At 37.3% G+C, this 72,089-nt stretch overlaps 1 protein-coding gene, 1 non-coding gene and 1 pseudogene across 2 annotated transcripts; 2 read left to right on the top strand and 1 right to left on the bottom strand.

The window, feature by feature from the left end:
* Positions 1-17,841: 17,841 nt before the first annotated feature.
* On the bottom strand, positions 17,842-21,391 carry LOC111908674 (uncharacterized). The gene is made up of 4 exons (XM_023904478.2): positions 21,303-21,391; positions 20,750-21,207; positions 19,299-19,899; positions 17,842-18,400 (listed from the first exon to the last, which is right to left on the bottom strand). The coding sequence occupies exons 1-4, from the start codon at positions 21,363-21,365 to the stop codon at positions 17,939-17,941; spliced, it is 1,584 nt and encodes a 527-aa protein (XP_023760246.1). The 5' UTR covers positions 21,366-21,391; the 3' UTR covers positions 17,842-17,938.
* Positions 21,392-46,959: 25,568 nt separating this feature from the next.
* LOC111908677 (small nucleolar RNA R71) lies at positions 46,960-47,066 on the top strand. The gene has a single exon (XR_002855950.1). It is a non-coding gene; the product is annotated as a small nucleolar RNA R71 (small nucleolar RNA).
* A 1,771-nt stretch (positions 47,067-48,837) lies between these two features.
* On the top strand, positions 48,838-50,116 carry LOC111908673 (uncharacterized; annotated as a pseudogene).
* The last annotated feature ends 21,973 nt before the right edge of the window (positions 50,117-72,089 follow it).

Consider the following 72,089-nt stretch of genomic DNA (forward strand, 5'->3'; position numbering starts at 1 on the left):
GTCGACCCTCTGGTCAATGTGTCTTAGTGGGGCCCTCCAACCCCAACTTTCTGTGGGCCCTCTGGCCCTAACTCTAGGGACCTGAAAGTCCCAACTCTGTAACTCTGAATCATGCATAGCACATATCACAATAAATCACAACACATAAATAACATGCAAATACACTGGCATATAACTCTATAGTACTCTGTCACATAACTCTATTACCACACTAGGTAAAGTATAGTGAGAAGACTCACCTCAGGCGTCTCGGTAAATCTCTGACTCGATGGAAAATATTGCCTAGCCTCCGCCTATTCACATAAATAAATATTCTTATAAATATAACTCTCGAGACTAGACTCAACCTGCCATTTGCACCCTCAGAAAGGTAAAAGACTATTTTACCCTCCCCTCTTGTCACAATGACTCCATTGATGACCAAACCCTAAAAGTCAACAAAAGTCAACGGTCCGACTTTGACCCTACTCGCCGAGTGCACCCAGGTGACTCGGCGAGTTCTCATATGTCCTTTAACTCTTTGTTCCGCTTGACACGCCGAGTCCCTCCCTATGCTCGACGAGTCATACCAGTCCTGAATCGCGGGGGCCACCTCGACTCAACTCGCCGAGTCTCAAGAACAACTCGGCGAGTACCGCCTTGAACTCCAGTCCTCTAATTCCCTCCTGACTCACTGAGTCATCCCCCAACTCGGCAAGTCTACTCGCTGAACAATTTACGTGAAACCCTAACCCTACTCGCCGAGTCCCAAGAACAACTCGGCGAGTTCATGCCATGCAAAAACTCTACTGACCTCCTGAGGTCAGATCTGTTTCCCCAAACCATAGATATGGCCTCCCCAAGCATGAATGTCACGTAAAGTTCGAAACTTGATGCTTGTACAACCACTACAAGGCATCAAAAGGAGATTTAGTCCCAAAAATGGCAACCTAAGTCCAATAACCCCAAACTGATCCATAAAGCTCTAAGGGTTAAGGTCTCTGGACCTCTTTGAGTCTAGATCCAAGGCACAAACTCGAAGAGGGACTACTTTCTCCACATAATCACTCTCCAAAGGGGGTTAGAAAACCCTAACTCTAAAGATCAACACCAAAACTGAAGGAGGTTCGAACTATTACCTCAAAATGAAGTCTATGAACTCTGGAACTGCTTGAATCGCACCTCCTCTTTGCTCTTGTCACCTTCTTCTTGCTAAACCAAAGGTTAAAGGATCAAAAAGTGACTTCTTCTCCCTCACAACGATTTAGCTCACTTAGGGTTCTCTCAAAGGGACTGGTAGCCGCAATGGGAGGCTATAATTGCCCTTAAATAGGCTCCAAATCTAGGGAATTAGGGTTTCATTAAACAGCATGGACTCGTTGAGTCCACTAATGGACTCGTTGAGTCCGGACGTGAACCCGGATGAACATCCGCGACCCTACTCGGCGAGTCTTGGCTCCAACTCGCCGAGTTCCTCCACAGATTCCAAAATAAATAAATAAAATAATATACCTGGGAAATCAGGACGTTACACCAAAAAATCAGGAACCGAAATAGACCGAGCGTTCGGTTTATTTCGGTTATTAGAAAAAATTTTAAGAAAGCAAAAGTGAAAGTTATACTTAATGAAATGAGAGTGGTTTTGGAACTGAATCAGCTTCTATCATTCCTAATCATTGTAGAATTTTATTAAACGATGCTTCAGGTAAGGCCTTAGTAAAGATGTCCGTCAATTGGTCTGAGGAAACAAAGTGAATTTCAACATTTCCGTCTTCTACATGGTCCGTGATGAAGTGATATCTCAGTTCTATGTGTTTTGTCTTGGAATGTTGCACTGGATTGTGACATATTCTGATGGCACTTAGAATCGAAATAGAGAGGAATCTTCTTCATATTCAGGCCATAATCTCTTAATTGGCTTTTGATCCATATGACCTGAGACGTGCAAGATGTTGTAGAAATATATTTGGCTTCGGCTGTGGAGAGAGAAACACATGTCTGTTTCTTGGACTACCAGCTAACGAGTTTCCCATCCAGGAATTGACAACCACCAGTGGTGCTCTTTCGGTCCAATCCACACCCTCCACGATCAGCATCTGAGAATGCTTGAACGAAGAAACCTGATTTCATAGGGTACCAAAGACCAAGATATGAGGTTCGCTTTAGGTATCTGAAAATATTTTTCACAACCACCATATGAGTTTCGCATGGATTAGCTTGGAACCTGGCACAATAACAAGCAAAGAACATAATATCGGGTCTACTAGTTGTTAGATACATGAGAGACCCTATAATTTGTCGATAGAGGGTCACATCAACAGCCGGTTTCTGCAAAGATGGAGTTAGCTTCGTTCCGAATGACATAGGAACTTTCACTTTGGAATCTCCCATCATGCCAAACTTAGTTAGCAAGGTCTTTGTGTAAGCTTCCTGATTGATAAATATGCCTTCGGGTCCCTGTCTAATATTCAAGCCAAGGAAAAAGTTAATTGGACCTATTGAGCTAATTTCAAACTTAGTCTCCATCAACTTCCTGAATTCAACAGTTAAGCTAGGATTCATGGAACGAAGATGATATCATCAACGTAAATTTGAACGATCATTAAGTGGTCACCTTCTTTCTTGCGAAAGAAGGTTGGGTCAACCAAACCTTGTTTAAATTTAGACATTTTTAGAAAGCGAGTAAGAGTTTCATACCATGCTCTAGGAGCTTGCTTCAGACCATAGACTGCTTTATCAAGAATATACCAATGATCAGGATACCTTTTGTTTACAAAACCCGGTGGTTGCTCAACATATACTATCTCCTCTAGTTCTCCATTTAAGAAGGCACACTTGACATCCATTTGAAACACTTCAAAGTTTTTGTGTGCAGCATATGCAGAAAGATTCGAACCGATTCCAACCTTGCTACTAGAGCGAAAGTCTCTTGGTAGTCTATCCCTTCTTCTTGAAAATATCCCTTTACAACCAGCCAATCCTTGTTGCGAATTACATTTCCCTCTTTATCCATCTTGTTCCTGAAATCCCATTTTAACCCAACAACCGATGCATCTTTTGGTGTGAGAATTAGTCTCCAAACTCGGTTTTGCTCAAATTCATTAAGTTCGTCTTGCATGACTTGAACCCAGTCAAAATGGTCAAGTACAATATTAACCGTTTTCGGTTCAATTTTCGAGACAAATGAATTAAACATGCAAAACTCTACTTGAGAAAACAGAGTTGTTTGCTTCGCTTTAATTTGAGACCGAGCCAGAACACCCTCAGATGATTCACCAATTACCTGAGTTTTTGGATGATCCCTTGTCCATTTAGTGAGAGGAGGATAGTTTGGATCATAGGAAGGATCCAATTCTGCATTTATTTCTTCCTCATATTCTGATTGAGAGTCTTCATCATTTGCTTGATTATTCTCCCCCTTAAATGGCGAGACTATCTCAACATTTGGTTCAGAATGATCCCCCTCAGTTGGACCTTCATGGTTTGAAGTTTGATTCTCTCCCTCGAATGATGAGACGGTTTCACCCTCAGGGTTACATTGCTCCCCCTCGAATGGGACATCATGGGTTTTTGCTGGTGATGAAGTTTCCTCCTAGAATGTATGACTCTCTTTGTGAGGTTCGCTTGGAGCATGATGTTCGGTTGGATCCTGATATTCGTTTGACATTTCTTTTGTTGCTTCCTCAATAATTTTCTTCAAGTTTTCGATCTTGTTGTCAGCAGCCTTCGTTTTTAGAGTGGATTGCTCATTCTGGTTCATCAAAAAGCAACATGTATTCATCAAATAGATTGGAAATAGGAACCGAGATATGACCTGATTTTGGAAAAATTTCCTCCGATTGATCAATGTTTGATTGAAGCTTCTTTGCGTAACTATCATCAAAGGTGACATAATAGGTTTCCTCAATTTTCTTTGAACGTTTATTTAGAACCCTATATGCCTTTGAGGTTAGGGAGTAACCAAGAAAGATCCCTTCATCAGCCTTTACATCGAACGTGTTTCGGTTCTCTTTGGATTTGAAAATAAAGCATCTTGAACCGAACACATGGAAGAACTTGACATTCGGATTGCGGTTATTCAAGATTTTGTATGGAGTGATAAAGAATCGCTTCTTGAGGAAGGATCGGTTCTAGGTATAACAGGAAGTAGCGATTGCATCAGCCCAGAAGTACAAAGGTAAAGAAGAGAAGTTGAGCATGGTTCGGGCTGCTTCACACAGAGAGTGGTTTTGCCTTTCAACTATGTCGTTTTGCTATGGAGTGTAGGGAGCAGAGAAGTTGTGAGACACTCCATTATCAACAAGAAATTCTTCGAACTGTTGATTCCTGAATTCCAACCCATTGTCGCTTCTTATATTCCTGACCATCTTTCGTAATTGAAGTTCCACTTGCTTTATAAATGCCTTGAGCTTTGGAGTCGCCCTGTTCTTCTATTTAAGAAAGAAAACCCAAGTGAAACATGAAAAGTCATCAAGAATTACCAATATGTACTTACTACCACCAACGCTTTTTATTGTTGAAGGACCACACAAGTCGATGTGAAGAAATTCAAGAAATTTGATGATCTTTGTGTTGATACAAGTTGGATGACTCTTTCGGCTTTGCTTTTCCATCTTGCATGCAGCGCACAAGTGTTCCTTATCAAATTTGAGAAGGGTAAGTCCTCGTACAAGATCACCAATAATCAACTTGTTGATATCCTTGAAGTTGAGATGAGAGAGCCTTCGATGCCATATCCAACTTTTGTCAAAGTGCGCGTTCGTTAGAAGGCATACAGTTGGCTTTCCTCGAATTGGATTGAGATTAAGAGGCTACATCTCTCCCTTTCGCTTGGATTTTAACAAAACAGTCTTCGTCTTCTTTTCAACAATATATGACCCTTCATCATCGAACGAAACCTTCAAGCCAGTTCCCACAACAAGTTGAGAGACACTAATTAGATTGTGCTGCAATCCCTCCACATATGCTACCTTCATGATTGAGAATTCCCTGTTTGTGATCATTCCATAGCCTTTGATCGTTCCATACAAATTATTCCCATATTTAACACATCCACCATCCTTAAGGGCCTGGAACTCCCTCAGCTCTTCCCTCCTTCCAGTCATGTGACGTGAGCAGCCACTATGAATGTACCATTCTTCATCGAACTGCTCGTCACTTATAACCTGCAAAAATCAAGTAGATTTAGGAACCTAAAGTTTCTTGGGTCCTCGTGAGCCTTTACAGGACAGAGAATTACAATAAAAATATCAACCAAATATGTTCTTTTTATTAAAGTGGTTTCATCTTTTCTTTAATGGTGAATACTTTGATTTTATTGCTTTCCACTTTCATTTTATTTGAATCAGGTTGTTTATTTTTATTTTGATTCTCATTAGCCTTTTGATTCTTAGGGTTAGTATTTGTCTTCTTTGCATGAGCTTCAGAATTTGAGATTTGCTTGCCCTTTCCGTTGCTATCATTGATTGGATTTGACTTTTGTTTTTGATGAGAAGAATGAGGTTTTGTGCCGAAACTAGTCTTTCGGTTCTTGTCATTGTTGGGTTCAGCGCCGAAACTGTCTCTTTGGTTTGTTGATCTGCAAGACTGACAGTGAGTGCATGGAGCTTTGTTCGTCTGAGGACTTGTTTTTTACTGTAGATTCGATACTCTGGAAACGTAATTAGCATTTTGGGAATTCCAAAATTATTTCCACTCTTTGATATTTTTCTGGTACCTTCTGTTCCTTTGACGTTTTTTTCTCAACAAGTTGTTTTTTAGACTTGTGAATATTTGCTTTTGGTTTCGGTTTCGCTTTACTTTCTTCGCTTGGAGATTATTCAGTTGAACCCTTTACTAGTTCGCTTTGAATTTCTTTAGTACTGCTTGTACTTGGCTTATCAAAGCTTGAATGCTTTATAAGTGGCTCAACCATATATGTACCTTTGACTCTCCATGAGGTTTTCTCTGACAGACCTACTGTTTCGTCTGCATTGTCAATTGGAGCCGACCAGAAAAATTTGTCACACCCATCAGCGTTATCTTCATCCACCAATGAAGTTAGATCCACTGTTTGTTTTTTGTTAACTCTGGTAGTAGCATACACTTGATTCGGTATTGTTTGCACCTTTTGATATAGAACTGCTTTTTCTCTAAGGACTTTGGACTTGTTTTTGGACACACGAGCGAACTCAACTAAATTTTCAGATATGAGTGGCTTTGCTGGTTCGGGTTCACTTTTGAGGAATTCAGAGCAGTCAACCTCATCCTCTACAGAAATTTCACTCATGTTGGTGTCCTCATCAAAATCAGAAGAATTTTCCACATTCATCTTGTGTTCTGAATTCAATTTGGTATTCAATGAGTCAAATTTTTGCATAGTTTCGGTCTTTATGTTTAACTTGTCATTTTCATCCAACAAATTCCTAAGCATGTCCTTATGATATTTGGATTTTATAAAGGACTCAAGTTTGTCCAGAACTATCCTGTAAGCATATGAAACCTCATCTGATGATGCAATTGATTTACAATTGTAGCAATCTACATCTACTTCATCCTCCTTAAATTCAAGAAATGGCATGATCATTCTGTGAACCTTTTTGCCAATATCACAATTTAAATGCAAATGAGTAATATTAGAGTAAAGACTTTTAGCTATTAAACAAAAAATATTTCGTTGTTTTAAAATCTTTAAATTTTCTAGTTGTAAATAAATCAGCTCATCTCTCGTCCTAACTAACTCTAACTCCATCTTCTCGATCCACATTCTTCACTCCTCACTCTTGGATGTTGACCTGCTAAGTTGATCGGTCAGGTTAGCATTTGAGAGGCGAGTTTGCATTAGGATTCCACTTAAACATGAAAGCTTAAGTTTTAATTTGTTTAATTCCTTTTCATAGTTTGTTACAGGTATTTTAAGTGATTCGAGTATAGATTGTACCTTCTTGATCAACTGATCACAGTCGCTGATCCTTTCGCTCACAGGCTTGGCAACGAAGCATTTATCTTCCTTCTTATTCGCTTCATTACACTCTCTTTCGCTTGTGTAGCCCTTCATTTGAGACGCTCCAACAGTTACCATCAAGCATTTCCCTGCAAACTTAGCATTATCTTCTTTGGCCACAAACACCCTGTCATGCGTTGGTTTACCCACTTCTTCATCTTCAGAGTCTGTCGACCAGACTTCTACTCCACCGAATTCATCATCGACCACATTCTCCTGCACAACCAAAACATTCATAGCATTATTAGAGGCTTTCTTCTTCTTTATCTCCTCTAGCATGCGCATATGATATGCTTCATCATCTTCACTCTCTTTTTTCTATGACAACTTTCTCAACATGCAATCTTTGGCAAAATGGTTTTTGCCCATGGCAGAAGTTGCAATCGTATCCGGAGTCTCCCAACAGCTTGCTCTCCTTCTTCTCTTCTTCTTTCTGGGGATTGTTTTTGATATCCTCTTTATCGTTTACTAAGCTATAGCTTCCCTGCTAGTTTCGATTCTTGGCGACAGGGAAATTCTTACAAGCAAACCGCTTTGGGTTGGAGACCATCATTGCATACTCTTCGCTTGTCAAATCACACTTTGACATTTTTTACTCTTCTTCATCCTCTGCCGCATTCTTCGTTTTAGAGAGAAGGGCCTAGGATCCCATACCAGACACCACTTTTGCTTCTTTTGTCACAACACTTTTGTGAGATTTGAGAATACCCACCATCTTCACCAAGGAATAAGACTTAAACTGCTCATGAGCTTTCACAGTTGACACCACAGCCATCCATTCGTGTCTTAAACCGTTCAGAAATATGACCTTCTGTTCAATCACTTCTCTTCCAATGCCATGCTTGATCATTTTGCTTAGAAGATGGTTGAAACGATCGAAATCCTGAATTAGTTTTTCATCTGGTTTTTGTTGAAAGGCGCCGAACTCTGAAAGCAATAGAGTTTGGATGGAGTGTTCTAGGTCTTCATCAGTTGAATATACTCCTTGAGTCTATCCCAGATCTCTTTCGCTATGGTGCAAGGGCTAACCAAACGAAAGGTATCAGACTGTAAGGGTAACCTTATCATTTTCATGGCTTTTACGTTACACAATAACTTGTCCTTTTCATCTTGAGGAATTTTGTCCACATCAATTAGGAGTGTGTTGTACTCCTTTTGAGTCTTAATTGTCCTATTTGTTCCGAAATGAACAAATGGACCCAATGTTATCGCATCCCAGATTAGATAACCATTGTCTTCAGATCCAACCACATAGTCTTTAAAGTGATGTGTCCAAACTTCATAATCTTGAGTGTATAGGACTGAAATCCTAGTTGTAGATCCAATGTTGTTGGAGATATTGATCGGATTGGTTTGAGAATCATCGTGAGACATCATGAACTTTTACAGATATCTACAAGAATCAGACTTGTAAATATTGAATTAGGGTTTTATCAAAAGAAAGAAATAACGTCAATGAAGAAATGACGGCTCCTACAGATTCAATAAAAGCTTAAACCCTAAACAGATTCTTCCAACAGAAGAGATGCGTACGAATTACATAATCTCCTGCACTGATACCAATTGATGAGAATTATATTTTATAAGATTGATAGATTCAAACAGATATCAATAAAACAATAACATGTAATAAAAGATGTCAAACACAATGATGAATCAAATGAGTGTCGAATGATTAGTATGCTCCACCTCAGAAGAATTCAATGAGAATTGCTATTGTAGAGGTGCGCTAGGGTTACAATACTTGATCTCCAAAATAATAATAAAAAGCCTTATAAATATAATGCATGCATGCACTATATATATATATATATATATATATATATATATATATATATATATATATATATATATATATATGTGTGTGTGTGTGTGTGTGCGTGTAGACTCTAAAACTAAACACGACTCGACATGCCCAAACCATGAGTGCAAAATGGACCGAACTTCCATGGCCCAATGGCGCAACCCTTTAAACTCAACACAAGCTTTTATAGAATATCCATCTCGATTATAAACATAATAGTATTGCTCTCAACAAGTTAAATGTTCTAACAAAGCAGACTCGTCTCGGTTGCCTACCAGCTAGAGTCAATCTTAATCAACGATATGCCACAATCTCACCCATAACATGCCCTTTTTGTATTACCAACCAAGAGTTAAAATCATAAATTTTTCTTCATTGATAAACCACCAAAAAGATTTGTTCCATCCTACATAATTAGTGGAGCGACAACACTCCCAACCATCTATCGATTGAAAACTTGGTGGCGGATTGCTCCGTCTTGGTGAAGAATAAGAGGATCAATGTTTCACACCCCCAAAACAGGAATGACGGAAATGTTCGGGGGTGGTTGACGTCATGCGTAGTATCACAACAGTTGTATCATAGTAAGCATTGTAAAGACAACCAAACATTGAATACATATATGAAAAAAATTTACATTGTCTTAGTACAAAGTTTTGTCTCTTAGCAAAAGTATAATAGAAAGACGTGACTCTACACACCGACTTCTCCAAAAGACCTGGAAGTACCTGACTACTAATTCCCTGAGAATACAAGCAGTTTTGAAAGAATATCAGCATAAAGCTGGTGAGTTCATAAGCATATAGTTTTGGTGGAAAAATGTTTCTTTGATCCTTTTGAAAAGTGTTCCTCAAGAAAATCCTATATTTTCTTATGGAAAGTGAGTTTGAAAAACCCATTCACTCCATGATTTCTTGGTTCATACTAGTTATGTATAAAACAATGCCGGATAGACAGTTAACTGTGTGGATCTGCCCTAATCCCACAACCAAACAAGGGACACGGAATAAGGCAGAAACCACACATTCCACAGTCTATCAGGTAAACTAAGGAATCATGGGATCAATAATGAATGTTCGTTAGTTACATGTAAAAACAATCCGTTTATGAAAAACTAAGTTATCTCGGGAAAATACTATATTTTCCTTAAAAGTTGATGGTTGGTTATCCGTTCTAAACCGAGGTGTACAAGTATCTACCATAATTATATCGATAAACGTAGTTTTCTTTTAAAAACCCTGGTTACTCCCAGTGAGGTATGTTAGCCTTATTATATAGATAAAACTAATAAAAGAAAATGTATTGAACTAAATCCTGAAGGTACTATTAATACCCTCTAGTAATCAAATCAGTTATTACCTTGAGGTTAGTTCACTTGATTCATTATTACAAAAGTAAATCTCTACTATATAGGTTGTGAGTTTTATAACCATACAATAACTTGATATGGCACGTAACGAGGCCAATATCTTATGACTTTTGTCACCCCAAGCATGTCTGCCTAACTGTAGCTAGCAGTTCAGGTGCGGGATAGTCAGTCTCATATAGATCTATACACACTAGTCACGCTCTCCCTCCAATAGATTCTGGTTACAAGAGTTGGTCCTACACTCTCGAATACGGTGGGAGTGTTACCAAGGACGCATCTCCAACTTAGACTAGCAAATTTACAAGTAACAGTGTAGAAAACCCTTTTTGTGATTAACATGAATCCTTTATAAAAAGATACATTTCTCTACATGATTCATAAGTTCATTACTCTAGTTTTGGAAATTGTTTCTACGAGTTGATTAGTTAATCGTTTGGTAAAACTATTTTCCATGTCAAAAGCATTCTAAAAATATAATTATCTTAAGCAAAATAATATATTTTGTGCACACGTTTCCTTGTACTTTTGCTTATATCCCCCCCCCCTCTCTGAAAAACATGAAAATCTCAGAAAAAAGTAGGGGTATGAACTTATAGTTTGACGTGGGATTTGAAGGTAAGTCGATAGGAATTCTGAGTGCCAAAAGAAACCTCGGGCACAAACGGATCCTATTTAACATATAGTAGCATATACATGTATTAGGTGAGGGTATAACACTTATTAGGCATAGAAAGAAATCACCTTAGGGTCTAGAAAACACTTGAAACTAAATGTCAGAATCACATATGATTTGAAAATGGAGAGTTTGCGGCCATAAAAGGAGTGTACGCTCAGGGGTTTGCGGTCCAACCAGGTTTACGGCTAATGGGTTTTTAGCCCATGAGTTTATGGCCATAAACACTTGAGGAAAACTGTGGTTTTTGGCGTTTCTAGGCCCTTTCTAGCCTCTTGGAAGTGTTCTAAGTCCCATACATGCCTTAAGGAAGGGTTTAAGACCAATAATTGACCAAAACTGCAGTTCTCGGCCAATGAAGGGTGTACGCCTGTACACATGGTTTATGGCTGTAAACCCTCTGTGTTCATGCGTTTTAGGCCGATTTCTAGGTGATAATCAAAGTCTTCTAGTAGATATCAAGTCTAGGGAGTAGTTACTTACTATAAGGAAGTTTGAATGAGGTTTTTAGCCACCAAGATCTAGTGTGTGTTCTTGGTGTGAGAGAAAATCTAGAAAAGATGAAATTCATGAGATGAAATATGGATTCTCCACTAGAATAAGGAATGTAGCAACAATCAAGGTGGGAAAACACTTACATCTTGAAGATCTTGAAGAATTTTCAATGAAGGTAGAGAGAGAGAGAGAGAGAGAGAGAGAGTAGAGAGTGAAAGCTTTTTGAAGTGTGTAAAGTGACAAATGAAGGCCATATACCCTATATATAAGGTAGAGTTTTGGCCAAGAGGGGTGGGTGGGGGTGTACGGCCGTAAATTCGACTTTGCGGCCGTACACTCCTCTCGAAGGGGTGTTCAGCCTGAATGCTACGATATGACTCGGAAAAACTCGTTCCTGGGCCCAAACCTTGATTTTATTGAGCTTAGAATATTCAGTTAGGCCCAAAATAATACTAACGGTAACAAAAATAAATCTGAATTGATTTATTTTTAAATGGTTCGTGCAAAAGAAATTTCGGGTTGTCACACAATGCCCTCGCCAAAGTGATTAACCTTGACTAACTTTAGATTATATAGAATTACAAGATGTATGAACAATTCAAATTACAAAAAAAAAAAAAAAAAAAAAAAAAAAAAAAAAAAGAAAGAAAGAAAGATTTTGCCAAAGGAGCTGGTCTTGGCGACTACTTTCCATCGATAAAGATTAGAGGGAAAATGGGTTGTTAGTGTATTAGGGCAAGGCTATTTAGTATCATTATAAGTGAATGACGATCACCTCATCATTTAACCATTCCACGAATCTCTTGAAATTGTGTTTACTAGTGGAGTGTCAAGAAGAAGAAGAAGAAGAAGAAGAAGAAGAAGAAGAAGAGAGAGAGAGAGAGAGAGAGAGAGAGAGAGAGAGAGAGAGGGTGAAAATTGGGGAAAGAAGAGAAAGAAAACTTCTCTCTCCTTGTAAAGTTATGTAGACTGTTTCACACCACAACTAGATGGAAATGATGTTCACTGGTAAAATATGAGTCTTTACCATATTGTTTAGCATAATTGTGTGTAAATACAATTTGGGTTTGTTACCTTTACATTCTAGCCTCTCGTTATCTATTTTTAATAAATTTTGTACTTCTTTGGATTCTAAAAAAAAATCCAAATCCATAAAAATCAAAACCCTTTTAGCTACTTTTAAAATCCTATAAAAAGTTAAAAAGAATCCAACAATCCAAACGTTGATTAGGATTTTAAACAAAGGAATGAGAGAAAAATGAGATACTTCCTAATTTTTATCTTTATTTTTATAGTCGGTCGTCTAACTCCTTTCACTTTCATTCCATACTAATTAATTGTGAGACTCATGTATTATGTCACACCCCAAAACCGAGAACGGCGGAAACGTTCTGGGGCGGAGGACGTCATGTATGTATCACAACAATGTGAAGTAGTAAACAAGCAACAACATCGTCCATTGCATTAATAGTAATAGTTCAATACATGTGTGTTCTTTCATAGTAATAAGACATTACAACAAGTAATCAAAATAAAAGATGATTCTTGACTGCTCCGTCTTCGCAAAACCTGGTCATCGTATCTGTCTACTGATGACCTAAGAATAAAAGTTATTTTGAAAGCGAGTAGGTTAGCATTTAAGTTGGTGAGTTCATAAGTATTTAATGTCATTGTTCATATAAGTTTGATGATAACATTTGAAATCGTTCAATGTAATTGTTTGTATATGTTTTTTGAGAACTCCTAGAAAATCCCATATTTTCTACTAGTATAAAAAGTAGTCTTCTACCAAGACCTGAATGTTTTGAAAGTAGTCTTCTACCAAGACTTGTATGTTTTGTTGTAACAAAGATGGTTTTCCCCTTTATGACTACCATTAACAATATATATAGTCTACTTCATCGTTTACGTGAATGTATCACAAAATAAAAGCAATAGGGAAAATATATCCATATAAGTATTATCCTTTGGTATTAGGATAAACACGACATCGCGACTGCCGAAACGTATTCACCTTGAATATCTGTAGATGTTCATTTTCCTCTGTACCTAACAGTAGGTTGAAGGAATGGTTAGTCCCGTAAAGGTCTTCCTAGTATAAGTATTAATTGTAGACATCAGTAGATGTTCATTACCTCTGTTGCTAACAGGTGGGTTCCGGAATGGTTAGTCCCGTAAGTATACCTATAATGGTATCAACTGTAGACATCCGTAGATGTCCATTTACCTCTGTTGCTAACAGCCGGGTTTAGGAACGGTTAGTCCCTTATTGTTTCTTACCACATAGTATCTATGTAAAAGTATCCCTATAAGTGTATCCATGTAAGAAGAATCTCTGTAAGAGTATCCATATAAGTGTATCCATGTAAGAGGAATCTCTGGAAGAGTATCCCTTTATATAGCATGTAGTTTAGACTCATGAATGAACTGACTCTGGTGTAATTTCTTGTAATAGGGATAATGTTTTGTATCCCCTAAACTATTCATATAATAGTTTACTAGAATGTAATTGATGAGTGTCCAAGTAGGTTTATACACCCTTGCTACCCAAGAGTGTCGGAACTGAATTAACTGATGGAACATTTATGATTATATATGTACTCATGATATATAACTAATATTTAAACGACCGTCGGACGAGTACCCAATATCCCACCAGACCACATCCAAATCGAGGAAAAGGAAACAGGGTGGATAGCCTTCCTAAGTCTTTTAAACATTTCTTATATAACTATACATATAGAGGCATGCAATTTATAATATAAAAGCATAAAATAAGTTTTGTAAAACCATCGAAAAGTTTAATAGATAAGAATTTATGACTTGATGTCAATTTATAAATCAAATCGAAAACCGTTTGACAAAACAGTTTAAGTGTGAGAAAACCTTTTTCTGAAGCACAACTATAACAGATTCAAAAAGGAAACCTACAGTTTGTATGATAGTTTCTAAAAGTATTTCAACATGTAAAAACGTTTGAGAAAACTATTTGAAGTTCATATGAAAATGTTCGTTTGTTCTTGTATATGAATGTATCTCCTTGAAATAGTATTTCTAGTATGTAAAAGTTCGAGATGTTCTCGTATAACTATACATATTATAGTTTTCTAAAAGTGTGTCTCGTTTGTATAGTAATCCCTAGTGAAACGCTCACTTGTTATGAAAAAGTATAATTTTTGTAGTGCCTAAGATGGACACATATACATACAGTATAAGCAAGGTGTTTGATTTATACATATATAACAACATTTTTCATTTCAAAAGATATGATGTTATCGTGATATATTTTTCATATGAAAGTTTCCTTATAATAGTTATAAATCACATATGATTCCGTTCATAAAAAAGTGTATAATGAAAACTTTATATAACACACCATAATAATCGTGTGTTTTACTTGTATTCCCCCCTTAAAAGCATATAAAAGAATTTATAAAACATTTAAAGTGTGGATTATAGGGGTATGAACTCACATGATAGATTGAAGAAAGCAAGACGAAAACCGAGCAGAACTTCTACTCAAGCAAGCGGATTTCTCGGGATTCTCGGGAATCTCGGGAGCGTAAAACTTCCTTCCCAACTTGGATATGAAAACCGGGACTTTGGGATGGCTCTGAGGGTTTAAACGCAGAGCTTCGGCGCGAGAAAGGGAGGAAAGGAGCAAAGATGGCCGGCACCCCCGCATCCCTTTTATAGGGGCTGAAAGCCTCGCGTACACGGGGCGTACTAACGAGGGTACGTTGGGCGTACACAACGTCATGGCTTACCGCATCCTCGGACAAAGCATCGAAACGACATGGACGGATTGAGGCCGAGCACCCGAGTACGCTGGGCATACGAGGGTACGCTGGGCGTAACCTGGATTGGTCCGATGACTCCTCCTTTGGATAATACCGGATTTTGAATTTAATTTATATTTTAATTATTTAGAAAACTTCAAAAATTCATATCTTTCTCATACGAACTCCGTTTTCGACGTTCTTTATATCCACGCGAAGGTGAGACTACTATCTACAACTTTTGTTTAGACTCGGTTGGCAAATCTTGACTTTATTTTTAATATTATATTTTAATAGGTCGGGACAGGAAAAGTCCGTTAAAGTTCCATAACTTCTTCATCCGACGTCCGTTTCCGTCAGACTTTTTACCGTTGCACTTCTATTTTTGAGACCTTCGATTCTCATTTAGTTTGTGTCGGCTAAAAGTCTCTCGATCTCTATTTTGAGTTTTTAGCTGTCTACTGCTATATCCGTAACTTAGAAAAACATAACTTCCTCATACGAAGTCAGATTTGGACGTTCTTTTCATGTACGTTTACGGTTTAATGATATCTAAAACTTTCATTTAGATACCAAAGGCTAAAAATTATTGTATTGAAACTTCGCGTTTTACGTCTATCAGTGTTGCCGGTTTTGCCGAGAATCTTCGGTTGGTCATAACTTATTCGTTATAACTCGGATTCTAGGGTTCTTTATATGTACGAAAACCTTGATACGATTCCTACTACTTTATTTAACCCAAATAAGATTTTAGGAAAGTTAAATTTTGACGTAAATTTGACTTGTAATCCATCATATTGTCTCGAAATATCGGGTTGTCACATATTACATAGGTTAATTTTAAAAAAATAAAATTAAATATAAATGTCAAAATATTTAATTTATAAGAAAATAAGAAAAACAATGAATTATTATAATGGAAATGTTTTTTATTTTTAAATTTAAATAAATAAATTAAATAAATAAACAAAAGAAACTAATGACATTTAATTTTGGGAATTTTGAAATTAAAATGTAAGTTGATTAATGAAATTGATATGCATTTATTATTACATTTATTTCAATTATTAAATTAAAATATTATGTGCAATTTAATAAAATAAAAAACTCATAACATGACATGTGAAAAAAAAGAAATTTAAACTAACCACAAAATAACATTTGGCAGATTGAAGGAGAGTATAACAAGTGGCAAAAAAAAACTTTATTTATTAGAGTATTGGTTGTAAGACCGGTATACTACACAAGTTTATTAAAATAAAAGTTTAATATCAATGTATAACTATTAAATATTTAAAAAGATATATATATATATATATATATATATATATATATATATATATATATATATATATATATATATATATGAACGATATAATGAATATGTAAGTAATTCAATCTATATTAATAAAAAGATATTGACATATTTTTAATAATGATGTTGAAAATTAATGCGTAAATATTAAATATTCTTTTAAATTAACTTTCAAAATAAATACAAATGAAATGATAAATAAGTAGTTACTGAATCTATATTAATAAAAATAATTATTGACATATTGTAAATAGTTATTATGAATCAAAATTTTCAAATACATCCTTGAAGATGATGTTTTTTTTTCCTTAATAAGGGTATAAATAAAGATGTATTATACGTACATGTTTATTTATAAAATTTGAATAATTAATAAATTTGTTAGAATTCAAATTAAAAGAACAAAAACTTATAGGTATGTTTTGAATTCAAACACATCATCAAATACTCGATATTAATTATGTCATTAGAGTATTTATTTGAATTCAAATATATTTGTAAATTAATAAAAATTTAAATAGAATGAATACTTTACATATATAATAGTAGACTCATTAATTAATGGAATTGATTATTAACTAATAAAAAAAATAAAGATACCACATAATGACATGTGAAATTTAAATAATTACAAAATCTTATATAGTAACATGGGACAAAACCTTTGATAAATGTAAAAAAAAAAAAATTTATTTATTAGAGAGGATAAAATAAGATACATACCCATTTTTTATTTTTATTTTTAATTTTTAGTCATTCCACTGTCAACACTTTTCATTAATGTAACGTTACAAAAAAAAATCCCTATATATATGCAAACACCATTTTACGTATATTCCTTTCATGTTTAGGACGAAAATCTTTCAAGGGCATAGAACTTTTAACATTAACCCTTTCATAATTCCATTAATTATCATCTATATTTTTTTTTTCTAAAACATGGAAACATAATATTGATATCTACGGGTTCATGTATTTACCAAAGGATAACGTCGTCAACAACGAGAATGTTGGCTACCGATTACTCAACCAATTAATACACTAGAAGAAAACCTCGATGGTTTCCAATGACGTACATATGTAAAGATTTACCAATAAACTAAAATTAGGGGTTTTGCCCATCGACATTGATATTTTTTTCATTTGACCTTGATAGACATGGTCGTATGAGTGGGTGTGGCAACATGGGCAATATTAAGGCCTATTTTTTATGTATCAACTTATATAATTATAAGAAAATAAAAAACATTTGGTATTAAGTCATCAATGATAGTGACAAAAAGGAGAAACCAGATTGGAGACAAAATTGGTATAGAAGATAAAGAAATTTCAACTCATTTTTTACAAATCTAAGCAATTAATCAGTTTTACTTAAAAAAATTTATTGTTAAGGGCCTCAATTTTTTTTATTTTGTTTGGGACCTCAAATCCACTTGAATCGGTCATATTAACTATATGTTTGCAATTACTTTTCGAATATAATAGTTACGATAACATGAAAAACAATATTGTGTCACATTTTAATTACAATTCCGTTTTTAGTTATGAGGGAAGGCAAAAGGCGAACAAGGTTGTCCCTGGTGTATAAGTCGGATCAAAAGCTCCAAAATTTACTTTGTATCCATTGCCGACATACACACAACCATCGCTTATGGACATGCCACCATACACTGTGGCTCCGGTGTTATACGACCACAAAATTTCTCCGGTGGTGCCACTCATGGCATATATAGGTCCGGTTCCATTGGTTGAGCCAGCAAACACAACACCATTGGCTAAACTCACTGGGCCACTTGCGGTTGCATTACTTGGATTTGCCGTTGACCATAAGATGTTTCCATTTGTGGCATTCATTGACACCCATCCACCGCTAGTTGTTGTGATATTTGATGGTTTTAGAGTAAATGTAGTTTGCATACTATTTGCAATGTTTGTGTAGATTATCTTTCCATCAGTAGCGGATCCCCAAGCACCTCCTCCACCAGCTCCCCCAGGTCCAGCTACCTACAATTAATCATAATTTCAGCATTCAATTCATATATATTTGCAACATGGTTACTTTTCTAGCAACGTAGATGTCACATTCCTAAAGAATCATATGAGATGTAAATATTACACAATGCAACACATTAGATGTGACATAAGAGCCTAATCACTAAAAAGAGTTCAATCTATGTTGGAATTGACATTTCCACACTCCCGCAATTATACCTCAAAGCTTTCACTATTTCTACAAGGATCATATGTGCGACCAATTGGTACATACATACATAGATATATGAATAAAAGGGAAATTACACACGAACACACATAACCTTGTAACAAGATTACAAGAATATCAACTACAGAAATATCAAAAAGGGTCATCAACAAGAATTGTGTTCGTTGTAACAAATTTGTCAAAAGTAACAAAAAGCCTTTCAATTCATGTTACTTCACAAAAAATATCATATAAAAACTAAACTAAAATTCAGGGGTGCCAATTTTAAGAACTTAGATTAAAATTTATTTTTATATTATACTTTTAATTTCCCGCAATTTTTATCTATATAGAACTATTCTGCAAAACTAGTTGTAAACTTTTGAAATATATAAATCGACTTACAACATAAATGGTAAAAGATAAAAATCTTAAAAGCTTTCAAAAACTAATTGAATTAACTCTTAGTTTTATAAACTTTTAGTTTAAAATAAAAGTTGTGCACTCGAACTCAAACAAAACTTTTTTTAATTAATTCCATATTTTTCTTAAAAGCTAAAAATCTAAGGTTATTAAAAATCTCAAAAGCTCATGACTTAAACAAACGTGATCACAAGTTCGGTTACTTTTTTTCATATTTTATAATGGGGACACTTAGTTCAAAATTTTGTAAATATGTAGCAAAATGAACACAAACATTACCGTAGACCAAACGATGCTACCATTGTCACGATCCAAAGCCCAAGCAAACCCGCTCTTTTGTACTGCAACAACAATGTCACGTTTGTGTCCACGACCATTAGTTGTTAAAATCATCGGTGCTTCCGCGAAATCCGCATCAGGATTAGGTCCAGGTGGACACCCCGGAGTAGAAAGATTATTACATGCAAAAATCCATAGATCATAGCCTCCTAATTGTTTATACCATTGGATGTGTCCCGAATCCAAATCAAGGGCTAGGATGGAATTGGAATGGTTTTCAGGTTCTATGCACTTATCTTCTTGAGTTGGTGTTGTTTCATTGTTTTGTGCTTCTTGACATTGTGTGACATTCAATGGGGCTGAATACATGTTTCCAGTGGCAATGTATACAGCATTGCGAGTAATGTCAATTGATGGACTGCTTCCCCATAAGCCAGCACCAGCATATTCATCGGTGCTACCATTGTTGTCTGGCAACATGTAGGTTTGCCATAGGATGCTACCATTTTTGGCATTTAACTTTAAGAAACTTCCTATAAATGTACAACATGCTTCAAGGGTGGTGCTTTCTTCGAGTGAAGATATTCCCACATAGAAGGCGCTGCACACATTAATCATAATGGATTTATTGACTATTCCATCGCAAATGCTCTATTATATATGATGATTAATTATATATCATATATAACAACGAAATAGATTATTGATTATTGAAGATTTTGGTTTTTCTAGTTACGAGACAAATGAAGAAGTATTTTTGCAATTGCTTCGAATAGATTTAAAACAACATATAACGATGTCAATGTTAAGCAATTGCAATACTTTATTTGTCTCACTAACTAGAAAAGGTTAACACATTAATTTATCGATTTGACAACTAAAAAATGACAAATTGAATAAAAGGGTAAACTTTCTTTTTCATTTTAGATCACGTGTTAACCTTAACCTAGATAAAAAGGCTAAAGTTAGAATAAGAAAATGTAAATACAACCCAGTAACATATGACATGAGGTAATGACAAATACACATGTATAATTTATTCAACTCCTAAAATAAATTTTTGTTTGCATGCAACAAACATTTGAATCCACAACCTATAGGTGAGAGATACTTTTTAGCAACACGATAAATTCGGACTCATTAATTGTCTACGGTGTGTTTGGAAGATGAAGGCGTCCACAAAATTTAAGAAAGTCTAATTTTTATTGTATGTATATATAAACTTTCAACATTGGCAAACGGGGTACAATAATTGCAATCCATAGTCTAAGAGTTTACTTTTGGCCAATATTTCAAAATTGTCAACTGGAATATAATATTGGAATCAATTATCAAAAGTTTACTTGTTGGCCATAGAGTACGCAAAACTCCTTTATTTTCCACATTCCAAGATAATAATAAAAAATCCAAATTATAAACAAATTACGCAAACGTCCTCTAAATATATGTACCTTTTATAATAAGTTCCGGACATGGTGATAATAGAAGCGTTATGGGTACTAAGTTGGGTAGACCATACAAGTTCACCGTTACTACGATTAAGCCCCACAACATAAGCTGGTCCATAAATTCCAACGATCAAAAGATCACGAGCAACAGTAGGAGTAGACCTTGACACAGGCCGATTAACTCCAGGTATAAGTCCGGTTGAGTTAAGCCCTGTTAGTTGACCAATATCTTGTTGCCAAATGAGTGACCCATCTGATGCATTAAGGGCATATATGTATCCATTCCAACTCGGGAAATAGATGGTGTCATCATATATTGCTGGCGTTGCAGTTATATCTTTTCCAGCGACAAACTTCCATTTAAGTTGAAGGTTAGCCACTGTTCCAGGGCTAATCTTTGTTTCGCCATAGGCATGTCTACGGTTGTATAAATCGCCACCATGGTTTGTCCAATCAATTGGCTGAAATTCATTAGAGGACAGTTTGCAAAAAGTTAGAAGAAATGTTATAAAACTTGTAAGGTTAAAATTTCTGTTTTGTGAAAGAAAAGACATACATTCGCAGAGGTCAGGAGTACAAGCAAGCAAAGGGTGAACGTGTAGAGCAAAGTAGATGCCATGAGAATGTAAGTTGTGTCCCAAACAATACTAGAAATGTCTACTTATATTTACTTAATTTGTTTTTAATGTTATTTTATTCAACTTTAAAATTTAAAAGTCAACCTTCTTTGCTGTTGAATAAGTTTTTCCTATTAAAGTTTGAATATATATATATATATATATATATATATATATATATATATATATATATATATATATATATATATATATATATATATATATATATATATATATATATATTATAAAACATTTATTTTGTTAGGACAACTATTACTTAATTTTTAAGTTGTACAAGCTAAACAACTCTAATTACAACTTATATTTGTATAAATCGCATTAATCTTCGGACATAAAAAATGAGTTATCATAAATTAAATAAAATATAAGAAAAAGAAAAGATAAGATTACAAGATTAAATTTTAAATTTTAAATTTCAAATCTCATATCTTGCGAATTCCTCTCATAGTGCAAATCATGAGATGGAGTTTACCACCACCATGTGAGGTCGAGTTTCAAATTGATCTTACTCTAGAATCGACTCTGAAAGTTAAATTGCCATATAGGTTGGCTCTTTTAGGAGTAAAGGAGATAATGTCGCAACTTCAAGAGTTGCTTGAGGTAGGGTTTGTTAGATCGAGTTCTTTGTCGTGGAGAGTGCATGTCGGTCCAAATTATGAAGAAGAGATATGATACCATGAGACATTTGAGGTGTAAAGTGGAGAATCTTATTCTAGTTTCTAGTTAGCGAGTGCGTTGAAGTAGCAATGAAAGGCGATTGTGTATGCTTCTCGATAGTTGAAGAGTGCTGATGTGAATTCCTCGGTACATGATTTGGAGCTGGGGGTCGTGATTGCCATCATCGTTTATATGGTACGAGGTGTATGATATACAATGACCATAAGAGTTTGCAGCATATTCAAACCAGAAATAATTTAATATGAGACAACGGTATTGGATGGGTTGCTAGCTAATTATGTGTAACATCCTGTTTTAACAAACGAATTTTTCATTTGTAATAATGGTAAAATACCATTTTCATAAAACCCAAGTTAAGAAAAATCATTTGTTCGAAATAAATTTATATGAAACCCGAAATAATATAAGTTAAATGCAGAACTCCAATGCGGATGATGATTGTGTTCAGTCATGTATTTGCATTCGCACGATCACCGGGAATTCCTAAAAAAACATTAAATTCACAACTGTAAGCCAAAGCGTAGCGAGTTACCCCAAAATATCACACCACAATATACATACAATGCATACACACATGAGCCTTCATTTTGACTAGACCGCCTTGTGAGGCCTACAATAAACCTCGACCGTTCTCCTGAGCCTACAACATATAGTCGGGCCGCTCTCCTCCAAGCCTACAACATACATTTGGTCTGCACCTGCCTATAGCATACCGTTGGCCTGCCCAAGAATCTTGCCCTACCACACAGAGTAGAACTGCCTCAACCCACACAAGATATGTCGACATTTACAGAAAACAAATAATCAAACAAGAACATCAACACAGACAACTGTCTACACTAGTCTACATGTCTAACAACCCACTAAGTCATACATGGTCTCATATAATATACTATGCATGTAACACCCGTTTTCAGGTATTTTCGTTTTCAACGCCCAAAATTCATTTTCCCTTGCAAATCAGGTTCGTACGTTGGGCATACGTGTGGTGAATGTTGCGCCTACAAATTAGCAAGAGATGCGTGTTTCTTCGAGTACGTTGAGTGTACTCAAGGGTATGTCGGGCATACTCGAGGTTGTCCCAAAACCCTAAAATTCAGGTTGTGACCCCTATTTAAGGTCATTAACTCCCCTCAGGCCCCCTTAAGACTAACCTCCACTCCTCTCAACCCCTATCTCAAAACCCTAATTCTTGTTATGAGTTTTGAAGTTTTTTAGTGAAATTTTGGTGTTCTTGGTGGTGAAGGAAGACCTTTGAAGTTATGGTGTTGTTCTCAAGCTTTATATCCAGATTCTTCTTATCTTTGTGCATCTTCAAAAGGTGTAAAGTTCAAGTCTTGATGCTTTCCTTGCTAGATCTTGTTAGGTTGCAAGTTATGACCTTTTTTCCCAAAAAAAAAAACTTCGTCTCATGAGTATTGTCCATTCCAGACCATTTGAGTTGTCCATTCAAGCTTTTTAGAGTGGTTAATGTCATTAAAATGCTAGCTTGGTTTTCTTCCGTGCAAGAGTTATGGAGTTTTAGTTGGTTATATAAGTTAGGGTTTTGGTTTTGAGCTTCCTTTTGCCATGCATAGGCATAAAGGTTTCGACTTTACGACTTTAGACATTTATTAGGCTTAGATCTGAACTTTGGACGTTAATCCTTAAAGCATTAAGACCTTAGTTTAGAGTTTGGGACTCAGGTGATTACGTTGGGTGTAATCTTGAGTACACCAGGAGTAGAGGATTACTGGTCGTAACCCTTCCAAGGAACGACTATACATTGGGCGTAATGTGGAGTGTGGTGGGCGTACTCCTAGAAAACCTATTGGGTTGTTTTTGGGCCTTAGGTCATTAGGGGTTTTGGGACTTGATTATTTGGGTTATTTATGAGAGGGGTAAAATGGTATTTTGCCCTTAATAAGATAAATGATGATTTCGACTATTGATTATGGGTTAAAACCCTATTTATTAATTAGGACTATCTTTGTGTTTTGATTAGTGTGAGGAGCCATGTTAGCAATAGCTCGAGTGTGAGATTCAGATACCTTCAGCTAGAGGTGAGTCTTTTTATCACAATACCTCGCACTAGACAGACCCGCGAACCGACTACCACTTAACAAAGGTCATACCTTTATTAACAACTCAAACCTATAAGCTAGACTCAAAATTAAATCGGTCGAAAAGTCAATGGTCAAGGGTTAATAAAGTCAACGGTCAACAAGTAAACGTCCACCACATCGTGGAAAGCTATTTGACACGTCGTGGCTAATTAAGGACAAAACAATCGAGTTTTTGAACACAACTACATCATGGTAAGCCCTTGGCCACAACGTGGTTATTGGCAGAGTGTCATAATCTTCATTAAGTGCTTAATCCTTACAGATTCAAACCCAAAAATTCAAATCTGGCCCTTTTTAATGACTTAATGGATAATGTTTCCAACTTTATCCATTAAGACTTCACCACAAGGCAAGATCTACAACCATCTGTTCATTAAGTCCATAATGATACCAAAACTTATGCATTGACAGAAGGTTGCTCCAAAGATGACTCTTTTTTCATTTCTCATAAACCTAAAGATCATTTGAGAGCCACCAATAAGTTATAGAGTTCCTAAAACTCCCAAAGTATCCAAGAAAGGGACCAAAATCCTCAAAAATGAACTCAAACTTGAAAAAAGAAGAATAAGGGTCAACTTATGAACTTTATACCTTAAATAACTTAGGAATCAGAAGAGTGCGATGGATCCAAGCCAACTCCTTGCTTTCTTATACCACAATGAACTTTCTTCTTCCTCAAGTTTCACTAAAATCCAAATAATAACACTAAATCAAGAAACAAATATCTACAACATGCATGAAGTCTAGGTTTCATGTTGAAGAGTTTGTGGCTAAGGAGGATCCTAAATCCATGAGTTAAAAGCTTTAAATATAGATAAAACCCTAAAAATCATGGTCTTGGGCTGTGGCAAATTGCATGTTGTGGCCTCCATCTTGCCATGTCGTGGTGACCATCAAATACGCATTCCTTATAATCGGTGTTCCATGTCGTAGTCCCCCACACGCCACGTCGTGGCACAAGGTTTTTCCCAAAAACATTGTATTTGATCCCTTTGAGTCGTCAACTAATTCATCCTAGAAATCAAGTGTTACATTATGGTTGGGAGATCAGGCATCATTCGTGAAAGTCAGATGTGGTAGTTGATCGATTGACAATGTTGCATACTTCTGGCAACTAGGGAGAATGAGAAGTTAGAGAATTTGGTGAAGCTCTATGTACCGGAAGTTGTTATGTAATCATGCAAGACTGAGATATGAAGTGTGGCTTATTATGAAATATGGAGTACAACTCGATCACGTGATCTGAAATAAGACTAATATGCATAAAAGTACCTACTAGTTTTAAATTTATAACCTAACTAACTTAACTAATTTATGCACTTATAGGCAGTGTACCTATTCGGTTTCTAGAATAGCTTGGGTAAGTCGGGTGTCGAACTCAGACAACGAAATTTAATTAATTAAGATAAATACTTCTAATCAAACTAAGAAAACAAACTTAAGTGGGTGGTTTTTTTACTGATTTTGCAAGATTAGAATAATTTAATGCAAATCACTGCCAATTAGCAACTAAATAAGCAAATTTACTTCAAGATTTAAAGAGTACTTTTGTTCTCATCCGATTTCCCCTTCTCCTATGGTTTATTTCTAGTGGATGAAATATATTGATTACCAATTCATTAACTAGTTATTATGATTAAATACCAAGATGTATCAATTTATGAATTAACATTCAATGGCCAAGCACAGGTTAAACACTAAAACGAAATAAGCACAAATTGGACTATTAATGATAAATATAACAGTTACTTTCTTATGATCAAGTTAAGCAACCAATCACAAATTAAGATTAATTATGCTATCTAACACAGTTAAAGTTGCTAACATTAATTACCTAATCTAAGATGTGGTTAATCCTAGCTCTAATTATTTAATGATCATTAACAATTAGGTAACAAATTCATGAAACTAGAATGGTCATCTATCACACAGAACTTGATTAAGAAGCAATATAAACTAGAAATTCAACATGTTGGGATTTTAATTATCAAACACAAGTAAAATCAACATATAACATCCAAAAGTTGAAATCAACACAATAGGATCAGGTTCATCTTCAACAACAGAAGTATAAGGTTTTTAGCCTCTCATAATTGCAGAAAAACACACAAAATCCATGCAAATAAGACTAGACATGTAAGGGCCTTATTCGACGAAGCTTAAAGCAGACATCAAGAGCTAAGAAGGGGGCCAACAAGCCCCATTGATGCTAATGCCTTAGAAGCTACAGGACATAGAAGCAGTCCAACAAGTGGATTGAATCTTTTCCAGTCTAGAGACAGTAATGTTTAGCAAACAAAATAGATCTATGTATAATTCTTCTATATCTCTTCAACTCTTGATCTCTAATCGAATTACCATCTTCCAAGGGTTTTTCATATCGTTTTAGTCGCAATCTTTCTCAGAAAATTGTCCACGAGTCTTACTATTCGACCTAATGTTTGCATATATATATATATATATATATATATATATATATATATATATATATATATATATATATATATATATATATAGTTGCCATATATCTGATCACCACGACGTGGTGAATAGGCACCACTAGTGGTCTTCCATTAAATATCGTATTCTCTAAGTCAACTTATTGGTCGAGAATCTTCCATTTACCACATCGTGGTGGATGATCACCAAGTTGTGGTCTTCAAAAATTTGGTCTTCTTTTTCCTTTAGTCCACATTTTCTTGCTTCCAGCTCCTAGTTTGCTTCCTTTTTAACCCGATCCTATTTTGGTACTACAAAACCGATTTCAACCATAATAAGCACCTTATGTCCCAAAATAAGAATAAATGTAGCTAAAAGTATTAAGATAGTGTACGAAATATATGACTAAATATGCATATATCAAAATACCCCACATTTGTCTTTTTATTGCGCTCAAGCCAAACTAATTTTTATCATTATCATACCATCACATCAAAACCCTAGCTACCAACATCACACAAGACAATCCATTTTAAGCCTCTCCCTTACAACAAGACCGCAATTCATTTATTTGTGCCTAAATCCTAATTACCTCTCAGTCCTAAATACTTACGATCCTCACAAACGCTTTCCACTTCTTTTGAACAACACTCATTGTATGCATCCTTCCGAATCCATCCCCAAAAAATTCTCTTAACCTCATGGTATTTTTGGTTAAGCTCCCAAGCATACGTATGGAAAATTAACCCATAAAGAAAAATTACAATAAATATAACTTGGCACATTGCCTTATTCTTGAGTCTTCAATTTTTGAACTTTTCATCATGATATTTCTAGACCTTCATAACTTTGTATACTCTTATTTACTCAAACTTTGCAACTTTTTTTCTGTTTTTTTTTCTTCTTCTATTTTTCTCACTTTTTTTTCACTCAAAACTAAAAATCCTAAAAAAAATATGTTTAAAAAAGGGAACTTAACTTCAACATTGATTGGTTAAAGGCATTAGTCTAAAGAGCAATAACAACATAAGCTCTCTTGGATACATTTCTAGTACATGATGCTAAACATATTATGTTCCTCAACTAAGAAAGGTCGTGTTTTTATCCCACGATTTCACTAGGATATGGAAGCCACAAATACACTAGAAAATATATTGGCTCAAATAAACATTGAAATCATATCTGATCGTCCCACACAACACTAGCAACCTAGATCTCAACATAACAATACAAAAATTTCTAACTAGATTCAATTTTAGATTATTATTTCTGTAACGATGTCAATTTTCAAAACAATTTTTCATTTTTCAACAATATAAAAACTCATTCAACATTTTCAAATCTCATGTTCAACAATCGTCATCAAACAAAACATGTCCCAAGATCACAAATAAAATCCTCTGTCTGTGTGTAAGGATCATGTGGGCGCCTTCCCGCGATCGTCACTAGTACCTGAAACACCTAACACATAACACTGTTTCTTGGTGAGTTTCCCCAAAATACCACATACAACACATATTAGCCACTCGAGGCTATAACTCTATATGACCCCCTAGTCAATGTGTCTCAGTGGGACCTTTCAGTCCTAACTCTGTAAACTCTGAACCACATATAGCACAGAATCACATAGATATCACATCATATAAATAACATACAACATACTCTGTCACACAACTCTAATTACCACTCTAGGTAAACTATAGTAAGAAGACTCACCTCGGGTAACTCAGTAAATCTCGAACTTGGTAATACTGGTCTAGCCTCCGCCTAATCACATGGAATAATTACTCTAATCAATACAACTCTCAAGGCTAGACTAATCCCTCTCTAAGTTCTCTCAGAAGGGCAAAAGACCATTTTACTCCTCTTATGGCTCAAAGATCCAATCATTGACTAAACCCTAAAAGTCAACAAAAGTCAACCCTGCGGGTTACGCTGCGCGTACCAAATCTATACGTTGGGCGTACCCGGCGACTTCACATAATCGAGGAACGCGACCCCCTACGCTGTGCATACTCCTTTTGGTTTTGGGTCTTAAACGGTTAAGACACATGTCCAACTTTCAGATATGACTGTCCCTAAGCCTCTTATTCCATAAAGTCGGTGACTTTAAACCTTTGCATGGCTGTAAAAGTCACCAACACCCAAATCACTCTATTTCCAACATTTTGAAGCCCATAACTCCAGCATGGTCGGCTCTTAGTGACCAAGACTGGATTTTTGTGACATAGCAACCCCTAATGAGCTAACATCGGACAGATCTCGGGTTCTAGTAGGTCATCAACACATAAAGTTATCAACTTGGGGGACAAAAACCCTAAAACATCCCCAAACAAAGCACAACAGAAAAGAGAGAAAGCTTGGAGCTTTTTACCTTCAAAAGATGTCTTCCCTACTGCTAAACTCGGATCCAAAAGCTTGAGCTCTAACTCCTCCTCTTCCTAAATCTTTCTCTTCACTCAAAAGTCCAAGAATGCACCAACAAGCCCTCCAAGTCACTCTCTTTCTATATGAATGAGATCTAGGGTTTTGGGGGTTAAGTCTCTGGAAATGGTGGCTAGAAAAGAGGCCATAATGGTCTTTAAATAGGTAGCTCTCAAAAGATTAGGGTTTCATGTCTGGGCCGGGTACGCCCCACATACCGGGCAAACCTCCATGATCGATACGCGCACGAGTACGCTGAGTGTACACCCCAGTACTCCCCGTGTACCCGTCATCCACTCTTTTCCTTTAGGGACCAAAAATTGACAATCGCCCAAAGATTAGGGTCCATAAAGCATACCTCATTTGGGATGTTACAATTCTCCCCCACTAGAACCAGACTTCGCCCTCGAAGTCTTATGCCGCGAACAGCTCCAGATGCGGCTCCCGCATCTACGACTCCAGCTCCCAAGTCAGCTTGGACCCTCTCCGATGTTGCCACTGTACCTGAACCAGGGGCACCTCCTTGTTCCTCAGAGCCTTGATCCTCCGATCCATAATTGTGACTGGCCTCTCAACGTAATTCAGGTTCGCATCTATCTGGATATCCTCCATCGGCACTACTGCCATCTCATCGGCTATACACTTACTCAATTGGGACACACAGAAGGTATCATGAATTTGACTCAACTCAGCAGGTAGCTCCAAACGATATGCTACCCTGCATACCCTCGCAATCACCTTGAATAGACCAATGTACTGGGGCCCCAACTTGCCCCTCTTCCTGAATCGGATCACTCATTTCAAAGGAGATACCTTCAGGAGCACAAAATCTCCAACCTGAAACTCGAGCTCGGATCGTCGCCTATCCGCATAACTCTTCTGGCGACTCTAAGTTGTCAACAACCTCTGTCTGACCTGTTGTATCTGCTCTGTCATCTGAAGCACTATCTTAGTGTTGCCTATCACTCGCTGCCCTACCTCTCCCCAACAGATGGGGGTCCGACACCTCCTCCCATACAACAACTCGAAAGGAGGCATACCACTGCTCGAATGGTGGTTGTTGTTATAGGAAAACTCAGCCAACGGCAAGTACGTGTCCCAACTTCCTCCGAAGTCCAACACACATGCTCGGAGCATGTCCTGAAGCGTCTGAATCGTCCGCTCACTCTGTCTGTCCGTCTGTGGGTGGTAAGCGGTACTGAAATGCAGCCTCGTGCCGAACTCCTCATGGAACTTCTTCAAGAACCTGGAAGTGAAACGTACATCGCAATCTGACACAATCAAGATCGGCACTCCATGCCGCGATACCACCTCTCTCACATACAACTCTGCCAGCCTCTCAGCGGAAGAGCTCTTACTGATAGCAAGAAAGTGAACGCTCTTCGTCAGCCGGTCGACGATCACCCAAATTACATCGATACCCCCTCGCGGTTCTCGGCAATTTGGTGATAAAATCCATAGAAATTTGTTCCCACTTCCACTGGGGAATCTCAAGTGGCTGCAACTTGCCATGCGGACGCTGGTGCTCGGCCTTAACTCTGCGACATGTCAATTACCTCTTGACGAACCACGCTACATCTGTCTTCATATAGGGCCACCAATACTCCCTTTTCAGGTCCAAATACATCTTAGTGGCCCCGGGAGATCGAGAATCTCGATCTATCCTCCTCCTCCATCAGTATGGCACGTGCCCCACCCATGAACGGCACCCAAATCTGACCCTAAAAGGTCATAAGGCCTCGGCTATTGGTAACGAACTCAGATATCTGCCCGATCACCTACTCTCTCTTGCGGTTCTCTGGTCTCACGGCCTCTGCCTGTGCCCCTAGAATGGTATCCAACACCAGAGTCATCACCTTCATCCTCATACATATGTCTCGTATCGGCGCACTCTCCGTCCTCCGGCTTAGGGCATCGGCTACAACGTTAGCCTTGTCCGGGTGGTACAGGATCTCACAATCATAGTCCTTTACCACGTCTAACCATCTCCTCTGGCGCTATTCAAGTTGCGCTGATCCATCAGATACTTCAAACTCTTATGGTCAGTGTATATGGTACACCGAAGCCCATACAAATAGTGACGCCAGATCTTGATGGCGAACACTACGGCCCCCAACTCCAAATCATGGGTGGGATATCTCACCTCGTGAGGCTTCAGCTGCCTCAACGCGTACGCTATCACATTCCCTCTCTGCATAAGCACCGCACCCAATCCTGATATCGATGCGTCACAATACACCAAAAAATCCTCCATCCCCTCCGGAAGGGCTAACACTGGGGCTTTGCATAATCTCTGGCGAAGAGTCTCGAATGAGGCCTGCTGCTCTAGACCCCAACTGAAAGCCACGCCCTTCCGAGTCAACCTGGTGAGAGGAACGGAAATCTTGGAGAAATCCTTGATAAATCTTCGATAATAGTTAGTCAGCCCCAGAAAACTCCTGATCTCGGTAGGGGATCTCAGCACCTCCCAACTCATCACCGCCTCAATCTTGGCCGGGTTGACCAATATCCCATCCTGGTTAACGAGATGCCCCAAGAACTGGACCTCTCGCAACCAGAAATCGCACTTGGAGAATTTGGCGTAAAGCCTCTCCGATCTCAAAACTCCGAGAATCTCCCTCAAATGCTCCTCGTGCTGCTCTCTGGACCTTGAATACACTAATATATCGTTGATGAACATGATCACTGATTGATCCAACATCGGCCTGCACACCTTGTTCATGAGATCCATGAACGCTGCCGGTGCGATGGTGAGCCCAAAGGGCATCACCACAAACTCGTAATGCCCATAACGATTCCTAAACGCCGTCTTCTGGATATCCTCGTCACGCACTCTCATCTGATGATATCCAAACCTCAAATCAATCTTGGAGAACCAAGACGCTCCCTGCAACTGATCGAACAGTTCATCGATCCTCGGTAAGGGGTAATGGTTGTTGACTGTCAAATTGTTCAACTCCCGGTAATCAATGCACATCTGGTGTGAACCATCCTTTTTCTAGACAAAAAGGATCGACGCTCCCCACAGCGAACTACTCGGCCAAATAAACCCCTTTCCCAGCAACTCCTGCATCTCTGGCGGCACAAGGCGATAAGGTGCCTTGGCAATAGGCGCCGCTCCCAGAACTAAATCGATACAAAACTTCACCTGCCTCTCGGAAGGCACACCCGACAAATCCTCGGGGAAAACGTGTGGGAACTCTCGCACTATCGGTATATCACCAACCGAACTCGGACTCTCTACGGCCACTCGTGTTTCCATCACATAGGCCACAAACCCACTACAGCCCATCTGTAGACTCTACCTCGCTCTAGCAGCCGAACAAAATGTTGACCCAGTACAGGTATCCTCGCCGCAAACCATAAGCACTCCCCACTAGGGTCTCATATGGTCACCAGTTGTTGCTCGTAGTCGATGACCGCTTCGAATCTGCTCAACCAATCCATGCCCACGATGACACAGACATCCCCCATCGCAATCGGGACCAGATCTATAAGGAAATCGACACTGAAGATCTCGATTACATATCCTCGAATCACCTCAGTGGCATATACCACTCGCTCGTCAGCTATGGAAACTCGAAGGGGCCGACTCAACTCCTCTCGAAAGATATTGATGTGCTGACTAAATACTAAAGACACGAAAGATCGACTCGCACCCGAGTCAAATAACACCAAAGTAGGTACATAACTCACACGAAAAGTACCTACGCATATCATAATATAAGCACAATATCTCAAACTCAAGATAAATAGATGAAAGAATACATACCATACACAACATCGGGCGCTATGCGGACCTCCTCCGCTGTCAACTGGATGGATCTCCCGCGAGTCTTTGGCGCCTCAGCCTTCACTGACCGACTCTCAGTAGTTCATACGGCAGTAGGGGCAGATCCCTGCGGTGCTCCCTGTGTCGACCCCCACAGCTGGGGACACTCGGACTCCCGATGGCCATTCTGGTTGCAATGAAAACACACTGCAAATCCCTTGGGGAAATCCTTAGCCATATGCCCCTCCTTGCCACACTTGTAGCAAGACCGTGCTCGAAAAATCCCCTCGTGGCTCTTGCCGCACTTGCTACAAGTGTGGCCCTTCTGGTTCCCTGATCTCGAATTGGTGGGATTTGCCCGCTTGGCTGTCGGCTGAGACTGTGCCAGTCGTCGATCCCTCCCCTAAGACTCCGCATCCTCCCTGGACTGAGTCTCGAGCTCAATCTCCCTCTTCCGAGCATTCGCCTGGAGCTCAGCGAATGTCCAGTACGTCGATTTTTCCACCAACTCGCTAATGTCTCTCCTCAGTATGCTCAGATATCGACTCATGCGTGCCTGCTCAGAAGAAACTTGCTCAGGGAAAAACATCGCCCTCTCGTGAAACATCCTAGTAATCGTAGTAACAGACTCAATACCCTGCTTGAGGGTCAAGAACTCCTGGGCCAACCGTTCCCTTTCCACTGGGGGAACGTACTCATCTCGAAACATAGCGGTGAAGCTCTCCCAGGTCACCGCGGCAAGCTCTGCAGAAGTGAAGTGCATTGTCACAAACTTCCACCATTCCTTCGCTCCCAAGCAAAGCTGGTTCAGCGCGAACCGTACCCTCAGATGCTCCGGACATGAACACGTGTAGAAGCACCCCTCAATGCCAAAGATCCATCTCATCGCAACTATCAGATCTTGAGTCCCATCAAACTCTGGTGGCTTCGTGTTGCTGAACTCTCGGAACAGCAACGAGTCACCCCCTGCAGCCTGGCAGCAGCGACGGCTATGGTGGCCGCACCAACAGCAACATCAGTAAGAGCAGCGTACCACTCATCAAAAGTCTCAATCAGCATGGTCTTGATAAACCCAAACATCTCTGGTATCTCAGCTCGGATGGCCGCAGCCACCTCCTCATGAATCAACCTGTGGATCTCCTCATCACTGACACTGCTGCTCTCAGGTGTGTGGTGTGTCCCAACCATGATGCCTCTGAAATACAACATAAAAATATTAGAGACTCACTCGAGTGTACTCACACTCGATATCTCAACCCTACTTGCTCCCTAGTACCCTAAGGATTCTTACTTGGACTACACACTGATCCGGTGTCTTCAGTAGTACGGGCCCTATACTACTGACCATACCACATCAATATTCACCCCAAGTCCTCCTCCTAGGATCCCAGTTCATAGGTACTCTAGTCTTGCTATGCACAAGCTACTCTCTAGCAGACCTCTCGTAATCTCCTCGCTGCGACCTACTCGCTCTCAAGCATCTCACAATAGTAGTAATCTCCTAGGCTATGGCATCACAATTCAGGCCACTCAAGTCCTAACATGAGTACCTAGCCTATTCTAGCATGCATAACATATCATATCGTATCTCATAACACATAATGTAACGGTATTTTGGGAAATCGCCGTCGGGCGCTGGCTGATCGTACACACTGCTCTGTTTTGCTCGTTTCAAAACCTTTTACTCTTTTAGAAAAATTGTTTTATTGTGAAAAAATTTCTCAAATCCTCAGTTTGAGTTCGAATACGCCCGAAGGTGCATCCGAATCCCTCAAACCAAGGATTAGATACCAACTTTACGACGTAAATTTTCAAAATAATTTTTCATTTTTCAACAATATAAAAACTCATTCAACATTTTCAAATCTCATGCTCAAAAATTGTTATCAAACAAAACATGCCCCAAGATCACAAATAAAATCCTCTGTCTGTGTGTACGGATCATGTCGGCGCCCTCCCGCAATCATCACTAGTACCTGAAACACCTAACACATAACACTGTAAGCATAAACGCTTAGTGAGTTTCCCCAAAATACCACATACAACATATATTAGCCGCTCGAGGCTATAACTCTGTATGACCCCCTGGTCAATGTGTCTCAGTGGGACCCTCCAATCCCATAACTCTGTGGACCCTCTGGTCCTAACTCTGTGGACCTTTCGGTCCTAACTCTGTAAACTTTGAAGCACACATAGCACATAATCACATAGATATCACATCCTATAAATAGCATACAACATACTCTGTCACATAACTCTAATTACCACTCTAGGTAAAGTATAGTGAGAAGACTCACCTCGGGTAACTCGGTAAATCTCAAACTCGGTAATACTGGTCTAGCCTCCGCCTAATCACATGGAATAATTACTCTAATCAATAAAACTCTCAAAGGCTAGACTAATCCCTCTTTAAGTTCTCTCAGAAGGGTAAAAGACCATTTTACGCCTCTTATGGCTCAAATATCCAATCATTGCCTAAACTCTAAAAGTCAACAAAAGTCAACCCTCCAGGTTACATTGCGTGTACCAAATCTGTATGATGGGCGTACCCGGCGACTTCACAGAATTGGGGAACGCGACCCCCTACGCTGCGCGTACTGGGATTACACCCCGCGTAAATCTCAGTTTCGTACTCCTTTTGATTTTGGGTCTTAAACGGTTAAGACACACGTCCAACTTTCAGATCTGACTGTACCTAAGCCTCTTATTCCATAAAGTCAGTGACTTTAAGCCTTTGCATGGCTGTAAAAGTGACCAACACCCAAATCACTCTATTTCCAACATTTTAAAGCCCATAACTCAAGCATGGTCGGCTCTTAGTGACCAAGACTGGATTTTTGTGACATAGCAACCCCTAATGAGCTAACATGGGACAAATCTTGGGTTCTAGTAGCTCATCAACACATAAAGTTATCAACTTGGGGGACAAAAAACCTAAAACATCCCCAAACAAAGCACAACATAAAAGAGAGATAGTTTGGAGCTTTTTACCTTCAAAAGATGTCTTCCCCACTACTTAACTCGGATCCAAAAGCTTAGGCTCTAACTCCTCCTCTTCCCAAAGCTTTCTCTTCACTCAAAAGTCCAAGAATGCACCAACATGCCCTCCAAGTCACTCTCTTGCTATATGAACGAGATCTAGGGTTTTAGGGGTTAAGTCTTTGGAAATGGTGGCCAGAAAAGAGGCCATAATGGTCTTTAAATAGGTGGCTCTCAAAAGATTAGGGTTTCATGTCTGGGCCGGGTTCACCCCGCATACCGGGTAAACCTCCGCGATCAATATGCGCACGAGTACGCTGAGCGTACACCCCAGTACGCCCTGCGTACCCGTCATCCACTCTTTTCCTTTAGGGGCCAAAATTTGACAATCGCCCAAAGATTAGGGTCCATAAAGCATACCTGATTTGGGATGTTACAATTTCAAATCTTTCTAATAATTTTTTTTAAATTCCTAGCCATTTTTTTCAATTGTTTCAGTGTGCTTGCATTCATAAATTCATCCCCTACCCCACACTTAATTCATTCAATGTCCCCATTGCATATTTGAACAATCAAAGAGTATAAAAGTAAAAAGGAGAAATTGAAATAGACTCCCCCAGGGTAGTAATGGTGAGATCGAATTCTGAAACTTGTATGGTCAACATCTAATATAATGGATGGAAATAGTACTTTTGGACTCTTTTCTTGTGAATGTAAATGTGTCGTATTAAAATAGATCAAAGAACCGTCTTCAAAAAATGTGTTGAATCTTAGCCACGACATGGGAAAGCAACACTACGTTGTGGTGTCGAGTAAGAAGTTGGCATGATAGCGAAAAATAAGAATGCCACATCATGGTCTAATGATGCCGCATCTTGGGAATAGGACTAACGGAATTCAATCATGATAACAACAAATACCACAGCGTGGAGATGATGGCTACATCGTGGTGACTTCTCAAAATGTCATTAGGAGCCAAAATAATGCATCTTTACTTCTTAATGGCTTAGGACCATTCCCAACCTCTTCTTTTTGTAAAATTCTTTAAAACTCTTCACGTCATCTGGTAAGAACCCCACACTTATTTAAAAATATGGTCTTCAATTGTAGTCTTCCAAGATTCTCTCGGCTTTTTCATTAATTAAGGTCCTTCACTGCTTCACTTTCTTTCAACACTACAAAATAAGATCAAAAGACTAAAGAAACACATGATCATTCGGTTGAACTAAAACTAAAAATAAAAACAGAACTAAAACTAAAAAGAAATCAAAAGGAAAAGAAAATTAACACTCTCAAAACATCGGGTTGCTTCCCGAGAAGCGCTTCTTTTTGTGGAGTCGTGAGCCGGACTCCTTCCCACTCTACGTTGTTGTAGGTGGGAGTGGGATCTTCCTTCTCTCCTTTCTCTCCTTCTAAATTGTCTTGTATGCTTGGACCCTTCGAACGTACACCTTCTTCCAGTTTTCTTTCTTCATTTGATCATTGTTTTCGTTTCACCCCCTTGCTTTGTTTATTCATCTTTGTAATCTTCTTCTCATCCTCTTTATGATCTTCCTTGTCTAACTCCATTTTGACAATTATTGACTCCTCTAATTCTTTACCCATATCTTCATCATTTATCTCCCCTTTGTCACCCGAATCAACTTCTTCTTCATCACATGCTTCTTCCACTTGACCCTTGGGTGTAGTGAACGCGAACACTACAAATGTCATGGGAATTAAAGCTCTTGGTTTGGAGCACTTTACTTCTGCAACCTGAGGCTTCTCCTAAGCTTACAACTCTTATTCCATCAATTTCTCTATCTCATCTAGCTCGTTAAGATTTTCTTCTTCCAAATCATTCACCCTTAACACTTCATTTCTTGGCTTTTCATAATTCACTTTTTGATTCATTTCAAAAGTGATTTTTTCATCTTCTACCCGAAGTGTGAGCTTTAAGTCATGAATATCAACAAGGGATTATGTGGTACTTAAGAATGGTCTTCCCAAAATTATAGGCAGTTGTTCATCTTCTTTCATATCCAATACCACAAAGTTAACCAGAAAAATAAATTTAATCTTCAATGATCCCACGTGGATTACTGATTGAGTGATCTGCCATTAGAAGGGTCATCCTTGTGCTTTTTAGTGGTGGTAGTGTTGGATTAGTGTCTAAGTCCATAACTATTTTGGTATGTACTTGACCCGATGGTGCATGGTCCTTTTGGGTTTCCTTCACCAAAGCAACTTGATAGGATGAATTATAGAGAGAAAGGATTAAATATGATTTATTAATATATTACGAGAATAATATATTAAAGGAGAAATCATATTGTTTAATTAATATTAGTCAATAATTAATTGGTAATTAATTTTGTAACTAAAAGAGATTAATTAAACTTAAGGGACTGAAATTGTAATTATAAGATAATTGCAATTTGGGCCATGGATTGTCTTTTATTATAAGGTGGACGAATTCTATGGGGGAAGCCCATATGAAATCGTCCAAAGGCTTTAAGAAAGGGCTCCATGGGTTGCTTAGGGCTTAAGCAACCAAATTAGGGTTTCCATGTTAGATAACCCTAGTTGTCTCACTATATATAGATCCCTTAAGGACCAAAAACGTGGCTAAGCAACCTTCTAGGGTTTCACACGTTTTTGGGCAGCCTCTAACCTCTCTCCTCTTCATCCTCTTGCTTATGGTGTTTGTGAACCATTAGAGGAGTGACACTTGTGATTCTAAGCCTTCCAAAGTCAATTCAAGGAGGAATTGGGATTGTTATTGCTACATAACAATCAAGGTAACATTATAAACCTATTCTAATATCTAATATGATTACTTGTATGCTATAATTAGGGTTTATAGTCTTGGATAACATGCATGTACAATAGAGAAACCTAGATCCAAGCATTAGGGTTTGTATGAGCACATAGGATGTTCTTAGGACCAAAACCCAACAGTGGTATCAGAGTCTAGACTGGTTTCAATTGTATTGATGCATTGTATATCTGAAAAATTTGATTTTTGGTGTTCTGGAGGCTGGACTCGCCGAGTCCATAGCTGAACTCGCCGAGTCCATGCAGACTCGACGAGTCCAAGCCTGACTCGACGAGTCAACTCGTCAGATGGGGATATCTTCACGATTTCTTGCTGTTTTTGCTTATGGATAGTTACCTTATCACCTTAGATCAATATAAATCTGATTTTATGATATATTTGACTATATTCTTGATCTAATTGAAGATATTTATCAATTAATAAGATAATTGTTTCCTTATGTGATAATTGATTAATTATTTTGACTAAATTGATAAATTGTTTTGCAAGAAATCGTTAAATAAATCAAATGTGGATAATTATGTAATTAAATGTTAATTTAGATTATTTGTTATTTGATCCTTATGCTTTGAAAAGTTTCATATTTTCCCTTTTAGGTTTTATAGTTTAAATTTGACCTCAAAAGTTTTGTTGTTTTGAAATTTAAATAGTTAAAACCCTAATGTTTTGAAAAAGGTTTCAAAACTTGCCCTCAAGTTTTGGAATTTCAATTTTGATTAATTGTTTAATTTTGATGTATATTTAAATTCTAAACCCTAATGTGTTGAAATGTTTCAAAACTTGCCCTCATGTTTTGGAATTTAAAAGTTGATTAAAAGTTTAATTAGGAATGTTAAATTCTAAAACTCTAGTATAGTTTTGAAAAAGTTCAAATCACACCCTTATGGTTTTATTAATTAATTAAGGTGTATAATTAATAGAGATTTAATAAATCCATAAAAGTTTAGGTTTACAATTTAATTGAATTAAGAGTATAATTGTTAAATTAGACCACCTAGTATTTTGAAAGTATAAAATACACCCTATACTATATATAACATTAAAAGTCTAACATTATATATATATATATATATATATATATATATATATATATATATATATATATATATATATATATATATATATATATATATGAGTAAAAGTCAGTCTTACCGTTAGTAGGCCTCATTCACGAAGCTAGTCTATAAAGGGTGTTTAAGGAAATTGCCTATAAAATGGCGATTGAATGGGTATCCACTCTTACCCACCGCACTCTTGACTAGTGGAGGGTCGTTAGCCGAACGGGTAGGATAGGACGAAACCTTCCATTATAAGTATAATGAATTATTAAAGTAACTGAATGTTTTCATAAAATTCCCAATCTTAGTTACTTAGGCAAAAGTGAATTGATGCAATTCCATGAAATTACACTTTGTGCCCTTGCGAAGACGTTAGTGGAGCGTGTGTGGTTTACCGGCACACTAAATGGTTCTAAGCAAAGGTAGCAAAGGGTGACTCAATGTTTGTCATAGTTCGGTGGAGCGTGTGTGGTTTACCGGCACATCAAATAGGTGACTGTAACATGTGAGGGCACCATGTAAGTTTGCATGGTTATTCACACCCGCTTTGTGATCCTCGGCATCCCAGTCACAAACTAGAGGGGCATATCGAGATTTAAACATGCCATTGAAAGTTCAATGAATCTCAAAGAATCTAGGAGTTTTCATAGATTTAAAACTTAAATTCCTTTTCGTTTTTCGTGGTGGAAATTAGTGAATCGTCATTCACTTACCTTCAAATATTCTGCAATTAGGGTTACGGCATCCCTCTCCCGAGTTGTAGTATATTGTGTTGGGTCCTAGCCTTAGTATCTCATTTGGGTGATTTACTAAGGACTCAATCAATCAACTAACTTGAATTTGTTTTTCTCCCGTTTTGTATATGTCAAAGTTCGACAACTATGGTCTTCCCAAATCCCGTGGAACAAGCATTCCACATGAAGATGGTATTCCACGATTCAATCGAGGAACGAGAAATCATGCTTCACTTCCTCCTCCTCCTCCTATTGTTCTCCCCAACCGACAAGATCGAAGAATTGAAAGGTTCAATATCACTAAGGCCCTATTGGAAATGAAACATGAAGATGGTAAACCCGTGTGTGCCCACGTTCTAGGAATGAAATCACACATTGATAGGTTGATAATGTTGGGTGTGTCATTCCCAGATGAGTTGGCTGTAAATTGGGTTTTGCAGTCACTTCCTAAATCATATAATGAGTTTAAAAGAAAGTATTATATGATGGATCATGATGACAACCTCATTGATCTAACTTACATCCTCATTGCTGCTGAATCAGAAATGATTTGGCGAAGCAATGGAGCGTATTTGTTGGAAAAGTCAACCGACCATGCTTCCGAGGACGTTCTAGGAGAACCGACCTGCGTTTACTGCCAAAAGAAAGGGCGTTGGATACAAGTCTGCCCAAAGAGCCTAAAGAGTCCAGAAGATGGGAGAGTCAAAGAGTATGGCTGCACTTCAGGTAAAATCCACTATCTAACTCCATTAAGTTCATATTCATTAATTCTTAATACATAATGTGATAAGATTGAATTTGAATGTTTTACAGGATCGGTGAAAAGAAAGGAAACTTGGTGAAAGAGCAAGATGAATCTAATCACAAGGAATGGATCTTGATCGCATGGATTTGAAGATTAGATTTTGAGCTTAGATAGTTATGATAGAGTTGTTAGAAATTTTTCTTTTGAAATACATAGTTTTCAATGGATTTTGCATTGTAAGGACAAATATTTTCCGCTGCTTTTATAAATAAAGTAAATTTTCGTTTGACCTATTTATTTATTTGTTTATTTCCTTGCAATGAAATCATTATAAAAATTGGTGTTTGCATATTTCTACAACAAATGGATATGATTCTTATTTATGGTGTTTATGGAAAAGTCGAGAATTTACCAAATAGGGAGAGTTTCTCATCGCCCAAGTTTCAATTGGACAGAAACTTGGAATCATGCAACTTGTTTGTACGATGAATGAGAAATTTTATATTTGGAAATTAGACTAATTCATTGACAAAGTGTCAAGTGAAAGACTAGGAGATCGAGTACACAAAGGTGTGTGTTAATCAAGCCCACCATAAGAGTAACAATGATATTCGTCATGACTTACTAAATGTTTAGTAAATATGATTATACTTACAAGATTAAGTGTGATTATGAATTGATTGAAAAAGGTTTAAATCAATAAGCAGAACGAATAAGAAGAATCAAGTAGGCAGAAAGATAAACGTTTCTCCATTCTAAGAAGAAGGGAGAGTAGCTTTTATGCTTTATGATAGGTCTTAATGATTAAGAACCATATCTCAATTGATCCTCTAAGTGAGTCTTAGTACAATTGTATGTCTAAGAAGAGGGATCAAGAATTGAAGAAATGGTTAAATCAAGAAGTCAATCATACTTCGTTCCAAAACAAGTCTTAAAGTCAAGATTGTGACATTGAGTGAAAAGTATTAAGAAGGTTTGTAACATTCATCAAATGTGGAAAGTTGTGATGTCTTGGATAAGACAAAGACCAACTAAGACCAATTTATGAAGTGTTTTGATAAAAACTACACTAACTCTTGAATATTTGTTTGTCAATAAATGTTTTGACAAGAGAATCTTATATGTCAAGGAGTCAGTGGGAGTCTTAATGGTCTTGAAAGGTTTCAACAACAAATCAAATAAACCTTATCGATCATCACTAGCACACGAGTTAAGGTTTACAACCTATCGTGTTGACATTATTTTGTTTCCGTGCCAATCCAATCGAGTTAATTATGCATGTGAGTCCTATGAGTTCTCATTTAAACGCATAAAAGGCAAAGCACCTTAATCAATGAAAGGTACATTGATAGGAAAGGGTGAGCTGCTTAACTACTTGGAAGATATGGTGGGCAACTGTGCTACCATAAGGCAAGAAATCAAGATTAAGAAAGTTCGGTCCATATGAGTTTGAATTTGTCGTAAACTTTGGTTTTAACAAATTCACATGGATAGGAACACATAGACCGTTTAAATCTTAGTGCCATAAGATTTCCTCCTTCATGAAAATGATTGTGAGGAAATGCTTTCACTAAGAAAGATTTTAAGAAGATAGTGATTGTAAAATTGCATTCTCGAATTCGATTATGGTTACGATATCCCTTTCCATGATTTGAATTGTGAAGTTTGGCAATTAGTCTTAATTGTTTAGACACACATATGAGCTATCTAAGGCAAATGTGTATAAGTTTAAGAGGCCTTGATAAAAGATTATCAAAGCATTAAGTATTAGAAACATGGACTTAAGAAATTCAATAGGTATTGTTTTTCTAAAAGTTAAGATGTTTATGAATACATGTCGAAGCTAATGGGAGCATAAGTGTTATGTTTTATAATAATCATCATGATAGTGGGAGCATAAATGTTATGATTGTATGATTATTAAGGAAAGTATTGCAAGTTGGCAATATTAATTATAGAAAACAAGAGTCATTCTTTGCAAAGTTGTAAGGATGGAATAGTTGTTTTGCTATAATTAAAGGAGAGAATATTATGCTTCATTTCAAATCTAAAGGTTTAGGTTGAGAAATGTTAATAAATTTAGTCAAGGGTACATAGTGTGTTCTTAAAATTTCGATTATTATTACGGCATTCCTCTTCACAATTCGAATTTTGAGAACATAGCAAATAAAACATTATGCGTCGTGTCCCATACGCTTCGGGTATAGGATCGATTGCAAATGCTTTAATGTTTGACCATTCTAAAATTTTCCAAATGTCTAGCGCATTTAGAGGGAAAAAGGACTAGAATCGGTTTTGACTGAAATAATTAAACAACTATCAAAGGACAATCCAAAGTTCGACGAGGATTGGTCGCTTGTGAGTAGTTGGAAGTATAGTATTGGAAAATATGGAAATGTTTCCATATTGGATGGACAATATCGACATTATCATGAATTGAAAAGATTCTATTAAGAATGAGTTGTCATATGGAAAATATGGAAACGTGTCCATATGGGGAATTGAATATTGAAATAACTATGTCTAGATTAGAAACCTTTATGCAAAAGGATGTTCAAAGGAATGTACTTTGAGTGAGAGACATCATATCTAAGGAATTGTCTTGTAACAATCTCCGATAGAGGACTTTGTAATATCATTGACAATAGTCTTTGTGACTTTGGTGCAGTGACATTACGAAAGGATAGTTGCATAGAATGTTAGAATCTAGCATATTCTATAAGTAGCAAGAATTTGATATTCTTTCACTTATGGAAAAGGATTTGGAGTTGTGAAATGAGAAAGATTGGAAATGTGTTCAATTTGATCTATTTCACAAAGTAAGAACCATAGGTAAACATTGTGTGCATGCTAGGAGCATGGGACAAGTGTTTTAATTCAAGTTAGAAGTTGATTAACCGAAACGACAAATAATGAGTAATCAATATGGTGATAAATAAAAGGCGTTTTATTTATACTCAAAGGTTTGAGGCCATATGGGATTAGTATTATTCTTGTGTTTCACATTTGCATGTTTTGACTTCCAGAATAATTGAGTTTATTAAGAATAATCGAATTATTCAAACGAGCCACAGTCGTTCATATGTTGGAAGTAGATATGAATGAAGACTGTCGTGAATTGGTGTGTGGATTGTCTAAAGAGCATTAGACATAAGCAAATGTTTGCTGCAACGTTCATGAGTACTTATGAATGTGATTTGAGCATTGGATTAAACCCACGCTCACTTGGATCACTCCATGAAATTGTATCACGAGTGATTAGTGAGACGATAACATCTTATATTCTTGAAACCGAGATGTGTGAGTTGTATCTTATAAATCGGTTGCACATTAATAATATGTAAACGCACTAGTAACTTGGTGTTATAAAACATATTGTTGTGTGTGATTTGGTTAGTGAGTGCAAGCAAGCATTGTATCAAAGTTTATCCGTTCCTTTTTATCCAAAGTAGGATAAAAGCGATATCTTTGGGCCCCTCGATGATTTAGTGATGATAAACGTAAATGCTCGGCCGGGCTAGGGCTAATTTGATTTGTTCAATTAGTCAGTCATCATAAATCGGGAATCGAGATATAATACAAAGAGAATGATTTGAAATCATATCTCATATGATATCTAGAACGGAGGAATATATGATACCTTATCTAAGGACACGCGTATCTGATATGATCAGAGTTGACAGCGGCTTTGGAAAGCTACGATTGCAGATCAGGATCTGAAGTCATACGCATAATAGTTATTATACTTATCCAAGTGGGAGACTGTTGGATTAGTGTCTAAGTCCATAACTATTTTGGTATGTACTTGACCCGATGGTGCATGGTCCTTTTGGGTTTCCTTCACCAAAGCAACTTGATAGGATGAATTATGGAGAGAAAGGATTAAATATGATTTATTAATATATTACGAGAATAATATATTAAAGGAGAAATCATATTGTTTAATTAATATTAGTCAATAATTAATTGGTAATTAATTTTGTAACTAAAAGAGATTAATTAAACTTAAGGGACTGGAATTGTAATTATAAGATAATTGCAATTTGGGCCATGGATTGTCTTTTATTATAAGGTGGACGAATTCTATGGGGGAAGCCCATATGAAATCGTCCAAAGGCTTTAAGAAAGGGCTCCATGGGTTGCTTAGGGCTTAAGCAACCAAATTAGGGTTTCCATGTTAGATAACCCTAATTGTCTCACTATATATAGATCCCTTAAGGACCAAAAACGTGGCTAAGCAACCTTCTAGGGTTTCACACGTTTTTGGGCAGCCTCTAACCTCTCTCCTCTTCATCCTCTTGCTTATGGTGTTTGTGAACCATTAGAGGAGTGACACTTGTGACTCTAAGCCTTCCAAAGTCAATTCAAGGAGGAATTGGGATTGTTATTGCTACATAACAATCAAGGTAACATTATAAACCTATTCTAATATCTAATATGATTACTTGTATGCTAGAATTAGGGTTTATAGTTTTGGATAACATGCATGTACAATAGATAAACCTAGATCCAAGCATTAGGGTTTGTATGAGCACATAGGATGTTCTTAGGACCAAAACCCAACAGGTAGATCGATATTTTTGTAAAATGAATATGGAATAAAATTAATGCTATCCCTCGAATAAGCTAAAGCATTTATTGAAGTAGAATTGCCAAATTCACAAGGCAAAGTTAATCGGCCAGGATCTTCCATCTTTATTAGCAATCCATCAATTATTGCAGCTGAACATATCTGATTAAGCACGATTGTGGATGCTTTCTCCAATTCTTTTCGGCTATTCATCACATATTTAGAAAACTTAGGAAGCTTAGCCATGGATTTGAGGTATGTAGAATTAATTGAAAGAGATGGTACTTGTTCCATGAACTTATTCTCTTTTGGCTCCTGGTTATGCTTAAGAGATCAAGATGGGAATGGAAAAAGAAGGCTGGTACGAATTTAAAGGAGTAGATTTTTGGTTTTCCAGTAACCACGACATGGTAACTCATTAGAACTCGATTCTGATTTTTCTTTTTCTGCTTCGGCCTTCTTTTCTTCCAGATATGGATCAGGATGTATAGTAGTTGTATCATGGATCACTAATGGCTCTAAATGAACTTCTTTTTTAGTGTAAATTGCCATTACATGATGTTGTGATTTTGGATCGGGATTTGTAGGAGGTAACCTCTCGTTAACAAGTGTTGTTAAGTGCCCAAGTTGAGTCTCGATCTTTTTGATGGAAGCTTGATGATTTATCATGGTAGAATCATTAGAATCATGCCTTTTTCAGAGGCTTCCATAAACCTATTAAGCATTGACTCAAAATCCATCTTCCTCTCGGGTAGTGGTTACTTTTTGATATTATCCTCGACCGGTTTGCCTATGCTTCTCGTCCTTTTGCTTCTTGTACTCGTCATAAAGGCAACCACTCCTTTTTTGGCTTTCTCCAATCTTCATCATATTTATCAGCACTAGAGTAAAACACCTGCGCTTTCTTATTCCCGTGCTCATCCAAATTGCAATGCTTAGTTAAATGTGGCCCATTGCAATTGTCACATCTAACTCTTATAGCATGTATAGATTGATCCAATTTTGTCATTCTTTGATCCATATTTTCTAATTTTTCCAATACTGCTTCCATGTTCTGGTTCCCTCTATTGCCATTTCCCCTTATAATATCTTCTCGTGAATTACGATATTCTCTCAAGTGCTTTGCAAATTCTTCAATTAACTCTTTAAGGGTGGTTGGCTCTTTCTTTGTTATTGGTCCTTGAGAATCAAGGAGTTACATTGTTGTAACACTCACCCCATCATAGAAAATAGAGACCTCTTTTTGCATGTTCAAGTCATGTTGGGGACAATTTCTTAAAAGGCCTTTGTACCTCTCCCAAGCTTCGTATAATGACTCTCACATTTCTTGTTGAAAGTTGGCTATCTTCTTCTTGAGTATAGATATCTTGGAGGGAGGACTAAATTGCTTGATAAATGCTTCATGAAGGTTATCCCATGTCCTTATTGTTCTAGGAGCTAATGACTTCAACCATATCTTTGCATCTCTAGTAAATGTCACGTGAAGCATTCCTAGTAATACTGCATTTCTTGAAACATTTGGGACATTTAAATAATTAGCAATGTCCAAAACATCATCAATATGCTTGAAAGCATCTTCATAATTTTTCCTGGAAAAAGGTATGTCCTTGAGCATTAATAAAATGTTCTCCTTGAGCTCAAAACCCCTGTCAGCTGGAATCTCGGGTGGCACAAGACCTGAACCGTTGTCGTTACGCAACCTTTTCTTATACTCCCCCATCATCATGGTCGTGATATCTGCCATCTCTTCAACCTCACTTTATCTCGTCTCCTGAATTTTCATTGTAAATGCTTTTGGTTCGTATCCTACTTCCTTACTATTTGGAGTCTTTTCAAAAAGTTTGAAATCTTTGGATTGGAAAGTGCACTACTAGAAAAACAACCTTTTACGACGCGCAAAACACGACGCTCTTTGATTTATGTTACGCATTAGAGAGTGACATTAAAAAAGTGTCATCTCTTCAAAAATTTTAAGGATTTATGTCGCGCATTACTGAGTGCCTTTAAATTAGTGTCTGATGTAAAAATATTAAAAACACGGAAGGCACTTGTGCGTCATCTGTGAATGTCGTTTTATATTTTTTTTAAGAAACGCGCGTGTCCGAGGGAAAATGAAATCCCCCAAAATTTTGAACACCCGCCATCCTCCCTGTGTACTCTCTACACCCGCCAAATCGATTTCATTCTCTCCCTTCCTTCTCTCTGCAACCCCTTCCTCTGCGATCGACTTTCACTTCCTTCTCTGTGTAAACCCTAATCAAACATAACGCATTTGCAATGGTAATGTCTTCTTTCACAAAATAGACGATTGAGCGAAGAACTAGGGCTTCTGATGAATCGAACATCACCAACAATGATAGCTACCCATCATAATTTGTTTTTTCTCTCGGACTCCACCATTCCAACATCGCACCACAACAGCGCTTGCATCTGCTGCATCTTCTCCAACATTGGATTCTGGTTCTGGAAAGCGCTTGCATCCACCTTCTCGTCTCTCCCCCTCCACCGTGTCTTCTCTCATCTCTCTCCTCCATAGATGGAGATTGTCGGAGACATGAAGGGAGTAACCGAAGGAAACCCTAAAACTACTCTGATTGCATAAACACTTCTTCTCCTGCGACTTTAGGTAAGTCTCTCCTCCATAGAGTATAATTTCTGCTTTCATGTTTTTTCATCTTTAATCTTTTAAACCCCTTTCTTGTTCTTCTTTCAGTGTTAGAATTTATCTGGATTTAGCTCTTTGATTTTATAAGATCTTCATAAATTGTTCGGGTTTCTTGATTTTTGGAACCTGCATGTTTATTTTCCTTCCCAATCTGGGCATTTTTATCTGTGATTAGTAAACAAATTAGGGTTATGATTCTTAAACATCTAATCCTTTTGCCTTTGTTCTTGTTCTTAATGTTTTTCTTTTTTAGAAAATTCCATCGTCTTTAGTTCTTGATCTTGACTTTGAAGACACCCATGTGTTGTTTAGTTGAAATTCAGTTTCAAGATCATGATTCTTCATTAACTAAATCAACTTGTCAATCTTACCCTGAAGTTGCTAGTGCTGGAGAAAATTACCATTTAGCGTTTGAGAGTTGGAATTGAAGATATGGAATGGAATTGAAGCTCATTTAGTTGCAATAATGGTCACATCTGTGATCTGTTATTGCTAGGCAAAATGGGTCCCAATCATCAATTACAACAGCAAGGGTAGTGCCCTATGCTTCTTCAGTTCCAATTGAAGGTTTAGTAAATTAAAGCTTTAACCAAGGTAATCATCTGGGGTATCAAAGTTACTGGGATGCAACATATGCACATGAATTGACAAATTTTCGTGAACATGGGGATGCTGGTGAAGTTTGGTATGCATATCTAATTGACTATGACATATACCTTCTTTGACAAGATGCTTTTTTGTATGACTTTTTAAATTCTTTCTAAAGGTTTGGGGCAGATGTCATGGAAATGGTTGCTTCATGGAAAAAAGGACTATGTGCTGACATTTCACAAAGACATTTACAAATTCAACATAAAATTGATGACTCTAAGTCTGTTAGTCAAGAGGATAAAGATTTAGCAAGATGGAGTGTTCTTGATGTTGGAACAGGCAATGGGCTACTTCTTCAAGAGCTTGCTAAACAGGGGTATAGTATTATACATAATAACACTTATTCCTCCTTTTGGTACGATGATAATTGATAAATCATTCTTTATTACTTTTGATGTTAGTATAAATAGGTTCTCTGATCTCACTGGAATAGATTATAGTGAATGAGCAATTAGCCTTGCTAGAAGCCTTGCTAATCGTGATGAATTTATTGGTATCAAACTATTGGTTGATGATGTTCTTGATTTTTTATTTACTCATAGTTAATGTCTATTGGTAAGTTACAATTTGCATTTACTCATATTTAATGTTTTTTATTTTTGATTTTACAGCTCCTGATATACATCGATCCAACAGCACAAAGTTCCAGGGATATGCTTGGTATTGACACTCGAGGTTGAAAACTTCAACGTCATGTCAGGGATAAATATAAATTTATTTCAAGTTTGGTCCATTATACCCTTGGTTGACATTTATAAAAAACTTCCTGGAAGTTACTAAAGAAACAGTCGTTGCCACCTTTGTGCTATTCATCAGGTGTTAAATGGCTTCTACCAACCTTGGACATGGCGGAGTTGGCAGTTCCAGAGTTGTTACCGGCTTGAATTATTTATCTAGTTCAGTTGACTGGCTCGGGAGAGAGATGCTTGAGATGCGACAAGGTAGAACATGATGATGAAAGAGTGAGTGCAAGTTCCTTTTCCCTTATCATAACTTTTCTTATATATCATTCATAAAATTCTTATATATCATCAGTTGTTATTGATAATCTGTTCATGTTGGATTTATATTGCAGGAAAGTGAACCAGAGATAGTACATGGTGTGGGTTCTGAAGCAAGGCATGTTATAAGAACAACAACACACCCGGTCTTCTTTCTGACTCTGTCATGTAGAAATCGATTGCATCACTTATTCCCTTATTCTCTTGTGAGTATAAAAAATTAGCTACATCATTAACCTAATTTGTGAATTATTGATTTTATTAATTGTTGGAACAGGGGAAACTTGGGGAAACTTGTGATTTCTTTCTTAGGTATCTAATTGCTAATTTTATAGCTACATCATTAACCTGCTACGTACGGTTGCTATTTGAACTTTGAAGTGTTTTCTGCCTTTTTGACCATTTTACCCCTGCTCTGTGTTTTGCTTAGTTGTTGTGTTTGTTGGTCTCAAATTTTTTCCCATGCTTTTGGAGCTGTGTGGAGCTTGCTGCCACCTTTTGGAGCTGTGTGGAGCATTCTAGGTGGTTGTAATGATCAGTCTAAACAGGTTTGGAGTAATGAATTTTCAAGAATTAGCATTTTTCATGGGTTTCAACTACAATCTGTTATTTAATTTTTATATGATATAAAGGCTTAACATGGGTTTCAATGTTTCATGCAATTTAAAAAGCAAATTAAAACAGAGCTTTGAGAATTTAATATATGTACATATGGTGGTCAAATGAAGTTGTGTAAAAAATGTTATATGAAATGGATGTGGGAGTATTATGTGGATGCTACAACAGGTAGGTAAGCTTCAATTTCTACCTTTTAATTTCTCTCATAAGTTGAAAATTTGATTTCTAGTTTCCATGGATCCAACCTTAATGTTTTTCATCCTCAAAGGTAATACATGTTTGCTGAAGTACCAGACGACTACGAATAGATATAGACTCTACAAATGTTCAGGTGGGTATTTTTTTTCTGAAATTCGCATAACTATATCTTTGATAGTCATGTTTGTTTGTTCGGTTGTGCAAGGACAATTAGATGGAGTTTGATAGCACATGCAGCTAGGGAAGTGGATTGGAGTGGGATAGAAAATAGAACAAATGTAGCTAGGGTAATTGTTTTCTGAATTTGGTGTAACTATATCTTTGATTTTGTTTTTCATCTTACCTTTTATGATTTGAGTATGAAATTTTATTTTATATTATGCAATGGATTGTATTTTTTGTATATGCTATTTTATTTCTATTATGAGAAATTAAATGCAAATTTAATTTGAAAATTATAAAATATATAAATTTATTTTTTTTAAACATTTAAATTTACGATACGCAAAAATGTGTGTCATCTTCATTTATGACATGGCCTTTCTTGACAGGGGCTTTCTTGATACGCATTGCGTGTCATTAACATGCGCGTCGTAAGGTTACGACACGCGAATGCGTGTCATCTTCCTTTATGACAGGGCCTTCCTTGATACGCATTGCGTGTCGTAAACGCGCGTCGTAATTGCGCGTCGTAAATGAGCGTCGTAAATGCGCGTCGTCTATAGACGACGCGCAAAAGCGCGTCGTCTCTCTTTATGACAGGGCCTTCCTTGACACGCATTTGCGCGTCGTCTGAGCCTTTTACGACGCGCAATGAGCGTCGTAAAAGGCTGTTTTTCTAGTAGTGGTGCTAGTTGACTCGACGACCTTCTTTTCTTTCTTCTTGTAGAAAGTTGATTCTTGACCTTTTTAATGGTGGAATTATTGGAGTTTTGGATCCTTGGGTGTACTAGTCGGTTTAAAGAATAGCTTGGGTAAGCCGGGTTTACCAGATGTACACAAAAGTACCTACTAGTTTTAAAATTATAACCTAACTAACTTAACTAATGTATGCACCTATACGTAGTGTAACTATTTGGGTTCTAGAATAGCTTGGGTAAGTAGGGTGTCAAACTCATGGAATAGAAATTAATTAATTAAGATAACTATTTCTAATTAAACTAAGAAAATAAACATAAGTGGGGTTTTTTTTACTGATTTTGCAATATCAGAAGAACTTAATTCAAATCACTACCAAATTAGCAAATAAAAACAAATTTACTTCAAGATTTAAACGGTACTTCTGTTCAGATTCGATTTACCCTTCTCATATGGTTGATTTCTTGTAGATGGGATATATTGATTATCAATTCAGTATCTAGTTATTATGATCAAATACCTAGATGTATCAATTTATGAATTACCATTAAATGGTCAAGCATAAGTTAAACACTATACCGATATAAGCACAAATTGGACTATGAATGATAAATCTAATAGTTACTTTCCTATGATCAAGTTAAGCAAACAAGATCAAATTAAGATTAATTATGCTCTTTAACACAGTTAAAGTTGCTAGCTTTAATTACCTAATCTAAGATGTGGTTAATCCTATCACCAATTATTTAATGATCATAAACAATTATGTTACAAATTCATGCAACTAGAATGATCATCTATCACATAGAACTTGATTAAGAAGCAATATAAACTAGAACTTCAACATGCTAGGATTTTAATTATCAAACACAAGTAAAATCAGCATATAACATCCAAAAGTCGAAATCAACACAATAGGATCATGTTCATCTTCACCAGCAGAAGTATAAGGTTTTTAGCCTCTCATAATAGTAAAAAAATACACAAAATCCATGCAAATAAGATTGGACATGAGTAGTGTTTAACAAACCGAATAGATCTTTGTAGAATTCTTCTATATCTCCTAAACTCTAGAGCTCCAACCGAATTCTGATCTTCCTAGGGTTTTCCAGAAGGTTTTAGTCGCAATATTTCTCAGAAAATCGGTTAGGAGTCTTACCATTCGAACTAATGTTTAGATATATATAGATGTCATAAATCTAACCACCAGGACGTGGTAAATAGGCACCATATTGTGTTCTTCCATTAAATCTTGTATTCTCCAAGTCAGCTTATTGGTCGAGAATCTTCTGTTTACCACGTCGTGGTGGATGATCACCAAGTGATGGTCTTCAGGATTTTGGTCTTCTTTTTGCTTTAGCCTGCATTTTCCTACTTCCAACTCCTCATTTTCTTCCTTTTTATCCCAAGCATGTCTTTGCTACTACAAAATAAATTTCAACCATAATAAGTACCTTATGTTCCAAAATAAGCATAAATGTAGCTAAAAGCATTAAGATAGTGTATGAAATATATGACTAAATCTGCACATATCAAAGACTAAAGTAGTGATTTGAAAATTCCATGGACAAAATCCTTTTAAGGATGGAAGAATTGTAACGACCCAAATTTAATTTCGTCGGTGAGGTTAGCTTCCATTAGACGAATATTTATTTTCGTAGGATTATTTTACTTTTAAGGTAGTATAATGAAATAAATATAAAACCTGTTTTGCAGTATGGATCATTTGGTAACCTAAAGGAGACAAAACATGGTTTTTGAGGAAAACCATATGCCACGAGGTGGTGCATGGAATGCCACAATGTGGCATGGCTTGTATTATGCGTATGTTATGATGGACACCATGATGTGGCAAGTAGTATGTAATGACATGGTGGCGGTAGCAGCCCAAGCCCATGATTTTTAGGGTTTTCCCATATTTAAGCATCTTAATCCATCTATTAGGTCACCTCCATCAGCCTCCATCTCTTCATTTCGAAACCCTAGCCTCCATGCATTATTGAGAGCTTATTTTCTTGATTGAAGAGCTTGTTCTTGGATTTTTGTGAAGCTTGAGGAAGGAGGAAGTTCATATTGGTGCAAGGAAGCAAGACACTTGATTGGATCTATCACCCTCTTCTAATTTCTAACTTATTGAAGGTATAACGTTCCTACCTTTACCTTTGATCTTCTTGTTTCAAGTTTGAGTTCATTTTGGATGATTTTGGTCCCTTCCATGTATGATCTTGGTGTTTTAGGAACTCTAGAGCTTGTTATGACTCTCAAATGGTCATTAGGTTTCTAAAAATGAGAAAAGAGTCATGTTTGGGTCTATCTTGTGCTCCTGAGAAAGCTTTGGACATATTAACGACTTAATGGAATTAGGCTTGTAGATCTTGCCTTGGAGTGAGGTCTTAATGGACAAAGTTGGATACTTTATCCATTAAATCAATGAGAAGGTTTAGATTTGAAGTTTTGAGCCTTGATCTGTAAGGATTAAGCTCTTAATGAAGAATTCTAGAATCTGCCAGTAGCCATGATGTAACTAAGCAATGACCAAGATGTAGTGGAGTCCAGCTTCATGAGTTTTTTGTCCAGACATGGCCACGATGCGGCAATATCCTGCATGTCGTCTCTTTTGTCCTCTCATGCCTGCGACGTGGACAAGAGGTCTCCACATCGTGGTGGCTATTGACTTGGTTAAGCATTCACTTTTGTTGACCATTGACTTTTGACAGGTTTAACTTGGGGTCAAAGTTGGAGGATTTGGGTCGATGATTGAGGATTTATCTCTTTTGGTGTTAGTCGGTTCTTAGTTTTGAGCAGCACAGGGTGTGAGAGTGTTGTTGGGATTCTCCAGTTCTTCAGTGTAGTTGAGTTACTTACCATACCATGTATCCTATTATATATCCTTTACATGGTAGGATATATAGATGTATTGTTAGGGTACAAGTACGCTAGTTGACTAGGTTTACTCCTCATTATGCATGTCCAAAATAGGACACTGGTGTCACAGTATGCTAGACTAATATAGTCTTGTTTGAGGTTTATAAGGTGTCATGAATGGTTAGGGTAATGATAGTAATGACTGTTTGTTGAATGTTTACCCTAAGGAATTGTATGCAACCAAGTTGGATAGCCTAAGAACTCTTGCCCTAATGTTTGATTTCATGGTTCTTGTTTGATTTATTGCTTTTGGGTTGATCATTTGTTCGAATGTCTATCTAATTCCGATTATGTATGGCCTTAGCATTATATAAAAGACCAGGATTTGGTCACTGGAAATAGTATGACAGATCATGATGTAGCTACCGGAAATAGAATTTGGGCTGGGCCCATTTACTCCTTGAGTGGAGCCCGTTATGTATGGTTGGGAAGGGACTATTATGTATGGTTGGGCGGGGCCCGTTATATATGTTTGGGTGGGGCTCGTTATGTGAGTTAGTTTGGGCCCATGAACTCTTGGATTGGGCCTGTTGCGTATGACATATGTATATGGATAGGAGTTTTGGTGACTCAGTGCTAGAGTCGAGGATTGTATGTGGATGCACTTTATGTATGGTCGAATATGTGGTATACTAGGAAACTCACTAAGATTTATGCTTACGGTTGTGGATTAAACGTTTTACAGGTCGATTGCGAGAAGAGCTTGGTCGGACTATACACACGCATCGAAGATATTCGTTTCCATGGTTTTGTAAACTTAACTATGATACTATATGGTTTCCAATCAATCAAATGTTATTTAATGGTTTTTGAAACAAAGGTTTAACTAGTTAATCTATTTTATGAACAAAAACATCTCAAAATTTTTTGGGACGTTACAAGTTGGTATTAGAGCCTTGGTTTGAGGAATTTAAGCATACCCTATGGTGTGTCGAAACTCAAACCGAGGACTGAGATATTTTCAAAATAAGTGTTGAAGGAGAATGCTTTTATTCAAGAAAACGAATTTCCTAAGAATATTTTTATAATAAATTAGGATGCGATGCGTATAACTGGCCGGAGATCAGGAAGTAAGTAATTCTGAATATACCCATTTGATTTTTGTATTTATGATATGAATTGCTATGCATGCTAGAATGTAGGTTTTGTATCTGCTCAGGATTGCATGCTAGAATTACCTGATTTGTATAGATGCCTCGTATGCCTTTTATGTGTATTGTTGTATGTGTTGTGGGATCTTTGGCTGATTTTAGTATAGATGCATGTACGACGTGTGGGTTTGTGGGAAGGGAAGAATCCTAGAGAGAACCTAGGAAGTGTAGTATTATGCATATGTCTAGACGTATGCATGCATGTGGGGAGTTTAGGGAGCAATGTGGAGTGACTTGGGAGTCTTGTAACGAATGTGCATTAATCATAGATTAGCAACTATTTGCATTTCCTAAAATAACTAGGAATGAGATTTTTCATTTTTAGTACTTATATTTGTTATAATTTTAATGAGACATCGTCCTATCAAACGCTTTCGGCTAAATACAATCAACTATACAAAGAAGCGGTGAGTGAAAAGGACACTCATTTAATAGTCATTTTATAATCCGTTTCCTTATGCCTCTTTTATAACATGGCTTCATGAATGAAGTATATTGTTGATTCGACTAACAACCATTAATTAAACATGTGAGGACACATGTTGTATTATTCGTTTATATTAGGGATGAGCTTTAGAACCGGAACCGGTTTTCCTATATTATAAGAACCAGGAACCGGACCGCCGTTTCTAGCACCGGTTCTGGTTCCGGTCCCCGTTTTTCGGTTATTTTTCAAACTAGAACCAGTTGAAATTATACATGATATGTTATCTTCCGGAGCTTGTAAATGATTCAATATTTAACCAAATTATGATTTTTTTTTACATTCTAAATTGAAGTACAAACACTAACTTACATGATGAAAAAAGAATCAAGTAATTCTGACTTCATGTGAGTGAGTTATGCGCATTTTAAAAGCGAGACAGATTACAAAAAAATGTTGAAACATAAAATATGCAGCATTGATATGTTGTCTTCCGAGGTCTATAACTGATTCAATATCTAACCAAAATATGTGTTTTTATAGTCTAAAATGAAGTACAAACATCAAATTACATGCTGGAAAAAAATTAAGTACTTCTGATGTCATATGAATGATTTATGCACATTAAAAAAATGAGACCGATTAAAAAAAACAAAAAAATGTTGAAATAGAAAAAACGTAGCATCGATATTCTTTCTTTCGAGTCATGTGTTTGATTCAATATCTAACCAAAATATATGTTTGTACAGTCAAAAATGAATTACAAACTCAAAATTACATGTTGGGAAAAAAATCAAATAATTTCAACTTCATATGAGTGAGTTGTGCACTTTTTAAAAAACGGAAAAATTATCAAACCGGTTCCAATTTTCAGACTGGGACCGATTTTCATAAAAATGGAGAACCGGTAACCAGACCTTGTTACCAATTCTGGTTCCGGTTCCGGTCAAGTTCTGGTTCGGTTCCAGCCCGATTCCGATTCCGGCGGTTCCGGTCTTGGTTCGGTTCCACCAATGACCACCACCATCTTCCCATCCATTCGTTTGTTGTCCACCACTATCTTTTTCATTGCCAACGACCACCACCATCTTCCTGTCCTTCCGGTTACTGACCACCACCATCATATGTATCGCAGACGACTACCACGACTACCCTCTTCCTTCCTTATAGCCACCGCTGCTGACGGCAAGCCTCTTCGATCGAAACAAAAGATGTAGGGAATGGCAAACGAGGAAGACAAGAAACCTACTAGATATCAAATTACTCATATCAATTCGAAAGTCAAAGCACATGTTAGGGTTTATCTTCTAGTTTTATTAGACTTATGAATGTTTACTCTGTTCGGTTTCTCGTAAATTCTATAAAATATTGATCATTTAGTTACTATCTCGTGTTAGATTTTGATTCTTTTTGGCTTAATGTGTATTTTAGGGATTTGTCTCGTTTCCTGGTTTATGTTTTGTATATAATCATTGTATCAACCCTTCGTTTTTGTATATAATCGTTGTATCAACCCTTCGTTTTTGTATATCAATGTTTTCCTTTGGCTCAATTTTCAGTTTTCATAAGTGTCTGTTTTTTATTGGGAAGATGTAGAAACCGGTGAAGTGCCCTCCTTTACATTGAAGATGCGAGCAAATATTACACTCAGATTTCCTGGTTTTTTTTATCATGCAATCCTTATTCATAACCAGTACATTTGTGTTCGATTTTTTATGCTAATTGGACCGTTTTTTTTCCCAATATTTATCACTAACAATCTAGATTTCGTGGTTTGTTTTTTTATCATGCAATCCTTATTCATAACCAACATGCTCGCTTTGTTCTCTCTGTCGGACATCGATGTATGCTCTGTTGCACCTTGCTAGCTACGACAACATCTTGGTAAACACTTGACAATTATCTCTATGTATTGCAAACCGCAAGTTACATGCTTTTAATTATTTATAATGTCAATAAAAGTTATAATTTTTCATGAATAAAAGACAAATAGCATTACGTTTAGGTTCATAGTATTTGATAATTTTTCTTTTTTTATTTATTTTGTAGAGACATGTGCATTGCATATGTTACATGATGAAGATAAATATATTCACACAGAATAGTGTTTGTACAAAAAATATTCTTGCCTAATGTTATTCTCATAGAACGTCGTTTCCGTAAGAATTGACCATTGAAGAAGATCAAGTGAGCTCAAAAATTATATATTTAAAAATGTTATATTTCATGACTTTTATTTATTTTTTATGACATTCTGTTATAATATATATAATTGTATTAAAATATATATGACTATTATTCTATAAGAATATGTATGAATTCGTATTTATATTCAAATGTCTATGAATATATAAGAATATTATTATTTTTCAACCGATGGTACAAGAATATTGTTTTTTAAGAAGTTTATTTAAGTAAAAATGTATTTTTTCTGAAATATGTATCCTAACATTTTTGTAGAATATCAGTTTAACACAATGTCATTATGACAGAATAAAATCAAGTATAATTAAAAATTACATTACAATTAGAAATGAATTAATTAAAAAAATCATATTTTTTCAATCAAGAAAATTAATTATCCGAAAAAATATGAAATTTTCCTTTTTCAAATTTACTTAAATTGACTAAAATACCCTAATAGTGAAATTAGATGGTATTTTTCAATTATTTTTAATTCAAGAATATTTATTAATCACTTTCTTAAAATAACTAAAATAATTGGTCCACAATTAAACCTAGATCCACACAATAGATAGTTAGAATTCAATAATCTAACCATATATATATATATATATATATATATATATATATATATATATATATATATATATATATATATATATATATATATATAATTTCAAATCACTTAGGCATATTTATCCTCTTAGTTTAATTATCCGGTTTTAATAGATTAAAATGATATTTAAAATTAAAGATCAATCCTAAGATTCGAAATACTAGGAAAACAAATCCAAATCCCTAAGATCTGCATAGGGTGTTCCGCATCAAGTACTGGGCGCAACATGCTTACAATTAACATGTATAATTTCAATTTTTTTCTTCTGATTTTTCAGTTTAATGCTCATAACTAAAACCTAATGGCTCTGATACCATTATTAGGTTTTCTATGCATCTCTACACGAGATTTAGGCAACAGAAGCATGGAAAAATAATTTTAAGTGTACATGTACCCTAGATTTAGATTTTACTATTAGGGCAACGTACTTTTAAAACATAGAATTTGAACTATCCAAAGGGAGAGGAATACCAACCTTTAGGACAAAATCATATTTCCCTTGACTACTTGTAGATATTGAACTCCTTGCAATCACTTGGAAGGACTAGCACCCAAAGTAGGAATGCCTCTAATGGCTTACACCTAAAATTCGAACTCTAGAAATCAAGGAGAGAAGAGAGAGCATGTCACAACTAGCATTTTAGGGCTAGGTTTTCCTATTCATGAACAAGATAGTTCTTTAGGTAACTATGTAACGCTATGTTTAAATATGAACCAAACTTCAATGATATATTAGTTTAAACATACAAAACTCTCTTATTAGGCCTAATGGGCCGGTAATCTCCCCACTTGTTTCCTTTGGGCCAAAACTCCACAATTGGGCCCTAGTTGGGCCGAAATTAATTATGCAATAGTATTTTGGGCCGTAAGACCTTTAATGGACCTTCCAAGGCCGAGAATCGTTATTGGGCCCCTATTGGGCCGAAAAATTGTTCAACAAATCTCCTTGGGCCACATTTGGGCTGAAAACCTCTTGATTGGGCCAATACCGTTCAAGGATCATTTATTGGGCCGAGAGCTATTTAGTTTTGGGCCTTTAAACGGAAAACACCCTTTGGGCTTATGGTTCTCGGTTACACTTCAACCCCGATCCCAACATTCCTTTCTTTTCCCTTAACCAATATCCAATCGCCCATTTATTAAAAAAAAAAAAGAAAAAAAAAACAAAGGTGGGTGTTAACTTTGGGTGACACCTCACCTTTGCATGGAGGAAATCCATGCAATTTGTCCACCATACTTCTAGGTGTATTATGCTTAACCATCAAATAATAGCCCCATTAACCTATTCTCTCTCCTCCTTCTTAAACCGACCGAGACCACCCCCCACCTCTATCATTTCTCATTTCAACCTTCACTCACATCTTCCTTCTTCTTTAAATCTTCAAGAGCTCTCTCACTTTTTTTTTCCTCCAAGAAATTGTGAATTTGTGTGTATCTTCAAAGGATCCTCTTCAAGCCTCTCATCTACTTGGTAAGTTGTTAACCATACTCAAGTTGTTTTATTCCATTTTATGCTAGATCATTCCTCAAAACCACTCTCTTTTTGTGTTTATGCTCCTAGAAACCATCTTGGGTTCGAAAATCTCTTCAAGATAGCAAGCTAGACCGAAAACTCACTTCATTCCTCTCTTCAAAACCGATCAAACCCCAAGGTCAGCTTCATACCCCTTGTTTTCGTGATTTTCTATCTTTAGGGGGAATACAAGCTTAGTCTTGTCTAAAATCTTAGTATTTATGCTTGCTTGTGTATATTTTCATGTTATGGTGTGAGAAATGCTATGAAATCTTGGTAAACATGCATGAACTTGAGATTTCATCCAAGTTTTAGAGTTATTGGTAGATAAGTTACCTTATGTAACTTCATAAAATGTTCGATATGTTAAACATGTTTTAAAATTTACCAAGAAACTAAAGAAAATATCAAAAGGGACCACATTTGTCAATAAAGTGAAAAAATGTCCTTTTCTGTTATTTTCGGTATTTTGGGCTAAATGGTCATCTTTGATAAAAATGGGCCTGTTATATAATTTTTGTTATTTTGGGGCTAAAATGGTCATTTTTGATAAAAATGAGTCTTTTATATTATTTTCAGTATTTTTGGGTTAAAATGGTCACTTTTGATAAAAATGGGCCTTTGATGTTAATTTCGGTATTTTTGGGCTAAAATGGTCATATTTGGTAAAAATGGGCTTTTTATGACATTTTCATTTACAATAGGCCGAAAATGAACTATTTAACAAAATTGAGCCAAATATGACATTTTTATATCAAATGCGCCGAAAATGGATTATTTAGCAAAAATGGGCCATTATTGACATTTTGGATAATATTGGGCCATCTACAAACAATTTAGTAAAATGGGTCACTTATAACAATTTGGACTAAAATTGGGCGTTATGTGGCAATTCTATTCTAATTGGGCCTTATATGACACATTTTATGTTAATTGGGCCTTAATGTCAATATTATGCAAATTGCGCCTCTCCGAAAAATTTAGTTATCAATGGATTGTTTTAATAACAACAGTAAAAACGAGCTATTCCGACACTCTCGATAAATAGGAATATATATTTGGTATCTATGGATTATAGTAAAAAATATGCACCCGTAATATATTTTTCTTTTAACAATGATTAATGGAACACACTATTCACGTAAATTCTGTTAAGGATCTTGTGAGACGCACCTTCACCGTACCTACCTTAGTGTACACCGTAAGCCCTGTAGTTATAACCAGAGTCTCCTGGAGGGAGAACGAGAATTTGTGTATAGATCTATAAGGGGTTGACACCCCACACCTGAGCTGCTCGCTACAGCTAGATAGGCCAGTCTAGGGTGACAAATGTCTTCTAAAAAACCAACGCCTGAAGAACTTCAAGACAGACACTCCGTCATATTAGTATGGTTATAACGACTCACATAGAGAATAACAAAACTATTACAAGATTTATGCTGAATATACATACTACTCAGTTTTGCAAAGTATAAACATTGTGCTGATTATTTTGTACTATCCATCTCACTCCGGTCTTAGGGTTTAAGACCATAATTTCTCATAACGCAGAAAATATTGGATTTTCTGGAAATCACTCTATATACATTTTTCAACCAAGATAAAACAGGAATACACATGCTATAATGCAAGATTTGAAACAAAACTCACAAACTATTTTTACAGAAAATATCGGATTTTCTGGAGTTTACAAACCAATGCAAAGTTTTCATATAAACATGCTTATGAACTAACCAACATTCTATGTTGATGCTTTTCAAAATAACTTGAATTCTCAAGAACTCACTAAACAAGTTGGCAGCTAAGGAACTTGGACATTTGTTGTATTTTGTTTTCACCATACACTTGTTATTTGTGGGATGTAAATTTATGTACAAACACAATGATGCAAACCATGTATGTTGTTATCTTATATGTATGGTGATGATGATGTATATGTTTCATTTATATACACTTGTTATGATATTATAAGATGAAGTCATTCGTCCCGGACGTTTCCGTCGTTCCGGTTAGGGGGTGTGACAGAGCACTTAGAGAAATTGGATTCTCTAAAAGTATGGAGGAAAGGGAATGAAAATTATGTAGTTCAAAGGGTTTATTTATAGCTGATGTAACTTGTAGATAAAGCATATTTGAAACAATTAAATAATCATATTTAATCCAGATTCAAATCTTTATCCTTATTAGCTATTAGGATCGATTCTAGATCCCTTCTAGAGCTCCAAAACTGTCCATCCCCTTAAGGGGTTCCAGAATGTTCCTTATGATCACCTTTTGAACAATTAACATTCAGACCTTGCACCTTTAAACAATTTCTGATTAATTCTAACTAATTCAAAGTAATGATAATTAATTCCAAATTATATCTAAATTAATTTCAACATGTTCGTAATTAATTTATCAAGCTATGATAAATTAATAACCTATTTATATCACTCTCATAAATCTTTTCTAGCAATTTTAGATCTTAAGGGCAACCCAAAAAGCACTTTGTTATTATTCCCAAAGATATACCGATTTAGTTAATGACATTGGACACATATTTCCAACACTAATACTGACAAGTCACCTCATAAATATTGTATAGTTATACATAGTCGACAATAAGATAGTTACTCAAATGGATGTTCCTACCTGACAATAATATATCAAATGAGAATTGTACAATAAGTCCAGATCAAGTGTTCTCAAGATATCCGATTTAAACTACATACGACCCCTAAGGTAGTTATACGTAGTCGACAATAAGATAGTCAAATAGATGTTCTTACCTGACAACAATATATCAAATGACAATTGTACAATAAGTCTAGATCAAGTGTTCTCAAGCTATCCAATTTAAACTATATATGAACCCTAAGGCATCTACTCAATGATCCACCAATATCAATAATACCTTACTCAAGCAAACCTGACACATATATAGTAGCACCAAGTTATCCTAGCCTATCACAGAATCATATACTATCATAAATACATTCATCCTACCATATACTGGACATATAATTGATAGGTTTTATAGGTTACAAAAAATTCATGTGGCGGAAAATAACTTAACCCGTAAGTTCACATGCAACCTAATTGGATCTATGTTTTCACTATTGAAAGCTATAAACTATAAACATCAAAAAGAACCCTATGAAAACCCTAATAATTTCGAAAATCATAGAAGGTTAGGGTCTACATACCTTTGAGTTATTGTTGTAAATAACTAATCAAAACCTTCTTTAATAGCTCTTAGAAGCAAGCACAAGAAATCCCGTGCCTCTGATGGTTCACACCCAAACCCTAGAAACTAGGAAACTTGAAGACAGAGGAGAGAGAGAGAGAGGTATAATTTCGGCTATGCTCTTGACGGAAGTGATGGCCGAAAATATGAAGAGGTAAGGTCCCCTTTATAGTTGTTACGAAAATCCTAGATAACCTTAATTTGAATATAATTAGAGTTGGCAATGGGTCGACCTGGGTTGGGTTCGGGTTCAACCCATTTGTTAATTAGGTTGAAAATTTCAACCCAACTTAACCTATTTATTTAAATGGGTGGATATTTCCAGTCTAACCCAACCTTTTAGATAAATGGGTTGTCATCGGGTTGATCCGTTGATGTAATTCCCAACCCAACCTATTAAATAAATTGGTTAAATTTGGTTTGACCCATTAAAAATAAAAATAAATAAATAAATCAACTAAATATTACACCACTTAAATTAGTTATAGACTTAAATAAAAATTCAAAGTATGACAAAAGCACAATACCAATTCACATATACAAAGAAATTATTCCAATAACATTATAGATATTTAATTTCTAAGTGATTTTTAGAGTGACTAGTGTTGTCGGTGCCAAGAAAAAAATGTAGGAATTAGGATTCCATCTTTTTAAAACATCAATAATAATACAAACATTGTAATTTATAAACCAATACTTTGATTAATACATGATAATATTTAAATAATTATTAAATTAAATATAAATTAAAGTTAAATGGCCTGGTGGGTTGAAAATGGGTTGATAATTTTTACTCGACCCAACCTATTTAATTAAATGGGTTAGACGGGTTGACCCATTTAACTTAAGAGGGTTGAAAATTTCAACCCAACTTGCTAATTTCAGGTTGGGTCGATTTTTTCCAGCTTTAAATATAATATTATTATTTCAAATTAGGCAAGTATCCTTATTCCCTAATTATCTTCAAAGGATATTTCAGAAATCCGAGAATAATCCGCCAAAAACTGTACACCCCTTATAGGGAATGTTTTGGAAACCTTTTGTTCAACTATTGAACAACTACAACTTGGGTCCTTTCATTTTTAATTAATCTAATTAATCCCAAAATTAATTCTAATTAATTTCTGATTAATTCTTAATTAAATAATATTATTTCTAATTAATATATTTTTCTCATAATATATTAATAAATCATTTATTGCTATTTATTAATCTTATAATAAATCAGTCTCTCTCTCTCTCTCTCTCTCTCTCTCTCTCTCTAAAAGTCATTATATTCAATTACTAGGCTTGAGAGCAACCTAAAAGGAACTTGCCAATAGTTCAAATATATACCAATTTAGTTATTGGCTTAGACACCTAATCCAACAATAATGTCATGAGGTATCCTCACCGGTCGTGAAGCACAAGACGATTATGGTTCTTTTGGCCATGGTGAGTGCATTTGATCTGGAGCTTAAACAGCTTGTTCTGAAAAATCCATTTCTTCATAGGAATTTAGAAGAGAAGATTTACATTTCCTATCTAGAACAGTTCCTTGATTCTAATAAAGATCATGTATGTTTGCTGAAGAAATCTTTATATGGTTTGAAGCAGTCTCCAAGGTAATGATACAACGTGTTTGATTAATTGGCAATCTCGCATGGCTACATTCACAACCAAATTCACAACTATGTTTACCCAAAGGAATTGTCACCTGATTCCTACATATATTTTCTGATGTATGTTGGTGACATGCTCATCGCAACCAAGGACATGGCTAGTATAAATGACTTGAAGACGATTCTAAACAATCAGTTTGAGATGAATGATTTATGGGTGTGTTTCTCTCACACTTTTGGTTCATCTCTTCAAGATCACTTGCTTTCTTTTGCTCTATTGAAGCTCGTATTGGTTATGAACTTCAAGCTTAAGAGTTAAGAGTTTATGGACTAGCATCTACATCAAGTTGAGTTCTTATTGGTCTCTCAAAACTTCCACATTCTTCATTAACTTCCAAGCCTCCCAAGAGGACCCAAAGAACTACAAAGGTTCTTATTTCTTCATATTCTTCTTTGGTGCTTGTTTTCATTCCAAACTTTGCAACTAGATCTACGGTTGGATATAAACTTGCTTTACGTTGTTCAAAAATCAAATTCTTCCATTGCTAAATCTTATGCTTTTTTTAAACTAATTTTTGAATAAAAACCCAAAAATTGGTATGAGAGCCACCTTGTAAGTTTGGTTAGATTTTATGATGTTTTTAAATCTTGGTTTTTGAAAAATATGGATCACTTGTTTTTGTAAGAACATGAATTCATACATATTTTCTATGACAACTTTATAATTGTTATTTTTGTGACAAAAGTTTTCATGCATCTTTTGTCATTTAAAGTTATCTTAGAAAAATAAAGGTTGTTTTATGTGTATGTTGATATGTATGATGATCATAAACTAGCCAAGGTCCATTGTGATTGATGTGTTGTTGTGTTTGTTATTTTTGTTATAAAAATGTGTGTAATAATTTATGTATTCATATGGTATGTAATAAATTAAATAGATTAGTTTCTTTGTTTATTTTTGTAATTAATAGATTAGTTTTTCAAAATAATTTATTTGTACAAAAATGTAACAAGAAATGAAGTTTGAGCCATTTTTTGAGGACAAGAAGGCAATTTTCGAGGTTAATAATTCTGCTGGGAAGATAGTCACAGTTTCTGAAAAGTGTCACTAAAGCTATTACTGAAGGCTTTTGCTTAAAGGTTGTTGACCTTTTGCCACAGTTTCTGCAACACTTTCTGAAAGTGTTTCATGTTGTTGAAATATTACCTTTGTAACATCCCGAAATATCAAGAGTAGAGTTGAAGGGCTAAAAGAGAATATTGGGAAAGAGTGACTCGACGAGTCAATGAGATGGACTTGGCGAGTAGGCGCTGAGTGGAGGAAACCCTAATTCTCGGGGTTGAGCCCTATATAAAGAACAATATGTTTCCTTCCCAGCCCCTTTATCACCCCCTTGAGTCCCATAAACCCTAATTTCGTGGAGAAACCCCATTGTTGAGCAAATTGGAGCTTGGAGAGGTGGTTGTTGAAGAGATCTTAGAGAAGAAGAGGCTTGGAGCAAGGGGCTTTGCTTGGAATTGAGTTTCATTGCAGTTGGGGTGTTCTTTTGAGGTAATATCTCGTTTTTGAGCTGCTATTTCCTAGATGCATCATTTTGGGGGTATTAGAGATCATATCTTTGGATGTATTGGAGTTTAGAGGTTAGATCTGAGGTTGCTACCTCAGATCTGGAATGGAGAAGATTTGGAATGCATGAAAGTCCCTGTGTTGAGTGATGGATGAAGCTATCATGTCGCAAACCTTAGCCCTAATGTGCAAAATGCATAGATCTCTTTGGATTCACGTAAAGTTTGCCACTTTACATGATGGGTGAGTTGTAGGAGGCTAGATCTATGTTTTGGATCAATTGCATGGCCTGGAATGCTTCTGTATGGATTCAGACCCATGGTACTCGGCGAGTCACATGGGTGGACTCGACGAGTTGCTTGAAGATGAGCTGGAACTCGACGAGTTGGAACAACAACTCGACGAGTTGGATGAAGTTGGCCTAGAACTCGGCGAGTTGTATGAACAACTCGGCGAGTAGGTTGAAGATAGCCTTAGACTCGGTGAGTCTTGTCAAAGAGTCCCAATATTTTCTGGTTGAGTCAAGAATCGGCGAGTCAAGGGATGACTCGGTGAGTTGTGGGCGAGTGGACTCAGAGTTGTTGGACTCGATGAGTCTCGGGGTGACTCGGCGAGTTAGGTCGCAGATTGAGGGAAGTTCTGTGTATGGGGACTCGGCGAGTCATCGGGTTGACTCGGCGAGTAGAGTCAGTCAGGGGTTGACTTTGACCTTGTCCAAAGGTTGACCAGTTGTCTTCCAGGGGTATTTTGGTAATTAAGGGTATTTATTGAGTTGAGTATTTTGGTGTTCAGCAGAGGAGTTCGTGTCGGAGTTTGGAGCAGCGGGATCTTATCCTTTCAGCCGATAGATTCGAGGTGAGTTAGCCTCACTATATCAACAGGGTCTAAGACACCAAGGCCGGCCCTTATCGGATTGAGATCTGGGTAGTTGTTGTTATGTTACTGCTTTGATATGTTTGCATCCTGAGAGCTAGGATGGTATATGTTAGAGAACTGATTGAGATCGGTATCCGGAGAGATAGGGTGATGTTATGCTAGTGACCTGTTAGGTCGGTATCCTGGTTAGGATGATGATATGTTTTGTGACCTGTTTGATCTACTTGTTGACTGTGAATTGCTATATGATTGTATGTATATGTGCACATGGTTGTTTGGACTGGAGTTGGGTTGAGGCAGGTCCTGCTTTGTGCTGTAGGCCAAGATACCCAGGGCGGACCGGTTGTTCCGAAGGCCCAGCGAGTGGTCCGGATAGGCTTTAGGCCCCAAGAGGGCGGACCAGACGTGCCGAGGCTCGGAGAGTGGACCAGGCCGACTGAAGGCCCGGTGTGGGCGGACCAGTCATACTGTAGACTCAGAGAGTGGACCAGGTGGATTGAAGGCCCGGTGCGGGCGGACCAACCACATTGCAGACTCGATGTATGTGGTTAGACTTGGAGGGTGGACCAGGTGGACTGTTGGCCGGTGCGGCGGACCAGTCCCACAGTAGACCCGAAGTGCATGGCTATTCTGTGATCAGATATGTTGTGGCATGTTATGCGTGTATGGTATAGTGGTTGGTATTTTGGGGGTATCTCACTAAGCTTTCGGGCTTACAGTTGTGGTTTTATGTTTTTCAAGTTCTTCAGGAGACCGTGGCAAGGCGAAGGCATGATCGTACCGCTCCTCATGATTTTGTAGTAATGTGATTCTGGGAATACGTTAAATGTTTTGTATTGAAAACCTTTTTGTAAAGATTTATTGGAATCGAGTTGTTTTTGAAAAAAATTTAAAATTGGTTGTATTTTTCGGTCGTTAAAAGTTGGTATCAGAGCCTTGGTTTGAGTGAATTGGAGAAACACTCGTGTGACTCCAGTCTCAAATCGAGGAGAGTTTTCAAAAGAGAGTTTAGAATGGTTTTCAAAATGGGTAAAGGAGGACGCGGAGGTACGATCAGCCAGAGCCAGTAAGTAACCCCAAAATACCATGCATGTTATTTGTTTTGAGCTTTGATAGAACAGCATGCTAGTGTTAGGCTAGGGATCTTCAGGATTTCATGATAATGTTGTCTGATTTGTGATGCCTGTAGCCTAGGGTTTCCTTGTGGGAGATTTTCAGTGTTCCTCTAGTGGTGAGGGTTGAGCGTTGTTATGCATGTTTCTCTAGGGTGTTGTGGTAGTACTTCATACAAATATGGGTAGGTGTGGAAGGTAGTATGGGCTCGTACTACTGAAAGCACAGGACCCATACGCGTATCAGGGAAACCATGATCTCTAGGGTTGGGTTGAGAGAGTTGGATCCCAGGTTAGTGGGAAGAGTCTGAGATTTTGTGTGGTGTTTTTCAGTATGGAGATTCCGAGGCATGATGAGAGTAGATCCGGATCGGGATCGGGAGCAGGAGAGGGAGTTTCGGGCGGGTCAGTACCACCCGAGGTTATCGGTCAGATGAGCACGTGCGAGTTGGATGCGAAGATTCGTGAGATCCTGCGTGATGAGATTGCTGAGTTGTTCCGGGCTGAGTTGCTGGAGCTATTCGGGTCGATCAAGACCGCCATGGTTGAGTATTTTGATGAGCGCTATGCAGCTCTCACAGAGACGGCTGCCGCGGCGGCTACAACAGTTGTAGCAGCAGCAGGGGGAGGACCTGGTCGGGGCTTTCAGTATCGGGACTTCGACAATACGAAGCCTCCCAACTTTGATGGAGTTCAGGACCCGATTGTTGCTATGAGGTGGTTATCGGACGTGGAGGGGTGTTTCTTCACGTGTTCATGCCCTGCTGATCAGAGGGTGAGGTGTGCTCTGAACCTGTTGAGGCTCGGGGCGAAGGATTGGTGGAGATTGACCACGGGGTCATATTCGGATGTGTAGAGGGCTGTGGTTTCATGGGATCAGTTCAGGGAGATGTTCAGCACTCGTTATGTTCCGCAAGTTGAGAGGGAGAGATTGGCTCAGGAGTTCCTTGAGCTGAAGCAGGGTTCGGAGTCGGTGACTGAGATCACCAGGATGTTCACAGAGAGGGCGATGTTCTGCCCTGAGTTCGCTTCGGAGCAGGCTCAGATGTCCCGATATCTGAGCATGCTCAAGAGGGACATCAGGCAGTTTGTGTCTGCACAGAGGTGCGGGACATTGTTGGAGTTGCAGGAGGCCGCCAGGCGGCATGAGTTAGAGATTGAGTTGCAGTTGCGTGAGCTGAGGCAGGCTCCTGTGCAGTCGCAGCCGGCGCCGAAACGGTCCAAGACCGTTGATGTTAGAGTGGGGGATCTGAGCAACCACACTTGTGGGAAGTATGGGAGGGGTCACACCGGAGTTTGTAGGTCCAGTGGTGCATGCCGCAAGTGCGGAAAGGAGGGGCACTATGCGAGGGAGTGTCGGCAGTCAGCGCCGGTTCGAGATTTGAGGATTTGTTATCATTGTCATCAGATTGGACATTTGAGGGTCAACTGTCCACAGCTTGCTGCGGGACCGGTGCAGGCTCCAGCACCGGCCACTTTAAGGATCACTGGTGGAGGTCAGGGTGGAGCGAAGCCCCCAAGGGCTCAGGGTCGTGCTTATCAGGTTGCGGCAGAGGAGGTCAGAGTAGTGCCGGATGCAGTTGCGGGTATGTTTCTTTCTTGATATCTTGCTATCTTGTGAATATTGTGGTGTATTGTTTATGTGTTGGTATTTTGTTTGGTTTTCGATGTGGTATTCGTCATTTTGCGGGTTGTGGTTTTGGTTATGGGTTATTGTTTTGGAAATTTCGTTGGTTATCATCCATGAGAGTTATTAGTGGAAACCCGGCATTGGGTTGCAGGCCGGGTAGCATCTACTTTCTGAGGAGTGGTTAGATGCAGATTGAGTTTTCTTTCGAGCAAGTTGGTCGGTGTTGATGTGATATCTTGTTAAGGTTGTTTATGCTTGTGGGAAGCAGTCCGCGTGTAAGTGTTTTCTTTGTGCAGAGTTGTTCTGAGAGGTCGGTGATGACGACCGATCGTTGTTAATCAGTGCTACAAGTGGGGGAGAATTGGAGAATTCTCCAGGAGATCGATGAGTATTTGAGGTGCTTAGCTGCTGGGATTCAACAATTGTTCTGTCAGCCCAGAGTATAGGCTGATAGGAGTAAGTATCGGGCATGCGGGGCGGGATACAGACCTAGGGCATTTGATTGTGGAGGGCCTGGGAGCAGGCCGGGATCGAGTATGTATGATGGAGTTAGAGTTCGGAACCCCTAGAGGGCTAGAACGGTATGCATGGGAGGATTTCCGGGGGGAATAGCTCGGAAAGTTGAATGCTAGTTGAGCGGTCCGGATAGACTGAAGGCCGGTAGGCGTACCAGTCAGGCCGAAGGCTCGGAGAACGGTCCAGCCAAACTGAAGGCACTGAGAGCGGTCCAGATTGGCTGAAGGTTCTAAGAATGGTCCAGATGGGCTGAAGGCCTGGTGAGGTGGTCTAGTCATGCTGAAGACTCTGCAGGTATTGTTGGATCAGATTGAGGATATGGATTATGTATGTTGCAGTGTGATTGCATTAGAAGGTCTGGCCCCGGGTAGTGATCTTGATTAGTGGACATAGTGCATGGGCTTGAGAATCCCTGCGATGAGAGTCAGAGTATGTGTGTTGGATGGATAGCGGATATGCTAACAAGGGTGGTGTAGCGTTGGGTGAGCACCATGTCACTCGTCGGAGTGACAATGTGGTCAAGTGGATTCCTTGGTAAGGATAAGAGAGAGGTGTGTAACTTCGCGAAGGAGTGTAAGTTCACGGAAGTGAAAGCGGCAGAGCAGAGTTATGAATAGAGTAATTCGAGTATGGTTATTGAGCAGCGTGTTTGCGGCAGTGGAATAAAAGCTCATCCGGTTTGGGATGTCTGCTGAGATCGCAGAGGGAATTCCGCAAATGTAGAGCCAAAAGACTCGGAAGGGATGCAGGGAGAGAGTCTTGGGCTCTCAGTGTGATTCTGATCAGGGTATTGGATATGTATTAGTGGTTCATCCTGGGGGATGTTGGAGGATATCATCAGTGTATCGGGTTTTCCCAACCTGAGGGTGCTGGAGCAAGTTTAGCATGTGTATGTGATTGCAAGAGGAGAACTCGTTGGAGTTGCTCTGAGATTGAGAATGGGTCTTTCCGTCATCACGGAATGGATAGAGTGGGATTCGGATCGGGGATCCGATGGTTCATGGCTTTATAGCCCTTATGGGTCGAGTGATTGTTGAGATTTGGGGCA

This window comes from Lactuca sativa, chromosome 3, assembly GCF_002870075.4.
Source record: "Lactuca sativa cultivar Salinas chromosome 3, Lsat_Salinas_v11, whole genome shotgun sequence".
NCBI classification, from domain to species: Eukaryota; Viridiplantae; Streptophyta; class Magnoliopsida; order Asterales; family Asteraceae; genus Lactuca; species Lactuca sativa.

What these genes read in the sequence shown, in the direction of transcription:
- LOC111908674 (XM_023904478.2), bottom strand. Translation starts at nt 21,365, where the DNA reads ATGGCATCTACTTTGCTCTACACGTTCACCCTTTGCTTGCTTGTACTC. An exon ending in TCCGGAACTTATTATAAAAG is followed by an intron (nt 19,900 to 20,749) that starts GTACATATATTT and finishes TAATGTGTGCAG; the next exon opens with CGCCTTCTATGTGGGAATAT. An exon ending in GTAGCATCGTTTGGTCTACG is followed by an intron (nt 18,401 to 19,298) that starts GTAATGTTTGTG and finishes GATTAATTGTAG; the next exon opens with GTAGCTGGACCTGGGGGAGC.